The 60,948-nt window shown below is 46.0% G+C and overlaps 1 protein-coding gene and 2 long non-coding RNA genes across 3 annotated transcripts; 1 reads left to right on the forward strand and 2 right to left on the reverse strand.

Annotated features, from left to right (window-relative positions):
- Positions 1 to 16,657: 16,657 nt before the first annotated feature.
- Positions 16,658 to 20,489, reverse strand: LOC125722237 (NLR family CARD domain-containing protein 3-like). Its single transcript, XM_048998422.1, has 4 exons — positions 20,454 to 20,489; positions 20,044 to 20,272; positions 17,714 to 19,424; positions 16,658 to 17,119 (listed from the first exon to the last, which is right to left on the reverse strand). Exons 2-4 carry the CDS (start codon positions 20,252 to 20,254, stop codon positions 17,032 to 17,034), a joined length of 2,010 nt encoding a protein of 669 aa, XP_048854379.1. The 5' UTR covers positions 20,255 to 20,272; positions 20,454 to 20,489; the 3' UTR covers positions 16,658 to 17,031.
- A 12,460-nt stretch (positions 20,490 to 32,949) lies between these two features.
- On the reverse strand, positions 32,950 to 38,678 carry LOC125722256 (uncharacterized). The gene is made up of 3 exons (XR_007386237.1): positions 38,524 to 38,678; positions 33,816 to 33,917; positions 32,950 to 33,048 (listed from the first exon to the last, which is right to left on the reverse strand). It is a non-coding gene; the product is annotated as an uncharacterized LOC125722256 (long non-coding RNA).
- Positions 38,679 to 53,701: 15,023 nt separating this feature from the next.
- Positions 53,702 to 54,990, forward strand: LOC125722259 (uncharacterized). The gene is made up of 3 exons (XR_007386240.1): positions 53,702 to 53,998; positions 54,162 to 54,264; positions 54,755 to 54,990. It is a non-coding gene; the product is annotated as an uncharacterized LOC125722259 (long non-coding RNA).
- The last annotated feature ends 5,958 nt before the right edge of the window (positions 54,991 to 60,948 follow it).

Below are 60,948 nucleotides of genomic sequence, written 5' to 3' on the forward strand. Positions count from 1 at the left end.
CGCAGATACTCTCACAGACGCGTACCCTGTCGCAGATACTCTCACAGACGCGTACCCTGCCGCAGACACTCTCACACACACGTACCCTGCCGCAGACACTCTCACAGACGCGTGCCCTGCCACAGATACTCTCACAGACGCATACCCTGCCGCAGACACTCTCACACACGCGTACCTTGTCGCAGATACTCTCACACACGCGTACCCTGCCGCAGACACTCTCACAGACGCGTGCCCTGCCACAGATACTCTCACAGACGCATACCCTGCCGCAGACACTTTCACAGACGCGTACCCTGTCGCAGATACTCTCACAGACGCATACCCTGCTAAGGACACTCTCACACACATGTACCCTGCCGCAGACACTCTCACACACTGCCGCAGACACTCACACATACACATACCCTGCCGCAGACACTCTCACACACGCGTACCCTGCCTCAGAAACTCTCACAGACGCGTACCCTGCCTCAGAAACTCTCACACACGCGTACCCTGCCACAGACACTCTCACACACACATACCCTGCCGCAGACACTTTCACACACGCGTACCCTGCCACAGAAACTCTCACAGACGCGTACCCTGCCGCAGACACTCTCACACACGCGTACCCTGCCGCAGACACTCTCACACACGCGTACCCTGCGGCAGACACTCTCACACACGCGTACCCTGCGGCAGACAATCTCACACACGCGTACCCTGTCACAGACACTCTCACACACGCGTACCCTGTCACAGACACTCTCACACACACGTATCCTGCCTCAGACACTCTCACAGACACGTACCCTGCCGCAGACACTCTCACACACACGTACCCTGCCGCAGACACTCTCACACACTCGTACCCTGCCGCAGACACTCTCACAGACGCGTACCCTGTCGCAGATACTCTCACAGACGCATACCCTGCTAAGGACACTCTCACACACGTGTACCCTGCCGCAGACACTCTCACACACTGCCGCAGACACTCTAACACACACGTACCCTGCCGCAGACACTCTCACACACGCGTACCCTGCCTCAGAAACTCTCACAGACGCGTACCCTGCCTCAGAAACTCTCACACACGCGTACCCTGCCGCAGACACTCTCACACACGCGTACCCTGCCGCAGACACTCTCACACACTGCCGCAGACACTCTCACACACACGTACCCTGCCGCAGACACTCTCACACACGCGTACCCTGCCTCAGAAACTCTCACAGACACGTACCCTGCCTCAGAAACTCTCACACACGCGTACCCTGCGGCAGACACTCTCACACACGCGTACCCTGCGGCAGACAATCTCACACACGCGTACCCTGTCACAGACACTCTCACACACACGTATCCTGCCTCAGACACTCTCACACACGCGTACCCTGCCGCAGACACTCTCACACACGCGTACCCTGTGGCAGACACTCTCACACACGCGTACCCTGCGGCAGACAATCTCACACACGCGTACCCTGTCACAGACACTCTCACATACACGTACCCTGTCACAGACACTCTCACACACGCGTACCCTGCCGCAGACACTCTCACACACGCGTACCCTGTCGCAGACACTCTCACACACGCGTACCCTGCCGCAGACACTCTCACACACGCGTACCCTGCCGCAGACACTCTCACACACGCGTACCCTGCCGCAGACACTCTCACACACGCGTACCCTGCCGCAGACACTCTCACACACGCGTACCCTGCCGCAGACACTCTCACACACGCGTACCCTGCCGCAGACACTCTCACACACGCGTACCCTGCCGCAGACACTCTCACACACGCGTACCCTGCCGCAGACACTCTCACACACGCGTACCCTGCCGCAGACACTCTCACACACGCGTACCCTCTCACAGACACTCTCACACACACGTATCCTGCCGCAGACACTCTCACACACGCGTATCCTGCCGCAGACACTCTCACACACGTGTACCCTGCCGCAGACACTCTCACACACACGTATCCTGCCGCAGACACTCTCACACACGTGTACCCTGCCGCAGACACTCTCACACACGCGTATTCTGCCGCAGACACTCTCACACATGCGTACCCTGTCAGAGACACTCTCACACACGCGTACCCTGCCACAGACACTCTCACACACGCGTACCCTGCCGCAGACACTCTCACACGCGTACCCTGTCACAGACACTCTCACACGCGTACCCTGTCACAGACACTGTCACACACGCGTACCCTGCCACAGACACTCTCACACACACATATCTTGCCGCAGACACTCTCACACACGCGTACCCTGCCGAAGACACTCTCACACACGCGTACTCTGCCGAAGACACTCTCACACATGCGTACCCTGTCACAGACACTCTCACACACGTGTACCCTGTCACAGACACTCTCACACACACGTATCCTGCCTCAGACACTCTCACACACGCGTACCCTGCCGCAGACACTCTCACACACGCGTACCCTGCCGCAGACACTCTCACACACGCGTACCCTGCCGCAGATACTCTCACACACGCGTACCCTGCGGCAGACACTCTCACACACGCGTACCCTGCGGCAGACAATCTCACACACGCGTACCCTGTCACAGACACTCTCACATACACGTACCCTGTCACAGACACTCTCACACACACGTACCCTGTCGCAGACACTCTCACACACGCGTACCCTGCCGCAGACACTCTCACACACGCGTACCCTGTCGCAGACACTCTCACACACGCGTACCCTGCCGCAGACACTCTCACACACGCGTACCCTGCCGCAGACACTCTCACACACGCGTACCCTCTCTCAGACACTCTCACACACGCGTACCCTGCCGCAGACACTCTCACACACGCGTACCCTGCCGCAGACACTCTCACACACGCGTACCCTGCCGCAGACACTCTCACACACGCGTACCCTGCCGCAGACACTCCCACACACGCGTACCCTGCCGCAGACACTCTCACACACGCGTACCCTGCCGCAGACACTCTCACACACGCGTACCCTGCCGCAGACACTCTCACACGCGTACCCTGTCGCAGACACTCTCACACGCGTACCCTGTCACAGACACTGTCACACACGCGTACCCTGCCACAGACACTCTCACACACACATATCTTGCCGCAGACACTCTCACACACGCGTACCCTGCCGAAGACACTCTCACACACGCGTACCCTGCCGAAGACACTCTCACACATGCGTACCCTGTCACAGACACTCTCACACACGTGTACCCTGTCACAGACACTCTCACACACACGTATCCTGCCGCAGACACTCTCACAGACACGTACCCTGCCGCAGACACTCTCACACACACGTACCCTGCCGCAGACACTCTCACACACTCGTACCCTGCCGCAGACACTCTCACAGACGCGTACCCTGTCGCAGATACTCTCACAGACGCATACCCTGCTAAGGACACTCTCACACACGTGTACCCTGCCGCAGACACTCTCACACACTGCTGCAGACACTCTAACACACACGTACCCTGCCGCAGACACTCTCACACACGCGTACCCTGCCTCAGAAACTCTCACAGACGCGTACCCTGCCTCAGAAACTCTCACACACGCGTACCCTGCCGCAGACACTCTCACACACGCGTACCCTGCCGCAGACACTCTCACACACTGCCGCAGACACTCTCACACACACGTACCCTGCCGCAGACACTCTCACACACGCGTACCCTGCCTCAGAAACTCTCACAGACACGTACCCTGCCTCAGAAACTCTCACACACGCGTACCCTGCGGCAGACACTCTCACACACGCGTACCCTGCGGCAGACACTCTCACACACACGTATCCTGCCTCAGACACTCTCACACACGCGTACCCTGCCGCAGACACTCTCACACACGCGTACCCTGCCGCAGATACTCTCAGACACGCGTACCCTGCGGCAGACACTCTCACACACGCGTACCCTGCGGCAGACAATCTCACACACGCGTACCCTGTCACAGACACTCTCACATACACGTACCCTGTCGCAGACACTCTCACACACGCGTACCCTGCCGCAGACACTCTCACACACGCGTACCCTGTCGCAGACACTCTCACACACATGTACCTTGCCGCAGACACTCTCACACAAATGTACCCTGCCACAGACACTCTCACACACGCGTACCCTGCCACAGACACTCTCACACACACATATCTTGCCGCAGACACTCTCACACACGCGTACCCTGCCGAAGACACTCTCACACACGCGTACCCTGCCGAAGACACTCTCACACATGCGTACCCTGTCACAGACACTCTCACACACGTGTACCCTGTCACAGACACTCTCACACACACGTATCCTGCCTCAGACACTCTCACAGACACGTACCCTGCCGCAGACACTCTCAGACACACGTACCCTGCCGCAGACACTCTCACACACTCGTACCCTGCCGCAGACACTCTCACACACGCGTACCCTGCCTCAGAAACTCTCACAGACACGTACCCTGCCTCAGAAACTCTCACACACGCGTACCCTGCAGCAGACACTCTCACACACTGCCGCAGACACTCTCACACACACGTATCCTGCCGCAGACACTCTCACACACACGTATCCTGCCGCAGACACTCTCACACACGCGTACCCTGCCGCAGACACTCTCACACACGCGTACCCTGCCGCAGACACTCTCACACACGCGTATTCTGCCGCAGACACTCTCACACATGCGTACCCTTTCAGAGACACTCTCACACACACGTATCCAGCCGCAGACACTCTCACACACATGTACCCTGCCACAGACACTCTCACACACGCGTACCCTGTCACAGACACTGTCACACACGCGTACCCTGCCACAGACACTCTCACACACACATATCTTGCCGCAGACACTCTCACACACGCGTTCCCTGCCGAAGACACTCTCACACACGCGTACCCTGCCGAAGACACTCTCACACACGCGTACCCTGCCGCAGACACTCTCACACACGCGTACCCTGCCGCAGACACTCTCACACACGCGTATTCTGCCGCAGACACTCTCACACATGCGTACCCTGTCAGAGACACTCTCACACACACGTATCCAGCCGCAGACACTCTCACACACATGTACCCTGCCACAGACACTCTCACACACGCGTACCCTGTCACAGACACTGTCACACACGCGTACCCTGCCACAGACACTCTCACACACACATATCTTGCCGCAGACACTCTCACACACGCGTTCCCTGCCGAAGACACTCTCACACACGCGTACCCTGCCGAAGACACTCTCACACATGCGTACCCTGTCACAGACACTCTCACACACGTGTACCCTGTCACAGACACTCTCACACACGCGTACCCTGTCACAGACACTCTCACACACGCGTACCCTGCCACAGACACTCTCACACACGCGTACCCTGCCGAAGACACTCTCACACACGCGTAACCTGTCACAGACACTGTCACACACGCATGCCCTGCCACAGACACTCTCACACACATTCCATTATATGCGAGTCCGCTATATCCGATGCTTTTTCTGCATGTAATTAAAGGTGCACCAACGGCAGTCCTCGTCTGTTATAGACGATATTCCGTTATAAGCGAGTCCATTATAACAGGATTATACTGCACCTTTGACTCCACCTAGCAGACATACTTATGAGGGGATTGAGGTATGGACGTTTTGAAAGGTATGACAGAAAGAAGCTTTTTCTGTCAGTTACTTAAAATGTTAGTGCCAGGAGTTTTCAAAACATTATACAACTTTGACTGGAATCAAATTCAACTATCTGATGAAACAAAAATGCTTTTTGGCAATAAACATTCAAGGTGGGTTTAGCGTAAAAAGAAGGATGGTTATAATGAAATGAACCTTATCTCAACTGTAAGATATGGTGGAGTTTCTGTGATGTTGTGAGGCTGTTTTTCCTCCAAAAACCCTGGAAACCTCGTTAGGGTACATGGCACTATGGGGTCCATGAAATACCAGGATATTTTATATCAAAATTTGGCTGCTGCTGCCAGGAAACAAAAACTGGGCCTTCATTGGATCTTCCAGCAGGACGGTGATCCTAAGCACATGTCCAAATCAACATAAAAATGGTCAGCTGACCGCAGAATCAAGCTTCTGCAATGGCCATCTCAGTCCCCTGACCTGAACCCCACTGAAAACCTGTGGGCTGAGCTGAAGAGGAGAGTGTACAAGAGAGGGCCGAGGACCCTGGGTGATCTGGAGAGATTATGTAAAGAGGAATGGTCTCAGATGCCCTGCTCTGTATTCTCCAACCTTATAAAATGTTATAGGAGACTCAGTGCTGTTATACTGGCAAAGGGAGGCTGTACAGAGTATTAAAAGCAGGGCTGCCAATAATCGTGGCACATGTGTTTTTGTTGAAAATAATTATTTCTTGATGAAGGATGAGTTTTTCTTTGAATAAATTTATTTCAATGAAAGGTTGGATTTTTCTATTTTTTTTTTCAGTGTGAGATGAAGCTGCTTCGCCAAAAGTTGGATTTTTTTCTAACCCTTTTTACAAATCTTTACAAGGGGGCCAATAATTGTGGAGGGACTGTATATTGTTTATATACGACACTGTATTTGTACTAAATGGTGGTAAGTTAATCATGTCCTCTACTGTGAACACCCGTGTAAAATAATCATTATTACTGATTTACTATATAAATTTAAATTTTCAATCATAAGGCCCTTACTATCCTGCAGATAAGTGATTTCAGCTTTTAGAGCTCTTTTGGAGTAAAAATATTGGAAGAAACTTTTAATGTCATCCTTAACCTCCAATGCAATCTTCCTTTCGACATTCCACTTACTGTAGCAAGTCAAATGTTATTTTTTAAGTCAACCTGTAGACTTTGATACTCCTGCTTTATTTTGAAATCACTAGCTATGTTCCGCCTTATTATCTCCAGCGTACAGTGTGAAATACCCAGTAATAGTCACCTCACTACCCACAGTTTACAGTGTGGAATACCCAGTAAGACTGACCTCAGTAACTCCAGTTTACAGTGTGGAATACCCAGTCAGACTGACCTCAGTATCTCCAGTTTACAGTGTAAGTCCTCCAGTCCAACAGAGAGCAGTTTCACTCCTGAGTCCTGCAGGTCATTGTCACTCAGGTCCAGCTCTCTCAGGGGTGAGGAGTTTGATCTGAGAGCTGAAGCCAGTGCCTCACAGCATTTCTCTGTGATTTCACACCGGCCAACCCTTAAAAAAATTAAACACTTTTAAATCCACTTTTTACACTGCAGCACTGTATTCAAATGAGGAGAATAGGGACCATGACATAATGGATTTTCAGAAAACAATTAAATTATTAAAAATCATTTTAACAATCATTCCGATTCTGTTTGGTGTCCATTATTTTTTTGTCCATAACACGTTAAAGTCAACATGTTTATCTGTAACAGTGCTGTTAACTTTGCTAACCGACACAAATGTTTTGCATGGATTATATGGTTGAATGGATATTTCCTGCTTCACTGCTTAATTATTTCAAGCATCGATCGAGGGCTGATAAGATTGTGGGATATAAGGAAGTAGGAGAAGAAAACAGAAGCTGTTTGTGTTTGTTTATTATGTAACTGCTGAAAGGCATTGTGGGTTTTCTTGCTGTCCAGTTACTTTTGTGCAAAATGCATATTCTGTACTCACTGCAGCTTCTCCAGTTTACAGCTGAGATCCTACAGTACAGCAGAGAGCAGCCACCACACAATACTGGCCTCAGTATCTCCAGTTTAGAGTGTAGAATACCCAGTAATACTGACCTCAATATCTCCAGTTTGCAGTGTAAATCCCCCAGTGCAGCAGAGAGCAGCTTCACTCCTGAATCCTTCAGTTTATTGTCACTCAGGTCCAGCACTCTCAGGTGGGAAGAGTTTGATCTGAGAGCTGAAGACAGCACTTCACAGTTTTTATCTATGAGATAACAGCTGTTCAGCCTGAAACAGAAAACACTTTAAGACACAGACATATACACATCCTACACATTAGTAAAATACAAAGCATTACAATAAGCATTTGTTTTCAGTATAATTAGCAGCACAGCTTACACTTCAAAATGAATTATAGTCTGCAGAGTGTTCTGTGCGTCCTGACAATCTGCTGCAGTCATATGATCACTAATTGTGAGTCAGTGCATCGTAGCTCAAAACTAGAGGTAAAAACATTAAGTAGAAGCTACAGCCAAAAATCACAGAATATACAGGAATTTATAGGAACACAACAGCAAGATGGACGTGAACCCTCCCATAACAGTCAGGCCAGTGCTTCCAGTGCAGTCCTTAGCCATCTTTCTGCCAGGTGTCCCTACACTCGACACGTATCACTGAAAGGAGGAGATGTGAACATTCCCAGCAGCTAATGCAGCAGCAACTGGCACTTGGATTCCTGATCCCATGAGTAAAATCCTTTTTCTCCCTGTATTGTTATACCTGGGAACATGTCAAATCACCAATTACGTCTGGGTGATATGACGATATTATCGGTAATAAGCGTAATCAGACAAGTATCCCGGTGTTGATATCTGACAGTGACTAACCGGCGATTATCGTCTTTGCTGGGGAAACGCGCTTAGGCTACATACAAAGCAAGATAACAGGATTGCTGTTAACAAGGATTCATGATTTGCTTTCAGTTCAGCTTTCTAGCCAAAGATTCTGAAGCAGTTAAAAAGAAACATTGCACAGAATTTCACAAGCATTGTCCCTTGCAGTAACCATGCGTTCGCCATTCTTGTAAGTTCAGTATTGTCACATCACCAACTTCTATCTCTGAGTCAGCAGCCAGAATGTCAGCCATTCAAGTGCAGCTTTCTGGTGGGAATTTTCAGCTTCCCTACTCAGTTTTTCGTGTCTGAGTCTCAGGCACGGCTTTAAGTGTGTCCCTGACCCGCCGTCTTGGTGGAGGACTGTCTGCTCGCGGTCGGCAGAGTAGTTGGAGCCGCTAATGTTGTTTCAGCTTCCCGAATGAACAAAGCTATTGTGATCTTTTTAAAAGACGTTTCCATGGTTGATGACCTCATAGAAATTGGTCTCAACATTAAAGATGAATTCGTACAGATGCTGCCTTTATCAAGCCTGTCAAAAAAAGTTGTTTTATCTAATGTTCCCCCATTTATTAGAAATGAACTACTGTCCAACATTCTGGGCGCTATGGGAAGTTGGTGAGCCCGATTAGGATGATTCCTGTCTTTTAGGCGGCAAACATTTATGATTCTTAACCTGCCGCAGGAGGTCCTGGACGTGCCTGTTAAGATCACAGTGGAGGGGAAAGTTTATATGATTTTTATCAGCTCCGAGAGTGTGAAGTGTTTTGCCTGCGGTGCTTTTGGGCATGTGTGGCAGGCCTGCCCACGAGGGGACCCCCCCCCGGGGGAGCGTGAGGAGGGGCGCGAGGCCCCGGCGCTGGTGCGGGACACCAAGCACCACGGGGGCGCCGATACTGTAGTAACGGACTTGGACTCAGACCGTGGGGACCGGGAGGACGAGCCCCCCCACCCGGAGTCACTGATCCCCCCCCGCTCCCGCTGAGACAGCGGGCTGACAGAGGAGCCCGGCCCGGACGCAGCAGGGGCTGCTGGCGGCGGCGCGGTGAGTTACTCCACTCCCGCTGAGACAGCGGGCTGGCAGAGGAGCCCGGCCCGGACACAGCAGGGCCTGCTGGCGGCGGCGCGGTGAGTTACTCCGCTCCCGCTGAGACCGGCGCTGACCCACCTGTAGACACCGCAGCGGAACATCTCGAGTCTGAACTGGACCTGCACTTACTGGATTCTGATAAAGATCATGAGGACGTAGAAAGTTTGGCTGATGACTTGGACTCACAGGCCTCCATGGACTCCAACACCCCTGTAGGTAGGACCAAAGTTTACTCTCTTGAGCAGATCTGTTTCTTTCTGGACAGCACTAAAGGCCAGAGAAAACCTAAGATAGAGTGCTATGTCCCTGATTGGAAACTGTTTTTAGCTTCATGTACGATGGCGATGAGGAAATGTACTTTGGACGAGCTTGATAAACAGAAGCGGTGCAGATTAAAGAAGCTGATGAGCACTGTTAGGAGTGTGTTACGCCACCACTAGCAGTACAGAGGGTTTATCTTCTATGTTTCTTGTCCTTTATCAGCTCTTTTTACCAGTTTTATGGCTTCGTTGATTTTTGACTCACTAAATATTAACGGGTGTCGCAATGCTACTAAAAGAGCTGCGTTGTTTGATTATATTGCTGTAAAAAAGGTAGATGTTGTGTTTTTACAAGAGACTCACATTGATGAGGGGAACCAGGCTCAGTGGCGGGCTGACTGGGGCGGTCAGGTTGTTTTTAGTCATGGCTCTTCTGTCAGTGCTGGGGTCGCTCTGCTGTTCTCACAGAGGGTCCCAGTCCTGCGACCGGTGGTTACAGAAGTTGTACCTGGGAGGCTCCTGCGTGTTCAGTTTTACCTGCATAAACTGTTGTGTATGAACCAAATGTAGGCTCACAACGGGTGGCCTTTTTTACAGATTTACATACGTTCTTAGAGATACTGTCACAGGAGAGCGTTGTAGTTCTGGCTGGTGATTTTAATTCTACTCTGGAGCACGTGCTCGACAGCAATCACGAGGATCCTCACCCTGGTGCAACTTCTGTTTTGCGATCTGTTATTGACTATCATGGTCTGATTGATGTGTGGAGAGACCATTTCCCAAAGTGCAGACAGTATACCTGGGTGAAGGTGAACTCTAACATGGTGTCTGCTGCTCGGCTGGACAGCTTTTATACAAACTATCGGAATAAGGGCAGGTTTTTAAGCTGTGGCATCGCTCCCTTCCCTCTCTCCGATCATCAGTTTGTTTCTGTCACTTTCTCTTGCACTGATTTCTCCTTGCAACATTGTTACTGGCATTTTAGTAATAAATTAGTTCAGCACCACAACTTTGTACGATCTTTCTCTTTTTTCTGGGAGGTGTGGAGGGAGAAAAAAAAACGCAATTGAAGTCCGTCAGTCAATGGTGGGATGTCGGAAAAGTGCAAATTAAGCTCTTCTGCCAGAACTATGCTGCATATTTCCAGACTGAACTACAGAACCGGTTTAAAAGACTGGAGGATGAGATCTTGCGGCTGTGCACAGGAGCAGAGCCTGGCAGGGTGGGAGATGCTGAGGCCCTGCAGAGGAACCGACTCCCGTTGAAAGACCTTCTGGTGGAGAGAGGGGCTGGAGCGTTGGCCCGGGCCGCTATACGAAGGAGACTGATATGGACGCCCCCACCGCGTATTTTTGGATTGGAGAAGCACAGGGAAGAGAGAAAGACCTTTCGGCACTTGATCCTCCACGATGGGCGTAGTATGTTTGACAAGGATGAGATTTTAACACTCAATAGCCTGAGACCCTGTTCTGTGTTGAGGCCTGTGATCAGACAGTGGCTGATCAGTTTCTTTGGGACTTACCAAGTCTTTCAGCCGCAGACAGACATGAGCTGGAAGAGCCTCTGACTCTGACAGAACTTACTGCTGCTGTCCATGAGCAGTCAGTCGGGAAAGCACCAGGCCTGGACGGACTGACCGCGGAATTTTATAAATGTTTCTGGCCCCTGATTGGTGAAGACTTGTGCTGTGTTTTTCAAGAAAGTGTTGATATGGGCCTTCTTCCATCCAGCTGCCGGAGGGCTGTTCTAACGCTGCTGCCCAAGAAGGGGGATCTGGGACTGAAGAACTGGCGGCCGGTCTCACTTCTCGGTGTGGATTATAAGATCTTGTCCAAAGCTCTGACTAACCGGCTGAAAACATGTGTTTCAACCATCATTCACTGGGATCAGTCTTACTGTGTACCAGGGCGTTCAATTTTTGATAACCTTTTTTTAGCTAGAGATCTTTTGTCCTTTGTGTCAGAATGAGGTTTGGACGCAGGTCTGGTCTCTTTAGATCAGGAAAAGGCATTTGACAGAGTGGACCACACCTTTCTGTTTAAGACCCTTCAAGCTTTTGGTTTTGGTCCAAAGATTGTTTCTTACATTAGACTCTTGTACACCAATGTGTGGAGCCTCCTGAACATTAATGGCTCTCTCACCAGGCCTTTTCCTGTCACCAGAGGGATACGGCAGGGCTGTGGGTTGTCTGGGCTGCTGTACTCACTGGCGGTGGAGCCGCTGCTTCAGGCTTTTCGAAGGCGTCTCCAGGGAGCACCGGTACCTGGCATCAGCCTTGGGGGAGGAGTGACTGTTACACTTACTGCTTATGCAGATGACGTCACTGTTTTTATCAGGTCCAACACGGATATGGAGGTGCTTACAGCACTTCTTGGCGATTTCCAGCGTGCCTCTTCCGCTTGCGTCAACTGGAGCAAAAGCGCCACGTACCTGCTGGGCCAGTGGTCCGGGCGGGGCCCTCCTCAGCTGCCACAGCAGTGCGTATGGGGCAAGGATGGCATCAGAATACTGGGTCTTTACCTGGGAACTGAGCGCTCCATGGACAAGAATTGGAGCGGATTGGTTGACAGGATTGCTGGACGACTTCAGTGTTGGAGGTGGATTCCGCCCCAGCTCTCATATCGAGGGAGAGTGCTGGTGATTAACAGTTTGGCTGCCTCCATGATGTGGCACCGACTCATGGTGCCGGACCCTCCGATGGACCTGCTGCATCAGGTCCAGAAGGGGTTCATTGATATCTTCTGGAATGGGCACCACTGGCTCCTTCGGGGATTCTTCATTTGCCAGTGTCTGAGGGAGGGCAGGGCCTGGTTCATCTGCTGAGCGAGGTCAGGGGGATGAGGCTCCAGTGTGCACAGACACTGCTTTACAGCACCGAACACCTGTCGTAGATGCATGTGGCCCTCGCCCTGCTCCGCAGCTGCGGAGGCCTTGAATATGATAAACAAATGTTTTTACTTCCTGGAGATGCACTTCAGCTTATTGGAGTGAGTGGTTTTTATGCTGCGGTGCTGAACGCTTGGCCCTTGTTCCGGGTGGCACGGATGGAGAATGACCACTATGGTCTCGAGGAACCATTGTTTAATAATTCCTTTGTTTCCTCGCAGCTGGAACTTACTAACTCAGTGCATAAGATACTTGTGGAGTTGGGGGTCACAAGGGTAAAACATATTTTACATGCTGAGCCTGGACACTTTTTGTCACCTGACTCACTTGCTACCCAAGTGGGGTTCCGGTCTGTGGGGCTGCTTGGGAACCTTTACATGCACTTGAAGGTTTTTTCCCCCCAACCTTTCAGGAATATTTACAGTGGGTTCCGGGTCGAGTGTTTTGCAAACATTTAAAAAGAAGAAAAAGAATGAAATTCAAATAAGCTCAGAATAAATGACAATAAGCGCAAAAGAAATAATAATAGAGTAAAAATGTTTAAAAAAAATAGAATTAAAAACCATCATAAAGGACTTTAAATACCCATGTCCTCTTTAAGGGCCCCTCCTCAAAGGGGCCTCTAGCCCCTATGTCTTCTGGGGGAAGCGACCGCCCCCCCCCCCCGCCCCCCCACAATTACTGATATTAATAAAAGGATAAAATAATAAAACTGATTATCATAGATTATTATATGCGGTGGTGAAAATATGCGTTTTCAGCCTAGTTTTGAAACTACTGAGACATTTAGTAGCTCTCAGGTTTTCTGGGAGAGAGTTCCAGAGTTTGTATATCACTCCAGTTTTACACCACTTCAGCCACCGTCATTGAGTGCTCACAATAGTCCCTGCGATTTGGCTACTAAGCTCTAAAACCTCAAACTCGCCTGAAATATCGTGAGACTCTCTCTCATCGGCTGTGAGGGGAGATTTGCTACCGATCGTTTACATTACCTGGTGATGCAGCTCGCTGGACGAGCCTTCTAACCCAGGTTACTAAGCGATACTGGTTATTAGTGAATCCCAAGTAAGTCTCACATTAACCGACTCACAGGGATTCGCAATTGAGTTTGGAGGAACCAACCATTCGGCATAACAATTAGGTAATAAACATCATTAAATAATGATTAATTCAAATGTAATTAATTTCAAAACAGATTGGTGGAGATATTAAAATTTTCTTGAGCTAAATATTCCTACAATGGTGTCCCAGAGGGATCAGTGCTGGCCCACTACTGTACACTGTATATATTGGACACATTATCAGAAATCATGGTGTTGGGTTTCATTGTTTTGCTGATGATACACAGTTATATATATATCTGTTAAGCCGGATGATGCATCACAGCTCTCGGTTAGAAGACTGTCGACTACATATCCGGTGCTGGATGGCAAATAATTTCCATCCATCCATTTTCCAAACCGCTTATCCTACTGGGTCGCGGGGGGTCCGGAGCCTATCCCGGAAGCAATGGGCACGAGGCAGGGAACAACCCAGGATGGGGGGCCAGCCCATCGCAGGGCACATGCACACACCATTTACTCACACATGCACTCCTATGGGCAATTTAGTAACTCCAATTAGCCTCAGCATGTTTTTGGACTGTGGGGGGAAACCGGAGTACCCGGAGGAAACCCCACGACGACATGGGGAGAACATGCAAACTCCACACACATGTCACCCAGGCGGAGACTCGAACCCGGGTGTCAAATAATTTATTTATGTTAAAGACAGAAAAACAGAAGTACTGTTAACTGGTCCGAAGGCGGCTCGAAATAAGTTTGACAACCTCAACCTTGGTGGTCTTCCTACCCAACCTAACACAGTGGTCAGAGATCTCGGTGTTCTGATTGATTCATAGGTATGTTTCGATGCTCATATAAAAAGCATCACTAAAGCTGTGTTCTATCCTGTACGGAACCTCGCCAAGCTTCGGAAGATGCTCTCCTTTCATGAAGGGAAACACTAACACCTTTATAACTTCCAGGCTGGATACTGTAATGCCTTCCTTTCTGGGTGCCCATCTGGATCCTCACATAAACTTCAGCTGGTACAAAATGCAGCAGCCAGAGTTCTTACAAACACTAATAAATGTGATTATATTAGCCCTGTTCTATGCTCCCTTCATTGGCTTCTAGTTAAGTCTCTGATTAACTACAAAATACTGCTATTGATTTATAAAACACTGAATGGCTTTGCACCAGAATACCTTAGTAACCTGCTGGCCTTATCCAACCCTCCTCGCTTTCTTACATCATAAAGAGCAGGATATCTGTTAGTACCCAGGGTAGAAAGAGCTACGGCAGGCTGCAGAGCTTTCTCTTATAGTGCTCTTCAGCTGTGGAATGGTCTTCCAGCGGATCTGCGGGATTCAGGCTGACTCTCAATATTCAAGTCTAGACTAAAAACACTCCTGTTTAGTTTAGCTTACAGAGACACTAGTTCTAGCTCTAGCTAACTGCTCACTCCCAGTCAGACCTATAGTGTGAGGTGTAGAGCTGGGTGGGGATCGGTGCCATTGGCTTTGGATAAACTGAACTGTCAGTCTGTCACTTTAGCTTCACACCCCCTTGTGGAATTGGAGTGCTGACATTCAGGGACTCCCCATGCCTGTGTTCCCACCTGCCTCTCCCTCCTACTTATGCTGCCATAGCCATATCTGCCGGAGCTTACATACTGCACTCACCTAACTGTTTGCACTGCCTCTACTCTCCCCTACTTTGGCTAACTGCACATTTTATTTCCCCTACTCCCCCTGGGCTGTGCTGCCTGGAGACCCCAACCTACCCTGCTGCCTGCGACGTCTCCACTACCTGTGATGTCCTTCCGGCCTGCTCACCCTTCTGCCTGTGACATCTTCCCTGTTTACCCTGCTGCCGTACTACTGTTCTCCCTGCCATCTGAAGCAGCTCCAGCACTTGCCTGTCATCACCTCCCTGCCCCCCGCTTTGTGACTGAAATGTTAAGATTGGGATAATGTGAATTAGGATTTTGCCATCTTGATCATTTTACTTCCTCTGCTGCCCCCTGGAGGATGGGCTCCCCCTTTCAGTCTGGTTAGGGTTAGGGCTTCCTCTGCTGCCCCCTAGAGGATGGGCTCCCCCTTTCAGTCTGGTTAGGGTTAGGGCTTCCTCTGCTGCCCCCTGGAGGATGGGCTCCCCCTTTTTATCTGGTTAGGGTTAGGGCTTCCTCTGCTGCCCCCTGCAGGATGGGCTCCCCCTTTGAGTCTGGTTAGGGTTAGGGCTTCCTCTGCTGCCCCCTGGAGGATGGGCCCCCCCTTTCAGTCTGGTTAGGATTAGGGCTTCCTCTGCTGCCCCCTGGAGGATGGGCTCCCCCTTTCAGTCTGGTTAGGGTTAGGGCTTCCTCTGCTGCCCCCTGGAGGATGGGCCCCCCCTTTCAGTCTGGTTAGGGTTAGGGCTTCCTCTGCTGCCCCCTGGAGGATGGGCTCCCCCTTTCAGTCTGGTTAGGGTTAGGGCTTCCTCTGCTGCCCCCTGGAGGATGGGCTCCCCCTTTCAGTCTGGTTCCTCCCAAGGATTCTTCCTTCTATGTAGCTTTTCCTTCCCACTGTCCCCTCTGACTTGCTCACTGGGGGCTTTGGGCAGGGATGCTGTAAAGTGCTTTGAGATGATCTAATGTTGTGAAAACACACTATATAAATAAAACTGAACTGAACTGAAATTGCATTCAGTGTTTGGTGGGGGGGAGGGGACTCAAAATGAGATCTGAACCAGCAACCTTCCGCTCATTGACACAGAGTCCGAACCCAAAGAGTCACACACCACACCCAGTATTTACAGAAATGCTTCCTACAGCATCCAGAACTGAAATGAATATGAGTGGATTTCCCACTATTAATGAAAACTGGACCATTCTGTATGATGCTGTATCTTTGGTTATTTGTTACACAAAGGATGATCGTGGAAATCTTGTCTTTTTTGTTTTTACTACATCACTACCTTCAGTTAATATAAACAAGTTTAAAAAGGAACCTTGTTGATAAAAGAGGGGAAATAAATTACATATATACATATTCATTTTATATTTTAAACAATGTTTATCTATGTCTGCCGGACTAGATGTGTCATCACATCCTCAGCCAGGTGCAGCTGAGGCCAGCAGAGGGCGCCAGTGAGCAGCCAGAGACAGCAGTCATACAGAAGCTCCCAACTCTGGGCTCCATCACATGAACACGCCTGCAGACAATAACACTCACATACCACTGATACACCCTGTGGATAAAGAGCCCTCACTGTTTCTATAGCAGGTTAGGATGCTGTGCCTGTGATCAGAAGGCAGACTGGATGGGAATGGAAACGTAGTAACAAACAAAAAGTGACATCACTACCTTCAGTCATTATAAAGTCTGTGGTCAGGATTAGCTACTGCTGTACAAACAGCTATAGCTGTGATTATCAGAATAAAACCCACTTATTAATCCATCCATTTTCCAAACCGCTTATCCTACTGGGTCGCGGGGATCTGGAGCCTATCCCGGAAGCAATGGGCACGAGGCAGGGAACAACCCAGGATGGGGGGCCAGCCCATTGCAGGGCACACTCACACACCATTCTCTCACACATGCACACCTACGGGCAATTTAGTAACTCCAATTAGCCTCAGCATGTTTTTGGACTGTGGGGGGAAACTGGAGTACCTGGAGGAAACCCCACAATGACATGGGGAGCACATGCAAACTCCACACACATGTAACCCAGGCGGAGACTCAAACCCGGGTCCCAAAGGTGTGAGGCAACAGTGCTAACCACTGCACCACCGTACCGCCCACTTATTAATCAATGAGGAGAAATATATAATATACATTACACATTTCAAACAATATTGATGTATTACAGCCAGACCAGACATGATTTCCCATCCCCACGTCACTTACAGAGCCGTCCTGGAGTTCTTGACCACAGGCAGCAGCCTGCAGTGCTCTTTATCTCGTCTGATGTATTTCTTCAGATCAAACACATCCAGCTCCTCATCTGACATCAGCATCACAAAGGCCAGCGCTGAGTACTGTGCAGGTGAGAGGTCATCTGCTGAAATGTTTCCTGAATTCAGGTATCTTTGTACTTCCTCTACTAGAGAATTGTCACCCAGCTCAGTCAGACAGTGGAACAGGTTGATGGTCCTTTCTGGAGATAAATTCTCCTTTATTTTCTCCTTGATGTATTTGGTTATTTTGTTAATGTCATGTGATCTCTTTCTTCTCTGTCCCAGTAGTCTTTGTAACAGAGTCTTACTGGAGTCTGTTGAGAGGCCCAGGAGGAAGCGGAGGTAGAGGTCCAAGTGTCCATTCTTGCTCTCTAATGCCTGATCCACTGCAGTGTTCAGCAGGTCAGCTGATGAGTTTGACAGAAACACATATAAAGCAGCGAGATACTCCTGGATGCTCAGATGCACAAAGCAGTACACCTTCTCCTGGTACAACCCATACTCCTCTTTAAAGACTTCTGTGCACACTCCAGAGTAAACTGAAGTTTCAGTGACATCAATGCCATTCTCTGACAGATCTTGCTCATAAAATATGAGATTTCCTTTCTCAAGGTTGTCAAAAGCCAGTTTACCAAGTTTTAAAAGGAATTGCTTGCTGTATTCTTTATGCTTAGTTTCTTGGTTTTTCATATACTTCTCATTTTTTAAACTTGTCTGAAAGATCAGGAAGTGTGTGTACATTTCAGTCAGAGTCCTTGGAATTTCTCCCCTGTCAGTCTCACTAAAAAGCCACTTAAGCACAGTGGCTGAAATCCAGCAGAACACAGGTATGTGGCACATGATGAAGAGGCTCCTTGATGATTTCACATGTGTGATAATGCTGCTGGCCAGGCTCTCATCATCAAATCTCTTCTTGAAATACTCCTCTTTCTGGGCATCACTGAACCCTCGTATCTCTGTCACCTGGTGGACACACTTAGCAGGTATCTGATTGGCTGCTGCTGGCCGGGAGGTTATCCAGAGGAGAGCAGATGGGAGCAGATTACCCTTAATGAGGTTAGTCAACAGCACATCCAGTGACGTTATCTTTGTTACATCAAACCAGCTCTCATTGTTCTGAAAATCGAGAGGAAGGCGACACTCATCCAGACCATCAAAGATGAACAAGATTTTGTACATAAACAGCTCAGTGGATTCAAGTGATTTCAGTTCTGGGACAAAGTGGAGAAGCAGTTCAATCAGACTGTATTCATCCTTAATCAAATTTAGGTCCCGGAAAGGAAGAGCAAATATGAAGTGAACATCCTGATTTGCTTTTCCTTCCGCCCATTCGAGAATAAATTTCTGCACAGAGACTGTTTTTCCGATACCTGCCACCCCTTTAGTGAGTACAGTTCTGATAGGTGTCTCACGCCCACATAAGGGTTTAAATATATCATTGGACTTGACTGTAGTATCTTCTGTTCGCCTTTTCTTGGATGCTGTTTCAATCTGTCTCACTTCATGTTCATCATTGACTGCTCCAGTCCCACCTTCAGTTATGTAGAGTTCTGTGTAAATCTCACTGAGAAGTGTTGGCTGTCCTTCCTTAGCTTTCCCTTCAAATACACACGCAAATTGCTTCTTAAGTTTACCTTTGAATTCCTGTAGCATGAGCTGTCCTGAAAAGAAATGAGAGGAAAATGCACTAATTATCACTGTGATCCTGACCAGTATGAGAGGAAGAATATTTACAAAACACACTTTTTTACACATACATATCCAGATATTTCCCTGTGACTGTGAATGTGAAACTGAAAGTTTTATCATGCGTATTTTACTGGAACACCGCATACAGGACCGTGAATAAGCCTTAGGCAGCCAAAGGAAATGTTTAAAGCCATTTATCTGGGTAGTAAGTGTATATCTGCTCAAAACCAAAAAACATACAAAACCCCTTTTCATTTCCCAAACCTCTCCTCAGGGGCACCACAGTCTGTCCATGTATTTGTTAAATTTCACCACCAGCTCACTTCATGAATTAATTAAATTAGTTTAAAACTCAGTGAGATATTGATCAGCCACATGAGGTGTGTTAGTGGTCAAGTGAAAAAATACAGGGATATACTGCACGATATATTAAGGTGATGTTGGGAGAGGTTCTGAAATGGCAAACACACTTTGACATACATATTATAGTACTTCTACACCAACATAAAGACCATTTAAACATCCTTTTCTTTGGCTGCCTAAGACGTTTAGACAATATTGTACATGTACATAATATTATAAAGTTCTTACTCTTGTCCAGCAGGTCAGCAAGATCATTTTGCTTCATGGTCCTCAGGATGTACAGTGTGATCTTCAGAGCTACTTCTCTAACACTGGTCTTCTGCATCTGACCATCACAGTCCAGGTCATTGTCCTCCTCCAGCTGAGGCTCAGAGCATTCTGGGTAATTCTGATCTAGGTGCCTCACAACCGTCTTCAGCTCGTCCTTTAGGAACTTCATGGCTTTTTCCTCTAGCGACTAAAATAAACAGTCTCAGTTAATTATTCTTACTTACACCAAACCTTTTCAGAGTTTCACTTGTGAATCATAGTTTAAAACATATTTTCTTTAACACGATGAATTTCTTATTATACAGCTGTATAAAATATAAGCTAATTGACATAACAGCCAAGAAAATATATCAGAAATAAATACAAACCTTCAATATGGATGATAAACCCGATTTATCATGTAGATCTTACTGCAATCTTTCATTTGGTCTCTGTGAATTAGGCAGAAACATAAAGACCTCAATTCATCTACACAAATGTAACTGAAAGACTGAAAAGTTCCCCATTAAAATTGCTGTTACTGCGGATAAAGAATAACATTGTAATATATTACAACACCAATTCCAAAAAGTTGGGACATTGTGCAAATTGTAAATAAAAACAGAATGTAATGATATGGAAATCTCATAAACCTGTATTATATTCATAACAAAGTATAGAAAACACATCAGATGTTTAAACTGAGACATTTTGCTATTTCATGAAAAATATTGGCTCATTTTGAATTTCATGACAGCAACACGTCTCAAAAATGTTGGGACGGAGGCAATAGGTGGCTGGAAAAGTTAGTGGTACAAAAACCCAAAAGCTGGAGGAACAATTTGCAAATAATTATGTCAATTGGCAACAGGTGAGTAACATGACTGGGTATAAAAAGAGCATCTTAGAGTTGCAGTGTCTCTCTGAAGTAAAGATGGGCAGAGGGTCATAATCCCCCTAATACTGCACTGACAAATAGTGGAGCAATTTCAGAAAGAAGTTCCTCAGTATAAAACTGCAAAGAGGTTGAATATTTCATCATCTACAGCACATAATGTAATCAAATGATTCTGAGAATCTGGAGAAATCTCTGTGAAAAACCAGACTAGATGCCTGTGATATTTTGGCCCTTAGGCAGCACTGCATCACAAACAGGCATGATTCTGTAATGGAATCACTAAATAGGCTCAGGAATATTTCCCAAAAACATTGTCAGTGAACAGAATTTGCGCTGCCATGCACAGATGCCAGTTAAAACTCTATCATCCAAAGAAGAAGCCGTATATGAAGATGATCCAGAATCACCGACGTCGTCTCTGGGCCAAAGCTCATTTAAAATGGACTTCGGCTGAGTGGAAAACTGTTCTGTGGTCAGTCGAATCTAAATTTGAGATTCTTTTTGGAAACCAGGGACACCATGTCATCCGGACTAAAGAGGAGAAGGACCACCCAGCGTGTTATCAGCACTCAGTTCAAAAGACAGCATCTCTGATGGTGTGGGGGTGCATTAGTATATATGGCAGGGGCAGCCTGCATATCTGGAAAGGCACCATCGATGCTGAAAGGTATGTCCAGGTTCTAGAGCAACAGATGCTCCCATCCAGACGATGTCTCTTTCAGTGAAGACCTTGCATTTTCCCACATGACAATGCCAAACCACACACTGCATCAATTACAACATGATGGATTCGTAGAAGAAGGGTCCGGGTACTGAACTGGCCTACCAGCGGTCCAGATCTTTCAAGCACTGAGAACATTTGGTGCATCATAAAACTAAAAATATGACACAGAAGATCTAGGACAGTTGAGCAACTAGAATCCTGTATCAGACAAGAATGGGACAACATTCCTCTCCCAAAACTCAAGCAACTGACCTCCTCAGTCCCCAGACATTTACAGACTGTTGTTAAAAGAAGAGGAGATGCCACACAGTGGTAAACATGGCCTTGTCCCAACTTTTGTGAGATGTGTGTTTTTGCTGCGAAATTTAAAATTACCTTGTTTTTTTCCTTAAAATTATGCATTTTCTCAGTTTAAACATTTGATATGTTTTCTGAGTTTTGTTATGAATAAAATATAGGTTTATGAGATTTCCATATCACTGCCTTCTGTTTTTATTTACAATTAGCAGAATGTCCCAACTTTTTTGGAATTGGGGTTGTAGTTTGGAAAGATGTATCTGCCATGTTAAGCGCCCCCCCCCCCAGAGTGAGCAAACAGCTGCCTATGCAACCGGCAAACAGTGAATCCCCCCCGCTACCCTACCCCTCGATAAGGCTCTGCTTTGCTTATCAATGGAACCGCCTGCTCTGTGAGCGACTGGCCCACGGCCGCGCCGGCCTGGCACTCGCGAGTGAGCAGGGAGCGTCAGACGGGGGGGGGGGGGGGGGGGGCGCCTATCAGCTTGTTGCCCGCATCACTGCCCCCCCTCCCGCTTCTGTACCAGCTGCTCCCCAGGCCCCCACTAGCCGCGGCGATATTGTTGCCTAAATATGATGAAAAATTAAACATCATCATCCTGCACCTGTTCTCTATCCCAGTGGACATAATGTGCATGATGTCATCAGCATGCGCCACTCCCTCTAGAATATTCTACTGTATTACAGAATACTAACCACTTCAGGGATCATCATTTGTCTGTCAGCCAGCAGCAGTGAGGGAAAACATACACACAGCTGTCCATGAAGTGCTGGTGATTCTGCCTCAAACCTTCAGAACGTTCTTATCCCATTAGGATGTGATGGGGATGTGCTGACCGGGGACAGGGGGAAGCGTGAGAGCGGGTGGGAAGGGGAGCGAGCAGTATGAGCGGAGGCAGGCCTCTCAGCTTACACCACCCAGCTGTCCATGAACTCAAGTGCTGGTGATGCTGCCTCAAACCTTAACTGGCCCAGCTGTGCATGCAGGGCAGGCAGCTTGAGAGCTGACAGGGCCTGGTGGGGCTACGCGCTTTAGGAGTTCCGACTCATGCAGCCCCCTCCATCTGCTTAATCGGACCGGATGCTAGTGAACGTCAGCACAGCCTAAGTCGGAACACTCTGGGTCACTCTCCCTGGCCATAACGCTGTGGGCCAAGCCTTCTGGGGGGTGTTACACGAAGCAGGATTAAGGGAAAGTCTGACTTATTTCGACAAGTCTGGCTCATTTAAGTGGGAATTCCTTTCCATCAACGTGTCTTAAATTAATCCCTGCTGAGCTACCATGGCAACTTATAGTAGGTGAGTGAACAAGGTTGATCCAGACCAGGTTAACTGACTGCTTAGTTAAGCGTTGTCTCAAAGAATGTCCAACGTGTAGGAACAGATTCCAAAAACATTGTACCGTCGGGCGAAATTCCGCGATCTCACTACTAATGTTGTGTAACAAATATAATAAAGCCTATTAAAAAAATCATGTATCAGCATTCCAGTTAATTCCAAAATAATTCAAGTAAAAGCGTAGCCATGTTAGAAAGGTCAAACATGAAATGCAATGACTGAAACTGAAAAAAAATTCTTAAAATAATATGAACAGGAAGATATTTTTATATTTTGTTTAGTCACTGTCTGATTTGAAAGTTTATTACTAAAATAGCAAAGACAAGATACAGTTATTTGTGCAGAACATTTCACACTTATGCGACTGAAAGTATTTTATGGAGATCAAATAATGCAGAATGACATTATACAGTAAGAATGACACATGAACTCAACCCAGAAGGTTCCCCGTTGGCTATGGGGATCGAGCCAGGAACTTTCGCGGCGTAAGGCGACAGTATAAACCACTGTACCACCATGCCACTGTACTGGGCACTTGTAACATTTACATAACTTACATATTTAGTCTGTCTGCAATTTATTGCCAAGCCAACTCCCTGGCTGTATTTATGGCCACAGTATTGCCTTTTTTAGCGATTACATCCTTGTATTTTTCATACAGCTCCATCAGCAGCGTTTGTTCTGCAGCGGAAAGAAACACCGCTCTCATTTCGCACGCTTTCCAACTGAATTGGTTCATCCATTCATTCAGTTTCTTAAATATCTCGGGTATATGCACTAAGTGAGACTATGCAAGTCTGTCTTGTATGAGCTTTGATTAATTAAAGCTGAACTGCGTTAGTGGAACGACATGAGGCTACGTTTAGAGATGGAGCTGGTTTGAGTCTGACTTTTTTGGGAAAGTTTGGCTTTATTTGGCTACTTTCATGGAATACCCCCTTGAGGGCCGTGGGGTGTTTTCCGTACGTCGCTTAAATAATCCGAAATCAGATGCCTCATCTTGGATGAGTTAATGCCAATGAGACTCATCCGGGATAAATCGGTTTTTCAGACATAGCTGTGTAGTAGATTAGTCTAGCTGGATCCATCCGAGATGATTCTGCGCGCCTGCGCTGCTTGAAAAACCCATATACATCGAGTCTAGACACCTTGATCGGCAAGTCTCTCATTGGGTTCTGTAAAACGTCAAAAAACAGGCCGCAATTTTTCACGCAATCCGAGGAGTGTCACGATCGGGGTGCAGCAGACGGGCGATTAACAAAAGCAGACGGGGCAAAGACATGAGGGACGAAGGCAGAGGCATAGGGCGAGAAGGAGGGGGAGCAAAGGGTCGGCCGAGGGAGCCACTGCGGGCGACAGGAGGCAGCCGGAGGGGCCGCAGGTGGCCGGGAGGCCGGAGCCGGAGGGGACCTCGGAGGGGCCGAGGAGACAGGGCGAGGGACCGAAGCAGGGACGAGGGAGGGAGACCAGGGAAGGGGACGAGGGAGCAGGAAGGGACCCTGGCGAAGGCAAGGAGAGGGGGGGAGCCGCCGCAGGCGGCGACGTCCTCCGACGAGCCGCAGGTGGGGGCCCCGCAGGCGACCGAGGAGCCGCCGTCGGGGAGCCCCCAGGCGACAGACCAGGCACCGGAGGGGGGAGCGAGGCAGGGCGATGAGGCACCGGAGAGGGACCCGCAGGCGACAGCCGACCCGGAGGGCCAGGACCCGCGGGCGCCAACCGAGCCCCAGCGCAGGCGAGGGAGGGCGAGCCAGGGGGCAGGGCGGGCGGGACCCCAGCCCTGCGTCTGTGTCCCCTCGCTTTACGGGACACAGACACGATGACCCCAGGTCGGGGTCGAGTTCGCCGGGGCGAGGGAGAAACAGTCACAAGTGCGATCCCCGAGGGGTCCCATTCCAGCTCCACCACCTCCGAAGAGGGAGGAGCCACGATGGAGTCCTCCGGGACCACCTCAGGGACTAGGGTGACAGGAACTGGGGCACGGTCAGGGACCGGAACAGGGTCAGCAGGGTGTGGGGGCGCCGGCCCGGGAGCTGCTGGAGCGCGGTCAGGACTTGGAGCGCGGTCAGGACTTGGAGCGCGGTCAGGACTTGGAGCGCGGTCAGGACTTGGAGCGCGGTCAGGAACAGGAGCTGAAGTCTGGGGGGGCGCCTGCCCGGGAGCTGCAGGTGACTGCAGTGGGGGCGCCGGCCCGGGAGCTGCAGGTTGCTGCAGTGGGGGCGCCTGCCCGGGAGCTGCAGCAGGCGAAGGGGGCTGCGCATGCAGCGAAGGCGGCTGCGCAGGCAGCGGCGTCCGCACGGGAGCGGGGTCCGCAGGCAGAGGCGGCAGCGAAGGCGGCTGCGCAGGCAGCGGCGGCAGCGAAGGCGGCTGCGCAGGCAGCGGCGGCAGCGAAGGCGGCTGCGCAGGCAGCGGCAGCCACACGGGAGCGGGGTCCGCCGGCAGCAACAGAGGGAGGTCCTCCGTACTGGCGATCGCCGGTCTCCTCCGTCTCCCTCGCTGGCGCCTGGCGGTGGCGGGAGGCGGCGCGACGTCCGTAAAAACGGACGGCGGAAGAAAGGCCTCCGGCTCCGGGTAAGGGTAGAGGAAGGGCTCCTCGTCCTCGTCCTCACTGGAGAGCCGGTACTTCCACGCGGGATCGGGGTCGCGTGTGGTCAGCCCCCGGGCTGGAGGTAGGGCGGGTACCTCCCTCTCGTCCTCCGTCGGGAGCCAAATCCTGGAGAGCGAGCAGGCGCCGAGACGGATCGTCTCCTGCGGGACTCTCCGTCTCCTCCGCTTCTTTTGGTCTGTCATTCTGTCACGATCGGGGTGCAGCAGACGGGCAATCGTGCGGGTAAGGAGGAATCAGGAAGCAGGCAGGCAGGATTAGGGACGAAAGGGAGTTTAATTAAAGGTTTTCGGGGAACAGGGAACATCGGACACTGACTGACATCAGACAAGGCTGGAAAGAATCAGGGACGCACACGCGGGTAATCAGGGGGCGTGGCACACACGAGGAGCCGACGAGCCGGGTCATGACAAGGAGGACCTTTTATTAGAGGATGTAAATAACCCCAAGGTTTGACACGAGACTAATTAATGTTACAAAACATATTGAGTTGCGTATTGCATATTTTTAATATACATTTGTATTCTGTATTCATTTGTATACATTCATTTATGCTTATGTAGTTTTATTTAGTGGGACCCCTTTTTTTGAGGGACTTCCGTTTTTTTCGGTTACCAGAACATCGCTAAGCTAAGCAGAGAACATGTTTGTCTTTTGCTTTATGATATTTTGTAAATGGTTTAAGCACCCCCCCCCCCCCCCCCCCCGGTAAAGGCACAAGCTCTTACGTTGGTTACGGTTTTTTTTTGTTAATTAATTTATCTTAAATAAATCGTGAACCATCAGTCACGTCTTTCGGCCATCAATCCGGAGGGGAATGCTGCAGTAAGAGCTTTACCTTCGCCCGCCACAGTGCGCTGCTGACGGATTTCACGGGGTGACTGCTTAAGGAGCAGTGAGATGCGGACGGCGTGATGGTCAGAGAATTCCGTAAGGAATAAAATCATATTAATATGGAAAATATTCAAGAACAAATACAAAATATAGGGAAGGAAATCCAGGAATGTAAAAGCTTATTACTCGAAAAGGAAGTAGAAGGTACTGCAAGACTGGAATTAATAAAAAGAATTAAAAGTAAAGAGAAAATAATGGCTGAATTTACGTGTAAAAAAAGGGAAGCTGAGGAATTGCCTCGGCATTCTGAACGTCCAAAGGTTATAATGGAGAAAATGCATGCTTACCAAAGGGAGGAATTGTGTAAAAAAGAAAAAAAAGTTGCTTAGCTTATATAAACATTGGAAAATTCTGTTACGTAAATCAAGGGAAGAATTAAAAGAAAACATATCAGAAACTAATCTGGCCAATATAGCAGATATCCTTGAAAGGGAAAAGAATGATCTTATGAAAGTTTATGGAGAAATAAGGGAATGTATCACACCGACTAATGAATTATCAAGATTCACGCATGTGAAGCTGTAACTAATGACATAATTAAAATTGTGTACGAAAGGTTGACTGCATTAGATGGAGATTTTGATGCCGATCTTGAAGGTCGTCGTCTGCATCAACTGTCAGTGTCTGACTATGCTCACTCAGTATATGGCGCTGCCTCCCAGTCAATCGCCAGTCACCACTCAGAGTACTCTAGTATATCTGCGAAAAGGGCAGAAGCAGCTGCAGAGCTTGCAGCAAAGGAGGCAGGGTATAAAATAGCCCAAGCAGAAAGAAAGCAACAAGAAAAGATAAGAATACTAGAGGAGCAACACAGAAAAGAATTAGAAGGCCAGAGATCTGAATAAGAAAATCTGCAGGCTGAAAGGCATATAGAGGTTGCTCGTGCCAGATTACAAGCCTATGACAGAGAAATTAAGCATGAAATGCATGGCCAGACCTTTAAGTTTGACTGCAACACACAAAGCACCTATAATAGACGTTAACATTCGCATGATGTCACAACACCATCCCTCACTGATGTGTCTTACCTGGCTCAAGCTATTCAGAACAGCAAAGCCATTAACAGGCTCTCAATGCCAGAGCCTGCGATGTTTAATGGGGATCCAATTCGTTATGTACTCATTCAGAGAACAGGTATCTCTTCAGCAGATAAGCTGTATTACCTTAAGAAATATATCAGTGGTCCTGCTCATAAATGTCTTGAGGGCACGTTCTACCAAAGTGATGATGAGGCATAAAAAGATGCTTGGAATAAGCTTAATCAGCGATACGGTCAGTGATACGGTCAGTGATACGGTCAGCGATACGGTCAATGATACGGTCAGTGATATGGTCAGTGATACGGTCAGCGATACGGTCAGCGATATGGTCAGTGATACGGTCAGCGATACGGTCAGCGATATGGTCAGCATTACGGTCAGCCATACGGTCAGCGATATGGTCAGCCATACGGTCACCCATACGGTCAGCCATACGGTCATCCATACGGTCAGTGATACGGTCAGCCATACGGTCAGCGATAAGGTCAGCGATACGGTCAGCCATACGGTCAGTGATATGGTCAGCGATATGGTCAGTGATACGGTCAGCGATACGGTCAGCGATATGGTCAGCCATACGGTCAGCCATACGGTCAGCGATGCGGTCAGCGATACGGTCAGCCATACGGTCAGCCATACGGTCAGCAATATGGTCAGCGATACGGTCAGCGATATGGTCAGCGATACGGTCAGCCATACGGTCAGCGATGCGGTCAGCGATACGGTCAGCCATACGGTCAGCGATGCGGTCAGCCATACGGTCAGCGATGCGGTCAGCGATACGGTCAGCCATACGGTCAGCCATACGGTAAGCGATACGGTCAGCCATACGGTCAGCCATACAGTCAGCGATAAGGTCAGCGATACGTTCAGCCATACGGTCAGCGATACGGTCAGCGATATGGTCAGTGATACGGTCAGCGATACGGTCAGCGATATGGTCAGCGATACGGTCAGCCATACGGTCAGCGATGCGGTCAGCGATATGGTCAGCGATACAGTCAGCCATACGGTCAGCCACACGGTCAGCCATTCATCATCCAAAGGGCATTTCCGGAGAGGCTCTCAAAATGGCCACAAATACGGTCCAAAGATGCCGAAGGGTTACAGACATTTTCTGATTTTTAAATGCCTGTTTGCAAACTATGCCTCATGCAAAGGGCCTAGACATACTGAGTGACTGTGGGGAAAATCAAACATTAATTCTGAAGCTACCTGACTAGTTAGCATTGCGCTGGAATCGTCGGGTTACGGTAGCCCTCATGGAAGGTGGCGAATTCCCATCTTTCCAAGACTTTGCCAAATTCATATGTAGCTCCCACAAAGGCGACCACCATACCAAGGCTAGCATTATCAGCGGCAGTAGTCTCAGTTACAGTCAGCAATATGCTTAGAGAAGAGCTTAGCTATTTGAATGTGGCAGACTCCAAACTACTCAAAAGTAGTTCTGGGCAATATAAATAATGATGCATGACTCTTTCACACGTTTGTAGCCAATAGGGTTCAGACAATTCGCCACAGTACAAATCCTCAACAATGGCTTTATGTCTCAACAGAAGAGAATCCATTAGACACTGCCTCTAGAGGGAAAACCATAAATGAGTTGTTTTCCTCAAATTGGTTTAGTGCTTCTGTGTTCCTCTGGAAACAGGAAATATCGATAATAACAGATGTAGTATTGGAACCTCTAATAGGTGATCCAGAGGTGTGAAGAACTGGAACACTGCATACAGCGGTGTAGTGCTGCTGACCGCTTGTCCGAGTTCTCATCATGGTTGCAGGCTACTAAGGCCATTTCATGCCTTTTGTGAGGAGTTAAAGGAAAAATAAATGGACTCGCTAATGTAAGTGCATTGGAAAGTGCAGGGCGTGTCATCGTCAAACACCTCCGAAAGCAGGTATACGAGCAAGAAATAACGTTACTGAAAAAGGGAGGTCGGCTGCCAGATCATCCCAAGGTGCAGCACCTACAGTAGATGCCTTTTTAGATGCAGATGGCAGAATCAGGGGGGGAGGAAGGCTCAGTCGATCATCCTTCTCCAACTTACTCAGACACCCAGTGATCTTATCAAAAAACCATCATCTGACTAAGCTGATAATTAGTCATTATCATGAAAGAATAAAACATCAAGGCGAGGGCTTTTCCATCAATGAAATCAGATCCAATGGCTACTGGACTCCTGGAATAAGCAGAGCAGTTGCATCTTTTATCCGGCAGTGTGTCACTTGCCAGAGACTCAGAAGACCTGCAGAAGGTCAAAGTATGAGTGACCTTCCAAAGGAAAGTGTAGAGCCCTCCCCACCTTTCTCATAGTGTGGCATGGACTGTTTGGTCCCTTTACCACTAGAGAGGGAAGAAAGCAGCATAAAAGATATGGTTTGCTTTTCACTTGCTTCTGCTCACGAGCGATCATAGTGAAATGTTAGAGGATGTGTCCACTGATGCCTTTATAAATGGTCTGAGATGTTTCATTGCAGTTCGTGGTGCTGTTAGACAAATCCAATGTGATCAAGGCACCAACTTTGTGGGGGCAAAGAACGAATTGAACAAAGCTTTACAAGAACTTGACACTCCCAGACTCACCACCTTTCTATCCGAAAACCATTGTGATTTTGTTCTCAACGCACCTCACTCCTGTCACGCCGGAGGTGTGTGGGAGAGCCAGATAAGGACCATAAGGAGTGTGTTGAACTCCACGTTATCATTGGCCTCTTGCAGACTCAACGGTACTTCTCTGCGAACGTTGTTTTATGAAGTCATGGTTATAGTCAACAGTCGCCCACTTACTGTGGACAACCTGTACAACCCTGATAGTATGGAACCACTCACAGCCAATCATCTACTTACAATGAAGTCCAACATGGCTCTACCTCCACCAGGGAAGTTTGTTAAGGAGGACGATTATGGACAAAGGAGATGGCGCAGAGTACAGTAACTGGCGGAACAATTTTGGAGTCACTGGAAATGGAGTATCTCCACATTATTATTGCAAGACAGCGTCGGCACACACCGAAGAGAAATGTACAAGCGGGAGATACAGTGATGCTTGTGGATGACTGGTTACCCAGATGTGAATGGAAACTGGGACGGATTTTAGAGACTGTCACTGATGAAGATGGACTGGTAAGAAAGGGTAAAATATGTATAGGAGATAAGAGACTTAAGGAGAAAGGGGAACGCCTTGGTAAGCTGTCAGTGCTAGAACGTCCAGTGCAGAGGTTAGTCTTGTTATGAGAAGCTACTTAAGTACATTTCACTGATGTTTATGCTTTATTTTCCAAATGATACAGATTTGAAAAATATTTGTGTTTGTGGGTATTGCTTGGAACAGACGTAATTTGGGTGGGAGTGTAAATAACCCCAAGGTTTGACATGAGACTAATTAATGTTACAAAACATATTGAGTTGCGTATTGCATATTTTTTAATATACGTTTGTATTCTGTATTCATTTGTATACATTCATTTATGCTTATGTAGTTTTATTTAGTGCATAAAAAGTGACCCAAACCAGTAAAGACGGCTGGCAAAAAGTGTCCGACAAATTAAATGTGTAAGTAGTTTTTAGTTATTGTATTTATCACTTGAATGTAGTATTATGGTTCCAGTGTTTCATCATTCTTTTATTGTCATAATTACAGATCAAATAGAAGCACAATCATGCTGGATATGGGAACAAGTTAAAGTGAAGTACAAACACAACATTTCATTCATTTATATATATGTTTGTATGTATGAGTTTGTGTGTGCATGAATGTGTTTGTTGATTTTACATATATGAATGGCGAGGCCATGACTGAACCCATTTCCATGCACGGACACTATTAAGTCTGTGAGCTAATCCTAGTTTACGCAGAACAAACCTGCTCTGAGCAGGTTTGAGGATTTGGATGTGCTGCTACAACAACACAACCAGCAAGAGTTTCGAAAAACCGTGCCAAGTGCCCCAGGCGACTGGCGTGTGTCAAGTGTCCCAGGTGGCTGGTGTGTGCCAAGTGCCCTATGGTCTGACTATAGACCCAGAGAGACATGCATGCTAGTGGGCTGTAACACTCTTACCTCTCAGGGCTCTTTCTCTCACACCCCACAGGGGGGCACATTTCATGGCTTGCACTATAAATGTTGCGACTCACAGCTTGTAATGTCCTGATGCCCCAGGGCACTGGCCCCACTGGCCCGGTCCATAACCCTGCCGAGGCTCCAGGGGGCGCTATCTTGGAGCACCTTCAGCCACCGGCTCATTCCCCCACCGTGAGCTAAGAAGCGCTACTGGGGATCTTTCCTGCCTGCTGCCGTTAGACACGACAATGCCTGCTGTCGATGTGCAGCCCCCACAGCCAGCCTTAACGTCCCATTTTTAATGTGGTAAAAGCTGCTCTCTGTTTTTAATCATATAAATAGCAACAGTTTGCTGCTGAACACAAGAGAATTTCCCCTCTTGGATCAACAAATCATCTTATTTTATACTCAGGGGATGAGAACCACTACAGTGTCACATTAATTATGATCTGAATCAGCAAGTATTTAAACGTCACCTTTGGCAAAGAAACCAATAGTCTTTCTCTTTTTTTGTCTGATGATAGTAGTTTATTGTTTAAGCCACACAGTTCGATTAAACATGTTAAACTAAAGCCTTAGTCTGAGCATAATCTAATGGAATCATGAGTGAAATTATTTATTAACACAGAAGCATCCGTCTCACATGTTGACAATCTATTGTTGAGTCATTCTTTAATGGACATGCGGGGGGGGGGGGGGGGGGGGGAAACAGGCAAACCAGTTTTTTCTAGCTCTGTGCTGCGGATTGAAATTTAAAATCCACTTTGTGATTAAATAACTTCCAATTCCAGCTCGCAGAAAGTCAGGTTTTACAGTAATCCTCATCCATTTACCTCAGATGTTATTTATATAGAATACAGACAAACTTTTAAATTCTGAAGGTGATGGAATCTTTTAAAGGTAAAAATTGCTGCATTCATTATAAATATGTTATTTCCTCATAGCTTGTATGTGTCTCTGTGCCATTTGACTGAGAGTCTGAATGTCATTAACAGTGTTTGTTTAAATGCACATTTACCTTTGATCTGCATGAAAAGGTCCCTCTCTGAAGTTGAGTGGTTTTGCCATTGACGCGTCACTCTTCAGGGAAACACAGCTGGGTACAGGGGAGTCTGCTCTCTCCATCAGGACACTATGGGCAGCGAGAGGAAACAAACCCTCATGGTATAAATATAATTCATACAATGGGGACGACATCACACTGCTGTTTAGTCTTCTGCTCTGCCTTCATGTACTTTGATATGCTGTGAGGATCTTGATGTAAACAGACTTATTTACAGTCGGCTGTTAAGGATATTGTCTCATCTAAAATTTAGATATTATATGAAACTTTTAGCATCACTCTTAAAAACCTCCACAACTAGACTTGACCGATGTTCCTTTTTACCTGTTTATATATGTTTTTGTTTGTTTGTTTAGTTTTGTTATGTGGCCATTTTGTATAGGAGGGATGGTCTGTTACTCACCTCTAGTATAAAAGAACTGGCTGATTGTGGAAGAAGACGGCGAAGACAGAAGATGGCGAGGTCTTTTTATTAAGCTACACATATTAAAGTGCTGCCCACTGACCAGCCCTAGCTAGGAGCCCAGTTTGCTTTTATGTTATGGCCTGACTATAGACCCAGAGAGACATGCATGCTAGTGGGCTGTAACACTGTTACCTCTCAGGGCTCTTTCTGTTACACCCCACAGGGGGGCGCATTTCATGGCTTGCACTATAAATGTTGCCACTCACAGCTTCTAAAGTCTTGAGGCCCCAGGGCACTGGCCCCACTGGTCCGGTCCATAACCCTGCCGAGGCTCCAGGGGGCGCTATCTTGGAGCACCTTCAGCCACCGGCTCATTCCCCCACCGTGAGCTAAGAAGCGCTACTGGTTACACTGTGACTCAGACTGTTACCTCTCAGGGCTCTTTCTGTTACACCCCACAGGGGGGCGCATTTCAGAAGCAGATCCATCCATTTCTATGCTGATCCAGACCAGATGATTCCTGCTGGGGCCTCTGTGAACATGAAGGGTAAGTAGATACATAGATAAATACACAATATCGAGTACTCAGCATTTTTACATCAAACTGATGAACTGGACTCATGTAACTATAATTACACATAGTAAAGAGGTTTAGTGCAAAATTTCAATGCCACATTTTTTTATAAATATATGTATAAACATCCTCTCCTGGAGCCGACACCTTATCGTGGTGGAGGGGTTTGCGTGTTCCAGTGATCCCAGGAGCTAAGCTGCCTGGGGCTTTATGCCCCTGGTAGGGTCACCCAAGGCAAACAGGTCCTGGGTGAGGAACCAGACGAACTGCGGCTCATTAGACCCCTTATGATGAGTAAAAACATGGATTCACGTTCTCCCTCCCCTGGACGCGGGTCACTAGACTTTTATGGATGGAATTTCTAGGCACAACCAGGGCGTTGAGGTGTCCGGTTCGGTGACCTCAGGATTAGGTCTCTGCTTTTTGCACATGATGTGGTTCTGTTGGCCTCATCAGACCATGACCTTCAGTTCTCACTGGAGCAGTTCTCAGCTGAGTGTGAGGCGGCCGAGATGAGAATCAGCACCTCCAAATCCGAGACCATGGTCCTCAGCCGGAAAAGGGTGGAGTGCTCTCTCCGGGTCAGGGAGGGGGTCTTTCCCCAAGTGGAGGAGTTTAAGTATCTCAAGGTCTTGTTCACGAGTGAGGGAAGGATGGAGCGGGAGGTCGATAGGCGGATCGGTGACTGCAGTGGGTGCATGTATACAGCAGTGATATTCCAGCAGACCAGGGGAGGGTCTTAAACAAAGTACTTAAACAAAGCACATCTACACAGTACAGTACAAAAGCAATGCCCTCCATCACAGCTATCACCCCCCTACCCTCCCCCCTGGACCTCAGAATACACGAAGCGGATGTGAGCCGGCTGTTCCAGAAACAGAAATCCAAGAAGCCCCCAGACCAGACGATGTCTCCCCCTCCTGCCTCAGAACCTGTGCTGATCAGCTGGCTCCCATCTTCACCCGCATCTTCAATAGATCCCTGGAGCTGTGTGAAGTTCCCTCCTGCTTCAAACGCTCCACCATTATCCTGGTCCCCAAGAAACCCACCATCACAGGACTGAATGACTACAGACCTGTTGTCTTGACGTCTGTGGTCATGAAACACCTGGTTTTAGCCCATCTGAAGGACATTACAGGACACCAGCTGGACCCCCTGCAGTTTGCCTACCGGGCAAACAGGTCGCTGGATGATGCAGTGAATATGGGGCTGCATTATATCCTGCAACATCTCAACCGTCCAGGAACTTATGCCAGGATCCTGTTTGTGGACTTTAGTTCGGCTTTCGACACCATTGTACCTAGTCTCCTCTCCTCCAAACTCTCCCAGCTCAACGTGTCACCAGCTACCTGCCAGTGGATCACTGGCTTCCTGACAGACAGGAAGCAGCAAGTAAGGCTGGGGGGGGTCACTTCTGAAACACAGTCCCTCAGTATCGGTGCCCCTGAAGGATGTGTCCTCTCCCCACTGCTCTTCTCCCTCTACACCAATGACTGCACCTCCAGGAACTCAGCTGTAAAACTCCTGAAGTTTGCAGACGACACCATCATTGGACTCATTCAGGATGGTGATGAGTCTGCATACCGACAGGAAGTGGAGCGGCTGGTACTCTGGTGCAGTCAGCACAACCTGGAGCTGAACACACACAAGACTGTAGAGATGACAGTGGACTTCAGGAGACGTCCGTCATCACTGCTCCCCCCTCACCATATCAGACAGCCCAGTGTCTACTGTGGAGATCTTCAAGTTCCTGGGTACCACCATCTCCCAGGACCTGAAGTGGGAGACCAATATCTCCTCCATCCTCAAAAAGGCCCAGTAGAGGATGTACTTCCTGAGACAACTGAGGAAGTACAGTCTTCCACAGGAGCTGCTGATCCAGTTCTACACTGCAGTCACTGAGTCTGTCCTCTGCTCCTCCATCACAGTCTGGTATGGAGCAGCCACCAAAGAGGACAGGAAGAGACTGCAGCGGACCGTAGGGACAGCAGAAAGATCATCGGTGCCCCCCTGCCCTCCATCACAGTCTGGTATGGAGCAGCCACCAAACAGGACAGGAAGAGACCGCAGCGGACCGTACAGACAGCAGAAAAGATCATCGGTGCCCCCCTGCCCTCCATCACAGTCTGGTATGGAGCAGCCACCAAACAGGACAGGAAGAGACTGCAGCGGACCGTACGGACAGCAGAATGATCATCGGTGCCCCCCTGCCCTCCATCACAGTCTGGTATGGAGCAGCCACCAAAGAGGACAGGAAGAGACTGCAGCGGACCGTACGGACAGCAGAAAGATCATCGGTGCCCCCCTGCCCTCCATCACAGTCTGGTATGGAGCAGCCACCAAACAGGACAGGAAGAGATTGCAGCGGACCGTACAGACAGCAGAAAAGATCATCGGTGCCCCCTGCCCTCCATCCAGGACCTGTCTCTCTCAATATCCAGGGAAATGGCAGGAGAACACGTGTACACATGTATATATATATATACAGTATCCATAAATATATTTACATTTATAAATAGTATAAACATATTATACATACAAATAATACTTTTATACATTTTTTTAACATTTACCTTTATATTTATAAATATAAATCCATATTACATATTCATATTGTAGATTGTTGTTGTTTTTACACTGTTGTGCTTGAGAGACCATCAACCGGAATCTAATTCCTTCTCTGTGTTCGCTCACATACTTGGCCAATAACCACGATTCTGATTCTGATTTTAATTCTGATTCTGATTCTGAGGCTGATTTCCAAGGAACTAAAAGTATGACAAGTTCAGGGATAGAATTCAATGCTTTATTTCCAGTAGGTTGTGTATGTTTGTAACATTACAAAGTGTTTTGGATCATAATTTGAAAACCATATCAAACACTGTACACCAGGGGTCTCCATCTCCGGTCCTGCAGAGCTACTGTCCAGTAAGTTTTTCTATCCTACCTGCTATTTACCTGAGAACAGGTGTGACTCATCAGAAGCCAAGAAGTCACGTGAGCTCGTACAGGACGACCGCTTAGAGTCTTGCTCAGCTCCCAACTATTTAATTTCTCCACCATTTAACCTCCAAATCGCTATTACAACAGTTCCGAATATACTTTAACCATGTCGAAGTCACAAAGATTTTCCCATTTTTTCCTGAACTCGTTCTCACACTGACAAGAAAATAAATAAATAAATCGGCTCGACAAGTAGCTGCTAGTCAGGCAGACGATGACTTCTATTCTATCGCGGGTGGTGCTGATTCTGTGCTGGACCGGATTTTGGCTCGTATCGATGGTATTGAAAAATCTCTAAACGCCTTGGACGATATAAAATCATCATTTACATTTACATTTACAGTATTTGGCAGACGCCCTTAGCCAGAGCGACTTACAGAAGTGCATCAGTTTCCTCCATTGAGATATCTCTTTCTAGCTTATTACTGTTAATGATTTGTTGTGATTGTTCGGCTCCACTACTCACGGTTTGGCGGAGTGCCCCCAACCCCCGCCCCCAGCAGACATACATATGGGGTGATTGATGCACAGTATGGATTGATTCTGATCGTGTATGGACTAATCATCCCGAGATTCAAATGCGTCGTCCACGATTCACCCATAATATTATTGTGTCATGGTTGAACTGCACAAACATGTTTTTCATTGGTCACTTATATAACTTGTTTTTCAAGAATAACTTCTCACAGAAAGAGTTAGAACACCTGTCTTGTCTTGTCTTTCTCTGGGGAAAGGGACGCTTACCTTGCTTCTCCCAGGGGAAAAGGAGAAACGTTGCCTAAAATGCTTCGTTACCATAAGCGCAAACCCGCCGTCTGTGTAAAAGTGAAGTTTGTGTCTCTAAAATCACACCGTGTGTTTATTTTCCGGTAAAATGTGTGACCCCCCCCCCCCCTCCGTATTTACCCCGGTCGGTGTCCGCGATGTGTGATTCATTCCTGCACGATGGCTCTGCTGCGCCCTTTGCGGGACTGATAATAAAGAGCTCACACTTAAACACACACAACACAATTAACCATGTGTGTGTAATACACATATACACCACCTTCTGTCATTCAGCTGCGCTGTGGGTTGCGTTTGACTTATTCTTTACCGATTATTAAAATCAGACTTGCGTACTATTTGCATTAAACAGTTTAAATACGACTACAAAGTATGACTACAATTAAGATCAGCACATTTCAGACTGTAGAACACAGAACAGATACGTGGTAAAACCTTTGATTTAATAAAATGTTAAGCATTGAGTTTAACCCGGATGTTTCGGCACACTGGCATTAATCCCCAACACTTTAAAAAAGAAAAACTTAATATAGCTTCAAAATATTACAGCCTACGTCCCGGTCCATAATTACGCAGCACAGTATATTAGGCGAACTCATGGCTGAGCGTAAGTAATTAAATATTATTGATGTTAATTCGAAAACTCTTCTGATACACGTAACCTACTGTGCTGTACGAACGTATAATTTATTTTTAATTATATTGAAATTTTTCAATTCCGCTGTATATGTAGGCTGTGTTAAACATATCAATTTTATTGTTATTAATTTAATCTTACCTTGAAACATAGAATATCTTTACATTATTCCAGAATATTGATAAAATGTTTCTTGATAAAATGGCGACTCTGCCTTTAAAATCCCGACACTTAATTTCACTTTCGTTTACAGGCAGGAAATGATCAGCTCAGTCTCACGCAAAAATGGACACGGACTCAGCGGCACTTCGTAGGGTTTTGGGGGGATATTATCTATGTGTCTATTAGTAACAATAACCGTAATTCGGTTATGACACACATTCAGGATGATCGTGCGTGTAAAAAGCGGTACTGCAGTAACACTTAAATCATTAACAGTGGCGATTTGAGAGATTTAGAAACCGGGGGATCCAAGCTATTTGGGGGGGTCAAAGACAAAACTGTAATTTTATAATTTCATCAAAATATATTAACTGGTGTAGCGAAGTAAAGGTCAAACTAAACACTTGAATCACACTTTTTTTTATTTCCAATACTCAACAAGTACAGGTAATATATTTTACAGACAGAACATTAAACAAAACAAAAAATGATATTCAGACAGTTATTACAAAGTAAAAGATTACCATCTCAATACCAAATATGACAGAACATTTTAGCACTATGTCTATACATCAGGTAAAAACGCATCAAATCAGGATACAGTTCTGATTGTTTTTTATTTTTAGACTTTCTGATTAGATTGATATAATTTATTAGGTCTTATTTGTGAACAGGGAAAAATAGGTTAGATTTATTGTATTTACATTTATGAATATAAAATTAATAGTATAAAATTTATCTGTATTATCACGCTCGGCTCGTACGATCCTCCTGTGTGCCACGCCCCCTCGTTAACCTCATATGGAACCCCGACGTTATCAGATGTTTCTTGTTGTTTTATTCAGTCCTGTGTATTTAAGTCCACGTCAGAGTACTTATCCACAGTTCGGTCATAGACTTCGTGCTCCGTGTTTCGCCTCGTCTGTTTGTTCTACCTAATAAGCCGGAGTTCCTGATTCTCCGCTCCCTGCTCGCCCGACGGCGATCGTGACATGTATTCTTCCAGTCACAAAAAACCCGCAAAAGAAATCTTTACAAGAAAAATGAAAATTATGACATACATTTGTTTGTATCATGTTAAGCATATCAGAGCAGAAGTTTTCAGCAAAAGGGCAAGACCAAAATAAACGAACATTAGTTGTGTCACATTCACAGAAAGAACAGCTGGTGTCAATCGCTCTCATCCTTTTAGATTCAAAATATTTGGACGGATAAACTTTATGTGTCAATTTAAAGGTGACTTCTACATTATTTGTTAATAAAAACTTAGAAGGTAAAGTCCACACCTTTTTCCAAGGTATATTATCCACTATGCCATTCCAGTATGAAACAACATATGGAATGAATGTGTAGTTTTGGGTAAAGAATGTCCTGATTGTTTAATTATTATTTCTTGAAAAGCATGTATAGAAAAACACACCTTACCAACAGCAAATTCAACAGGATCCATAGATGAAACAAAATTCCTCACCAACATAACTACTCCATCAGGGTTTGTATCAAAAACAATGGCAAACTTTAGGGCTTATTGGGATTTCAAAAACTGACAGAAACTCTGAATAGCTATAAAGCTGCCCAGCTCTGCTAAATAGTATACTTATTAAAAGTACACAGCAAATGTGCAAGTGTTAAATTAACACTGCATGGTGTCTATATGGGTCCACACCATTCAGTGTTACCTTTAACGCTTTATAGTGTGCAGTGAGTGTTGTTTTTACAGTGTTAATATTTCTTATAATGTTCAGTTTACAACCCAGAGTAAGACAAAGAGTCTCCACCTCTTCAGAGATTACAAGCCCATATGTGTGGCACACAGGTACAACATGGGTGGCCCATATCTGCCCCATTTTAATGTCTCATTTAAACTCATTTGGGCATTCAGCTGCTGTGTTTTACTAACCCACCATAATAAGAAAGACTTACACCAACATAACATTTTTTCTTTTAATGCAAGTTTTATTTCAGCTCATTTCCTGATAACCAAAGAACTGTTTTTTTTTTGTAAGTTGGAGAACATTGGAAAACTGCCAATATAAATGTATTTATTTAAGCATGAATGCGATGGTTTCTTCAATCAGAGAAAGGAAAGATCATTTCCACTAAAACAGATGTAAGGGGTGGTGGCTGTATTGCTTTTAGACCACACCCTAGGATAGAACAACAAATCAAATCACTTTGCTCATTTAATATTCAGATTAAGGTTAATTTTTATAAACTCACCACCATCGAGGATGATATGGCACTGATATTAGTCTTTGCCACCGTTTGTTACATCTTTTGTGTTGATCAATGCTAGTTGGTCTGAGCAGTGTAGTTCTTATGTATGTTCATCCCCAGAGAAATATTTTATTATATTTTGCAGTATGTTCTGTTAAAGTTAATATATCAATCGTAGAGGTGCGTGTGGTCTGGATGCTTCACCTCGAGAGTCTAGGCTGTACTGTGTCATGCTATGCAAATATACATCCAGCACCTTTGGTCTACAGGGGAGTGGGTGGTACCAGGAGCTGCACAGAAAAGGGTATCACACCTCACCACATATGCTAATCTTCAAAGGATAGGACAGGCAATCAAATACACCCCCACCCCATTAAAACATATACCACTCTGGAAACGTGTGCTGTCGGTTTCCAATAGATTTTTGCTGACTTCATACCAACATACTATAAACCCACCAGCACCACAGCTCTCTAACCTTCAGGATCAGCCAGAACTGAGCCAGCAAACCTTCAATATAAACCAAGAAACAGCTGTAAGGTCCTTCTTGGTCAGAGTCTTTCTCATGATGGTGGGTAAATGTGGGACGGCTCTTCTGATCCTCATGACTTTTTGTGCGCATATTAAAATGGGGCAGATATGTGGAGGTGGAGACTCGGTGACTTACAGTAACACCCTATGGTGTAAATTGAACACTATAAGAGTTAATAAAGTTTAACACTGTAAAAACAACACTCAAGGCACACTGTGAAGTGTTAAAGGTAACACTCAATGGTGAGCCCATATAAACACCATGCAGTGTTAATTTAACACTGGCACATTTGCTGTGTAGTGAGCGGCATTTAGCAACCAGCATCAAAAACATTTTACCTGTATTTTGTTAGTTAATTTTAAATAAGTTGCCCCCAGTTTATTTAATTACATGTATTAGCTATAGGAACTAGAGCCCGGTATTTACAGTAGTGACATACATTAAAAACATTTCAAAACTTTGGTAGAATAATGCCTTAGTTATTTTAATAAACAAGCTTTTTCAGTAAATGTTTTGTTCACACTCATGCGAGCGCACGCACACACACACACACACACACACAGACACACACGCACAGACACACACACAGACACACACGCACACACACACAGACACACATACACACACAGCAAAACCCCAGACACGCACACAAGTGCACACCCCAAGGACTGACCTTTAGAGTTTGATAATCAAACTCAATCAAAAATCACCAGGCATATATACAATGTACTGTAGTTAACATTTTTTCTTAATATGTATAAGGTTCGTTTTGTTAAAGCAAAAAGAAATGCTGTAGGTGACGTCAGACGCCGGAGACTTGGCGGAAAATCGGAATGAACAGCGAGGACAGCGAGGGGAATTTGGAATCTCTTCAGGAATACATCGACTGGTACTTCGACATTATAGTCATGAAGAAGAACGCAGATGCATCTTCTCCAGCCAAAAGCGAGACGCCGTCCTCCAAAAGAAGTCGCCCGGCAGACTCCCCCGGCACAGCATCGCCGACTGGTAAAGACTTTGCCGACATCCTGGATTCAATCGACAAGCGATTGTCCAGCTTCGACGCGAGGTTGGCTCTGGTCGAGATTCTACATCAGGAATTCAAATCCCTGAGGGAATCTTTGGAGTTCAGCCAGCAGCTGGTGGAAACTCTCTGCTGAAAACGGTTAAGTCTCTAACTGAAAATGTGACCCATCTAAATGAAGAAAATAAAAATGAAAGAGACTGTCATCGATCTACAGGCCCGTAACATGAGCGATAACCTGGTGTTTTCAGGCATCTCGGAATCTGCCGAAGAGGACGCAGAAGTTACTGTTAAAACCTTTATGAAGACCCACCAGAAAAACATCTGCTTTGAGAGAGTCCATCGGCTGGGAGCCAAGAGGCCTGGTGCACTAAGACCGCATCCTATTGTGGCTAAATTTGGACATTTTAAGCAGAAGGAGCAGGTGAAGAGCTGCGGCAGGGAGCTGAAAGGAACGGACTTTGGCGTAAACAACCAGTTCCCCAAAGAGATCCTGGAGCGACGCAGAGTTCTGCTCCCAATCCGACGTAACTTCATTCAGAAGGGCTCCCGAGCTGTCATCGCCGTAGACCGGCTCTACGTGGATGGGCAGCTGTACCGCGACCCCAGTACCACTCCCTGGTTATATTAACACCAGTCCAGATAAGAACCCGTTATATATTTTTCTTATTTCCTCTAATCCTTTTCCAATAACATCTCTCTAGCTTATACATGTCAATCTGCTAATTTAACGTGATGTCATATCGAATACATTACCGTCAGTCTCCGCAGCGCTACAGTGCTAACAATGTTTCCGCTTCTCTCTTGTCCTCACTTATACCCTCACCAACTTGCCCCTTTGTATGTCTCTCTCACTTCCCCCTTCTTTCACTGCACCGATCACCTGCTTTTCTACTCTGTCACACACAAAACCCTCAATCATTACGCATCTGAACGGCACGACCACGTACATATGCACTCAGCGTCAGCACAACCACTCCGACCTCATAGCGCACACAGACACATAGGACACACACAGACACATAGGACACACACACACAAGCGCGTACACACTCGCTTATACCTCATTCATTTGCATGTGCAAATGTCAGTTTCACAGTTATAGATCCAGAGGGTAGATTTATAATCATTAAATTATCTATACTTAAAAAGTTACGTATTGTTAGTATATATGGTCCAAATGTTGATAACCCCTCATTCTTCCACGTTTTCTTTACCGCACTCTCTGAACACCTAGATTGTGCACTTGTTCTGGGGGGCGACCTCAACTTTGGACTAGGTAAAGAAATGGACAGGCTCAGTACAGCTGCTCAGCACAGTTGGGAAACTACAAATATAGTTAAACAGTACATGAGCGACTACGGACTTTGCGATGCATGGCGTTCTCTTCACCCCACCCCTAGGGAATATACTTTCTTCTCACATGTCCATCACTCTTACTCTCGTCTGGATTATTTCCTAGTCAGTAGCTCACTGCTGAGTGACATTTCAGACACAGAGATACACCCTATAGCTGTCAGCGATCATGCTCCTGTTTCTTTAACCCTAATAAATAGGAAGGCCACTCCACCAAGTAGAAACTGGAGATTTAATGCATCGTTGCTTAAAGATGGAGACTTTATTAACTATTTTTAAAAAGAGTGGGCTTTATATTTAGACTATAATTGTCACGCCCACAGGGGCGGACCCCACAAGGTCCGACGCAGCGTGCCTAATTAGCGAACAGTCAAAAGACACAGACAAGCCCCAGGACGCCGCGAAGTATTGAGCCAATGACTTTGTGCCTTACTAAGCGTTTTCTCGTCTCTCGTTTTCCTGAATCCCTGTACCTATTCCGTCTGCCTTGTGTGCTTACCTTACCTTGTCCTCGCCCACTTCCCAGACCCGTTCCCGAACCTGACCCGTCTTCTCTCCTGCTGAGCCCGGCACGTCCTGTTCCCGTTTCCCCGTGTGTTCCAGTCCTGTGCCCCCGTGTAGGAAGGATTCCCCGGCTTCAGACCCACGCCTTTGGACCTCGACTATTCTTTCAGCCTGTTCCCTCTAACCCTTCTCCAGTGCCGTTATTAAAGAGCGCTGTGAAACGCATTTCTGGATTCCTTTCCCCTTTTTGTGGGCAGTGTCACAATAATGACCTGCCTGGAACATCAGCATCTGTTCTCTGGGAAGCAGGCAAAGCTGTGATGAGAGGTAAAATAATCTCATTCTCATCACATAAAAAGAAAAAAGAAAACAAGTGTATCCAGGAAGTATAAGAAACCATCAAATCCTTAGAAGAAGCCTACGTATTATCCCAGGAACAGGAAATGCTGAATAAAATATGTAAAGCAAAACTAGAATTAAATGAAATTATTAATAAAAAAACTCAATTCTTAGCACAAAGGCTTCGCTGACAAAATTATGAACATGGTAACAAATCAGGTAAATTTTTAGCTAATCAGTTAAAAATAAATAAGAAAAAACAGCTATATGTGCTGTTAAAGACTGAAATGGGGATACAGTATATGACCCTGACAGAATAGACAACACTTTCAGGGACTTTTACAAATCTTTATATTCACCACAGATAAACCCATCTAAAGACGAAATTGATCAGTTCCTTGATAGTATAACCCTTCCGAAATTATCAGACAATCAAGCGATGGCACTGGACTCTCCGCTGACTCCAGGTGAACTCCAGGAAGCCCTGAACGGTATGCCCAATAAAAAGGCACCAGGTCCAGATGGATTTCCAGCAGAATTCTATAAAGAATTCTGGACAACTCTGGCACCAACATTCCACAGAATGTTGCAAGAGACCAGGGAAAATGATAGGCTACCACCAAATATGAATTCTGCTAACATTAGTCTCTTGCTAAAACCAGGCAAAGACCCTGCATTGCCTACCAGCTATCGTCCAATATCCCTTATTAACGTTGACCTTAAAATAATCTGCAAAGCTCTCTCAAAAAGAATAGAGAAGATAACCCCTTTCATAATTCATCCTGACCAAACGGGTTTCATAAAAGGGAGGCACTCATCAACAAATACACAAAGATTACTTAACCTGATAGACTATTCATGCAATAAAAACCTTCAAATTACAATATTGTCTCTAGATGCAGAAAAAGCATTTGATAGAGTTAACTGGAATTTTTTATTTGCAGCTTTACGCAAATTTGGTTTCGGAAACTCTTTCAAAAACTGTTTCAAAATATTATATAGTTCCCCAACAGCATATGTCAGGACGAATGACCAAACATCCTCCAGTTTCTGTCTCAAGAGGGGCACCAGGCAGGGATGCCCTCTCTCCCCCTCACTATTTGCAATTTTTATTGAACCACTAGCAGCAGCAATTAGACAGGCTATAGTGATCAAAGGCATTAAACGCAGGAATGTAGAACATAAGGTAAGTCTTTATGCGGATGATGTGTTACTTTTTCTCCAGCATTAACAAAGCACTCTCTTTGAGGTAATTATATTAATAAACTCTTTCTCAAGAGTCTCAGATTATTCGATAAATTGGTTAAAATCTACAGTTCTCCAATTAATTGCTCCTTCCAGAATAATTCTCCCACTCCACTGCAGTCTGGAGATATTAAATATTTAGGTATTAACGTTTCACCTAGGCTGGCAGATTTAACTAAACTAAACCATATCCCACTTTTAAAGAAAGTAGAGGATGATTTGGTTAGGTGGAAGTCCCTACCCATATCACTTATGGGAAGGGTCGCCTCAATAAAAATGATGGTTTTGCCAAGAATTAATAATTTATTTGAAATTATCCCGAGCAAACCACCACCTGACTGGTTTAGATCTCTGGACTCCACCATCTCTAAATTCCTCTGGAAAGATAAACCCCCACGTATTAGCTTAAAAACACTGCAAAGGACTAAGGACAAAGGAGGACTAGATCTGCCTAACTTTCACCACTATTTCTTAGCCAACAGGCTCCAAAACATCTCAGGGTGGTTAAAACATACCCTCTTAGATGAGCCTTGGCTAGACGTAGAACAAGCACTATGCAATAATATAAAGATTTCAGATCTACCATTCATTAGCTCAAACATTAAACGACACGAATACTTCAAAAGCATCAGTATCAGCTCTTCTCTGACAGCGTGGTGGGAGTTTCTAAAAGCGACTGAGTCTTCATTAATCCCATGCAAACGTACTCCCATTTGGAACAACCCTGATGTACTACTAAACAATAATATGATAAACTTCCCAGATTGGAGTTGTAAAGGTATTAAATACTTGGAACATATATTCGAAGGAATAGACTTTATTCCCTTTGACATATTAGTTAAACAATATGGGATTAACAAGAATAGATTTTTAGAATATCAAAAAGTTAAATGTATAGTAAAAAAGAAATTAAGGTCTAATCAAATCAAATTACAAATACCACCAAGTGTGGCAGAATTCCTTAATCTCAAAACCCCCAAATTACTGCCTAAAATATACAGGACACTTTCTGAAATGTACCATTCCAGCCTCTCCTTCAGTCATGGGCAACCTAGATCGTGTCACTACAGAGATTAACACAACCCACATGGCTTTCACCACCTTATGCATTGCTAAGAAGACTGTCCTTATCCATCCATCCATCCATTTTCCAAACCGCTTATCCTACTGGGTTGCGGGGGGTCCGGAGCCTATCCCGGAAGCAATGGGCACGAGGCAGGGAACAACCCAGGATGGGGGGCCAGCCCATCGCAGGGCACACTCACACACCATTCACTCACACATGCACACCTACGGGCAATTTAGCAAGTTCAATTAGCCTCAGTATGTTCTTGGACTGTGGGGGGAAACCGGAGTACCCGGAGGAAACCCCACGATGACATGGGGGAGAACATGCAAACTCCACACATGTGACCCAGGAGGAGACTCGAACGCGGGTCCCAGAGGTGTGAGGCAACACTGCTAACCACTGCACCACCATGTCGCCCCTGACTGTCCTTATGAACTGGAAAAATAAAAATAATCTTAATATCAACCAATATAGAGACAGTTTGTTGAACCATATTAGTCTTGATACAGCTTCTGCCGCCACACTAGATCAATCTCTCTGGGCTCCTTTGATCAGCTCCATCACCTAGTGGGGGTGGGGGGTCACGGTTTTGTCCCACTTTGGTCATTGCTGTTCCCTGGGGGCGCTCTGCCTCCGGGCCGGGGTTCCGGCTGGGTTGGGGGGGCTTGGGTCCTGGTAGGTGTGTTGCTGGGGTGTGGGTTGGTGCATGCAGGGGGGCATCTGTCCGCAGGGGGTCCCTGCTTTTGGGGTATCCACTCTGCGGGGGGGGGGGGGGGGGGGGGGGGAATCCAATAGAGGAGGAGGATGGACTCAACCTGGATGTCTTTCGTCTTATGCAATCTGGGAGTTAACAGACTGTTGGGGCGGGTGTAGTTTTTTCTCTGTGGTGGGTTCTGGTGAGCTGCCCTGGGCCCCGGTCTGGATGGGCCTGGGCCCCCCTCCCTGGATGGATTTCGGGGAACGGGGAGTGCCTATGGGGGTCAGCGGGGGAGCTGGCTCCGGGGGGGGGAGGTATTTTGCCCCCCCCCCATTCCTTTCCTCCCCATCCCTAAATGCTTCCCTCCTCCCGCTCCATCACACCACCACACATGTAGGGCTTTGAGGTGTAGGTGCGTTGCTGGGATGCAGGGTAGGTATTCCTCCTCTGTCCCCTCGCGACCACCTGTACCTCATTCATACACTACAACGTAGACACTCTCATTACTGACTCTCTCATGACACATACATTTAGGGCGTTGGGGATGGGCACACAGAATTGCATCCAGAGGGCGGTCTGTTCATTCAGCCTTACCTCTGGTGCCAGGGCCCACATCTCAATTTTAATCACACATAGACATTGAGGGCTCTGGGGAGAGGCCGACCTAACACCAGCTGTTGGTCGGCAGGGGGTGGTTAGCGCCATGCCCTTCACCTGTTTTAAAAGCACTTTAGAACAACACACACCAACACCACATCTGAGCGGGCGAAGGGGGGCATGGGGTCTTTTCACACCTCTGTTCTCTGTTCGCCATTTGGGGCTGGGGGCTGAGAGGAAGAGCTGGCCGTCTGGTCGGGGTCTGGGCTGGTGGGCTTCTCGGCTGCTGCGGGGTCCGGGGTGATCTTCTGGTCTCCTCGCCAGAGGAAAAATAGGGGTCCATATAGAGTATATATGGGGAGTGAGAGTATGTGTACGGCGTTCATTTTTGTGTGTCTCTGTGTTTGATGAATGTGTGAATATTTGTTTATGTGGGAACGTATGCTTGTATATGTGTGCGCCTGTTTGTCTATACGCATGTGTCAGATTGGGTCCTAGACTCCACCTGAGAACATCTCGGGCTCTATTCCCCCCCGCCACACTCCCTGCTGGTGGATGGGGCCCCCTGGCCGCTGGTGCGTTGGTGGTTCTCGATGTCCGGGGCTGGATGCTCGGGTGGGTGCTGGCTAACCCTCGGCGGTTGCCTGGCGGGATCTGGCCCTCCTGGCTCTGTCGGGCCCTTGCTGGGGGGTGGGGGGTCCTTGGATCTCTGGGCCCAGGGCCCGGTCTGCCCTGGTGGGGCCGGCCACCGGCAGAGCCTGCGGGCTCGTCGCCACGGCCCCCTGGGGCTCCTGCACTGTGGCTGCCGGATGGCCTCCCTCCGGAGCTCTCCTCTGCCCTTTTCTGGGTGAGGGGCTGCTATTCTCCCTGCGGTGGTCCTCTGGGGGCTCCCATGCCCTGGGGGGCCTCTGGATGTCTGGGGTCCGGGTTCACACTCAGGAGTACAAACAGGTTCTCACAGACACATACAGCTGAACACACAGGTTCTCACAGACACACACAGGTGTACAAACAGGTTCTCACAGACACACACAGGTGTACAAACAGGTACTCACAGACACATACAGGTGTACAAACAGGTTCTCACAGACACATACAGGTGTACAAACAGGTACTCACAGACACATACAGGTGTACAAACAGGTTCTCACAGACACATACAGGTGTACAAACAGGTTCTCACAGACACATACAGGTGTACAAGCAGGTTCTCACAGACACACACAGGTGTACACACAGGTTCTCACAGACACATACAGGTGTACAAGCAGGTTCTCACAGACACACACAGGTGTACACACAGGTTCTCACAGACACATACAGGTGTACAAGCAGGTTCTCACAGACACACACAGGTGTACACACAGGTTCTCACAGACACATACAGGTGTACAAACAGGTTCTCACAGACACATACAGGTGTACACACAGGTTCTCACAGACACACACAGGTGTACAAACAGGTTCTCGCAGACACACACAGGTGTACAAACAGGTTCTCACAGACACATACAGGTGTACACACAGGTTGTCACAGACACACACTGTCTTGTTCTGCTGTTGCTTCTGTTCATTGTGATTCGTACAGATGTTGGTTGTTGTTTTCTCTCATCAGCAGGTATTAAAGCAGATTATCTGTGTTTTTTTTCTCTTTTCTCTCCCTCTATCTCTATCTCCCCTCTTTTCCGTTTTCTTCCTTCTTTCCCTCTCTCTCCCTCTCCTGAGGAAATAAAACTAAATAAATTAATAGAAATAAAGCAGTCTTCCGCAGAGGGGGGAGGGGAAAAAAATCTTTTAACTGAACAAGTAATGTTATATTTTAGAAGATCCATTTTTCAAACTGCTTCTCCTACTGGGTCGCGGGGGGTCCGGAGCCTATCCCGGAAGCAATGGGCACGAGGCAGGGAACAACCCAGGATGGGGGGCCAGCCCATTGCAGGGCACACTCACACACCATGCACTCACACACGCACTCCTATGGGCAATTTAGCAAGTCCAATTAGCCTCAGCATGTTTTTGGACTGTGGGGGGAAACCGGAGTACCCGGAGGAAACCCCACGACGACATGGGGAGAACATGAAAACTCTGCACACGTGTGTGAGGCAACAGTGCTAACCACTGCACCACCATGCCGCCCCCTATTTTAGAACAAATAGACTGTGATATAACAAATCACAATTATGATCCACTAAATGAAAAATAGGCCAGCTATCCCTTTCTATCCAATGATTATTGAATATAATTTCAGTCCTCCGTAAAAATATCTATTATTCCAAAGAGGACTATTGCGAGGAGCGAAATTATGTGATTACAACATTTTATAATATTGTGACACCTGTTTATGATAATTAAATAATTGAATAGGTAGTATGATAAACTCAAAATCACAAATTAAAGAAATTGAGATTACACTTTGCTTGAGGGGACACAGATACTTAGTAGTAACACTGTTACCACTGAAGTACAAATCATTAACAAATATAGTTGCTACTTGAGGTGAAAGTCATGTTTGTTGACATCAGTATTTCACTTGTGTTATTTGTTACATGTTCCTTCAGTAACTTTCATAGTAGATATAGTTCAATGATATGTTATGTCTTAGGCCTTAAGCAAGAAGAGATTATTTTAAATACTAAGTGTCTTCGCCTCATGAGAGCTGCCTGCGGTTGGTTTCGCAGACCCTGAAGAGAGATCAGACTTTGGAGAGACGAACAGCAGAGTAAGGAGGGGGATGAAGGGATTCGAAGCTGCCCCAACTGGTGCACAAAGACCTGTAGTTATGAAGCAGTCGCAGTAGGCCGTACACAATATCTTACACGGTAGTACAAATGTAGGAGTAGTTCTTATGTTAATCATATTAATCATATGTTAACCATGTACAGTATTTACAGTGATTCAATGACAATATGTCAATGTGTCAATCATTAATCAAAGGACAAGCAAATATTTCCAGTAATTCAATGTCAATATAATCAATTTCTACAGTCAGACGGCAAACTGTAAGGTGCACACATGATGGGATGGTTCTACAAGCTAGGAACATGTGAGGACTGGACAGGGCACACACAAGACATGTTGTTTATGGGTAAACATACATGCCACGTTCAGGAAAACAACTGACCATAACCACAACAATACAAGGGCTATTTACAATTACACAGACACAGGGCTACATACACGAGTGCTCGCAAGGCATGCTGGGATGCGCGGATCTCCCCGGTGCTACACTACACTGAATCCTGCCCATATCCCCCACCACGCGATCACGAATATTTTCAGCAGCAAAAAGTACCCATCGGCCATGCCCCCCTGTTTGAGCACCTGTCTGAAAAGCCTGTGAATGATGAAGCCTGCGCACTCATAATAAATGCCACATTTGAAGTGTCACTATTGAATAAATTTACTGTCATTTTGTGGACCACGGTAAAAGAGCACTTCATGCAGTCATAAAAGTGACCCTATCACAACCCTGTCCATCCGACAACCCACCGAAACTCAGTCTACTGCAGACTCCTCACAAATGGTAACACAAATAAACAGTTAACACTAGAAGCAGCGTGTTGGTTTCACCTACTTATAGTGCGGCTAGGCGGTCATAAGGGCACTAGCTGTAAGTCTTTTTATAAGGACACTGTCACTGACACATAATGACCGCTAGATGGCGCTTTTTGCACAAAAGAAATAGTTTGGTTATAAGATCAGGGTGCGTTTGGCCAATGAGTCATTCATTTCCATATTGATAGTTTCTGACTGACTCGACTGAGAAAATCATCTGAAAAAGACTAGTTTCATTTTTATTTGATTTGTTTTTAATCTTTACCGTATGTCTTGGATAATGTGAAGGTTTGTTACCATTTGACTTTCCCATTTGACTTTCTTTTGTATTCAGATTCACCCACTTCAGAGAACTTGGATTTGGAAAATTTATGGTCTATAATATATGAAGACTTTGCATTCTATTTAACACTATGAGAAAATTACATAGCACAATAAATCACAACGGTAACCATTTTAAGCACCTGCAAAGGAAAGACTATATGATTATATTCCATAGACATCGATTCATTCGTTTGTTCGTTCATTCTGACAATGTTAAAACGTTAACATTAAAGCATTAAAAGTGTGGAAAGCAAGAAAGTGGCGTGTGGCTGCTCGGTGAGAACAGGATCAAAGATTTCTGTAACTGCGCTGCTTGTGACATTTGCGTAGTGAATTTCCTAACAAGCAGCTGCTTGTGATTAACAACTGATTGTTTTCCATTGAAGACCTCAGAGAAGATGTAAAACATAGTCATTCTTTTTTGTTTTATACTTTCATAAGGTTTTCGGATTTTTAAAACAGTACAGAAGCTAACAGTTGGATAACAGCTTTCCCAGTGCTTGTGAAGTTGATGCCCTTGCAGTGTAGCGTTATACTCATGGATGCAGAAGGTATAATCAAAGCTCAACACCTAGCCTGCTAAATGTGCCCTTGAGAGGTAAAGTGGGCTATCCCACAAAAACAAGGTTTTGAGAAAATGAGCTCCAAAGTTGAATTTTTGTCTAAAAATCAGTGTGCCTATACCCTACAATTGATATATATCATAGGCAGCACAGAGATATGACTTAGAAAATAACAACTTATCCAACTGAAAATATTCAATAAAAAGGGGGTAGGGGTCAAAAATGTGGGATAGCCCACTTTACCTCTCAAGGGCACAAATAGCCAAGATGCAACACCCCCTCACAGAGTAACACAGTTCATTGTTAGATGATTTGGCTGAAACTAATTCATATCACGAGTAGCCTACCACCATATATTATGAGTCTCAGCTGAAACTAATTCATATCACGAGTAGCCTACCACCCTCTATTATGAGTCTCAGCTGAAACTAATTCATATCACGAGTAGCCTACCACCCTCTATTATGAGTCTCAGCTGAAACTAATTCATATCACGAGTAGCCTACCACCCTCTATTATGAGTCTCAGCTGAAACTAATTCATATCACGAGTAGCCTACCACCCTCTATTATGAGTCTCAGCTGAAACTAATTCATATCACGAGTAGCCTACCACCCTCTATTATGAGTCTCAGCTGAAACTAATTCCACACATATAATAGAAAAATGCAGGCACAGCTTGTTAATGAATAAATATGCATTGTATTTTGTAAAAACAATGTATGTCGCAATGGATTTTTGTCCAGAAAGCTGTGTGGAAGTGTAAGCTTTTGCAATAAATAGCGTAGGGTCAGCATTTTTACCATTTATTGAAAATGAATCACAGCATGGGGCAGCATGGTGGTGCAGTGGTTAGCATTGTTGCCTCACACCGCTGGGACCCGGGTTCGAGTGTCTGCCTGGGTTACATGTGTGTGGAGTTTGCATGTTCTCCCCATGTCGTCGTGGGGTTTCCTCCGGGTACTCCGGTTTCCCCCCACAGTCCGAAAACATGCTGAGGCTAATTGGACTTGCTAAATTGCCCGTAGGAGTGCGTGTGTGAGTGACTGGTGTGTGAGTGTGCTCTGCGATGGGCTGACCCTCCATCCTGGGTTGTTCCCTGCCTCGTGCCCATTGCTTCCGGGAGAGGCTCCGGACCCCCCGTGACCCAGTAGGATAAGCGGTTTGAAAAATGGATGGATGGATGGATAGTTTAATATGCTGTTACAGTTAGATTTCACTTTTTCTAATCATGTAGATGGCAGAATTTTATGTGGTGGAATTTCCTGAGCGGGAAGAAGTAGCAGTGGTGAGCAAACACTGGATGAAGGGGGAGAAGAAGTGTCCGTGGCCAACATTTGTTTCGCCAGATAAAATAAGAAAAGCTGCAACCAATCAGGTAAAACCTGACATTTCCTGGCAGTGTTATGCAGGTGAAATTGCCTATTCAACAGGTAAGTTTTTGTGTGTCAGTGAATTAACCTTGACCATTTGTTAACACCAATTTGTTAGTATACAGCACCATTATATTGAGGCATATCACCCACTCAGCTCCAAAAAAGTTTTTGTATTTCATTCACTGATTGTATTTGTTTTTCTCGGCATATTTTTATGTAGAAAGTTGTGAGAAAGCCAAGAAAAATGCCAAGGCGATAGAAGAGGACTCTTCGTTTTCCAGTGATCCAGAATGACAGCTGCAAAGGGGAGATCGTTGTAGAAGGTACAGTCATTTTCCTGCACCATTTCATTGCAATGAATTAAGCGCAGATTTCAGGCTTAGAATTTCTGCATTATACAATCAAATTTTATACTCTCTGCAGTTTATCTAATTAGCATCTGTGTTTTCTGTGTATGTTGTCTAAAGATTGTAATTTTCTATTATGTCTGTGTGATATGTCCAAACTCATGTGACATTTTAGGTCATTTCATATCTCGTTGATACATACCAGGATATAGCACATTTTCTGTAGGTTCAAAGCATAGTTTATGTAAAATGATTACAAGGATAGCCTTATGTCTTGTTAACTTTTATTTGTCTAATGTATTATTCAAATGTATAAAATAGCTTAAATGTACTACCACTAACTGTGATTTGCAACACAATGTAATAAATGATAGAATATTTAATAAAACAGTTAGCATTTTTCTGTCATCACATAATATACACCTTCATTTTGGACAGCCCTATTTATGATTATATTATGCACTAGGGTGGCCCTTATAAATGGAAAAAAGGCTAAAGAATAACCAAGGACGTCGGACTGAATCGCAGACAGCAGACGAAGAAGGCTTCACAGAGACATTCTGTGATTTATTTGACATTGCTCACCAGATGCATTGTCATTAATTACTGCTGAAGAAGACAAAGCCTTTCTGCTTGCACAACGTGAACAAGGCCCAAAGGGTGTCATGGCAGGCGTGGATGCATCGCCGGTAAAGAAAAAAGCAGAACTGATCATTAACCGGATAAACGCTGTAAGTGGGAAGAAAAACAGAAAGTGGAACTAGATTTGTTGAACCAAAGTATTGCGCTCTCCTCAAGTCACTCTGAATCTTTTTGGCCAGTTTCTGCATTATAGAATCAAAATGTATATTCTCTGCAGTTTAATCCATTAGCATCTGTGGTTTGTGTGAATGTTGTCTAAAGATTGTAATTTTCTATTATGGCTGTGTGATATGTCCAAACTCATGTAACATTTCATTGGTAAATTCAATTCAATTCAATTCAATTTAATTTATTTTTATATAGCAGTTTTTACAACAAAGTTGCCCCAATGCGCTTTACAGGAGTGTGTTGCGGAACATCCTTAACAGAGATAACGACAGAACACAGAAACAGTGAAAATGGAAAAATGAAAGGGAAAGTCAGATGACAGCGGAGGAGAGGAACCAAAAACTCCCAAGTGGGGAGAAAAAAAACCTCTGGGGGTCCAAGGTCAACTGGCAGCCCCACCCCCCTGGGGATGCTAACATTACTGGACGAAGGTAGAGAAGTAGCCGGATTGTTTGCTAAGAGCAAGATGTAAACTGTGATCCGGTCCTAGTTAAAGTCCATCAGTGAGACAGTCCTCCACATAGGCGTGTGTCGGGTGGCAGGATGGAAGCTGCACCGACATCGTCATAGATCGCAGGTCACATCTGTGATGGCACCCTTCCGTAGACCCTGATGGCAGCTCAGAAGGTGCCCCCTCAGGCACCCTCCAGACATGTGGGAAGAAAGGCAGAGAGTGCAGGTGTCAGAGTGCACTGATACATTAATGGACAAGCACGGTAGGTAGAAATGGCACTTACAGCAGCATCAGCAGCCATAATTACGGTGTTAAGTGTTAACTTGTGGGTAAGCTAAACTAAAGTAATAGGTCTTCAGTCGATATTTAAAGACTGAGACCGATTCAGCATCCCGGACATAGGCTGGTAAGCCATTCCACAGTATAGGGTCCCTATAGCAGAATGCTTTACCACCAACAGTCGCTTTAGTTTTATTAAATAAAAATGCAGAACTGATCATTAACCGGATAAACGCTGTAAGTGGGAAGAAAAACAGAAAGCAGAACTAGATTTGTTGAACCAAAGTATTGCGCTCTCCTCAAGTCACTCTGAATCTTCTGATTCAACATAAAGAGTGTTTGGACGTGCGGCTGTAGAAAACAAAATAAGCTGAAAGAGAGGAAGGAACTTACTGACTGCTGATGTTGTAGAATCACTTGGCTGCACCAAAACAAGTTTTCGCAGTGCAGTGCACACACTCTCCCCTGCTGTTCATGCTTCTGGGCAGAAAGTCGACGACTTCAATATCAACCACTCTTCCATTTAACATGCATGCAAAAGCATCATTTTCTCAGAGCAAGTGAACTGAAGGCAAACAGTGGACCACCTTCCAGTCACTGTGTCTGGGTCTGGAGTTGATCGACTTCTTCGCATTGCCAAACTGAGCGCTAGCACTGGTGAAGCAATGGCTACTGCAATGCTGGAAGAGGTTGAGTCATGGGGAATTAAGGATCGTATAAAAGCACTCAGTCTTGATACCACAGCGAGCAATACTGGGCGAAAAAATAGTGCCTGTGTGTCGTTTGAAGGCAAGATTAATTCAGACCTGCTGTATTTGACTTACCATCATCACATTCACTAACTAATGCTAGACGAAGTATTTGTAGGAGTTATGGGTCCAACAAGTGGTCCATTAATTGGACTGTTAAAAAGTTTCAAGTCATTTTGGCCTAGTTCAGTTCACAATGACTACAAGGCAGGAATTGGCGACTCACAAGTAGCTGCAGCAGTGCACGACTTCCGAGCAGAAGTCACACGTTTCTCAGTTGCAGACTGCATAACCCTGTGATGACTACAGAGAACGACCTGACCTAGCCATTGTGTTTCTGGGTGCTGTGCCTCCCCATGGTGTTCATATTACCAAACCTGGTGCATTGCATCAAGCTCGCTTCATGGCCAAGCTGATATATGCATACAAAATATTCTTGTTTTGATATTCTAACTTCAAGCTTACCAACCGTGAACAAAAAGGCTTGGCAGATCTCTGCATATTTGGCCTTCAGGTCTACCTGCAATTGCGGTTCTTGTTTTGGCTGCCAATCATTGCTCCAGCAAATGAGCTGCATCTGCTGAAAATACTGTTTTCACTTGACTCACAAGCAGCAAGAAGTGCCCTAACAAAGCTCTGTGGCTGTCTCTGGTACTTTAGTGACGAGTTGATTACACTGTCATTCTTTAACAGAGATATTTATGTCATAGAGGAAAAAGTTTATGGTTTCAGCGCTTCAGAAACCAGCATCTGAAGATCCACCAAAATGAATAACAGTTCATTTCACCCAGATCAATGAAATTCAGTTACATCCATCCATACATTTTCCAAACTGCTTATCTTACTGGGTCGTGGGGGGTCTGGAGCCTACCCCGGAAGCAATGGGCACGAGGCAGGGAACAACCCAGGATGGGGGGCCAATCCATCGCAGGGCACACTCACACACCATTCACTCTCACACACACACCTACGGGCAGTTTAGCAAGTCCAATTAGCCTCAGCATGTTTTTGGACTGTGGGGGGAAACCGGAGTACCCGGAGGAAACCCCACAATGACATGGGGAGAACATGCAAACTCCGCACACATGTGACCCAGGCGGAGACTCAACCCCGGGTCCCAGAGGTGTGAGGCAGCAGTGCTAACCACTGCTCCACCATGCTGCCCCATGCAGTTACATGACTTTGTGAATTCAAAGAAGTTTTTTGACGTGTTGTCAGTTCCAGACTCATTTTGTTCAAAGTGCTCCTGAGACTTGGATAACCAACGACGACTATTTGAAGGCTGAGGAAACTGTACGGGTGCTGTGGGTGACAAATGACACTGCAGAGAGAGGCATGTCTATGATACAGGAGTACAGTGATTTACTGACAAATGGTGAAGAACAAACACAGTTTGTTTGCTGAGCATGGAAAGCTTTTCCCAGACAGTAACAAGATGTCTGTACTTCAGGGATTTTCTGCGTCTACGAGTAAACCATCAACCCTTGCATGAATGACAATTATGACATCGATTACTTTAGTTAACACTAGCTACCTCAGATTTCTGAATAGAAATGTAGCCTGACATAATAAATTGCACAATGTAGCAATGACGTTACGGAAGAGTTGTTTGTTAGTGACTTTCGAATTTACCGCTTAATGCCAATCATAGCCTATTAATCGGGTTTTCGGGAAAAAAATGAATATTTCAGAATGCTTCAGCACACCCTAAATGTCAACTGAACTCAATACATTTTTGCACATCTTTTTTTTTTTTAGTTGATTGACAGGGTTGAAAAAATGATCACCCTATTAAACACATTTTTTTAATAGACCAAACAAGAGACTGGAGGAGCTGGGCCTTGGCTGCGGCAGCGTAGCTGTAAACATGTCCATCCCCACCCAAACCTCCTCCTCGTCCAGCATTCACCTCTACGCCCAAACACGCTTCATCCTCTTATGAACAACCTCCTTCTTCTCCTACTGCTGCATGTTCAGAGTCTCCTCAGCCAGCAGTAACTGAGCCACCAATGACTTCTGTGACAGCAGTATCACAGAACAGTCAACGTTATTCAACCTCAGAGCTCATTACAGGTACGGTTGCAAATGGTCTGTTACAAAGTAATCCCATCCCATAATGCACATAGGTGGCTATATTGTTATTGTACAATAACCCTAAAAACAACAACAACAATAATAATAATAATGATGCTAGCAAAAACAGTAGTGTTCTAAAGTAGTACGTGTTAGATGTCCAATTTTGTTACGTGACGTGTAGAATAGTTATGGTTTTGGCTATTAAGACTGAAAACGTTCATACATTTTAAAGGTTTACTATGTGCATGTCATAGTACTTGCATACCATGCACTTATTTCAACCTCTGTGCACTAAATTTAAAAAGTCAGCCAACATGAATGATCAGGCCAGAATTAAATAATTTCTTCATCAATAGACAGTAGTGTATGTTAAATGTCTGAATACACATCGCAGTCCTATACTTTCACAGACCTAAGTTAAATTCTAAAGCCCCCCAGGCCACCGGTATGTGTGTGTTTGTGCACATGAGCGTAAACAAACATTTACTGAAAAAAAGTGTGTTTATCAAAATATCTAAGTCTTTATTCTGTCAAAGTTTTTTTTAAAAAATTAAAATAAATAAATAAAGACCAGCGGTTAAATCGGGCATATAGTCACTGTCTGGTCTCACTGCATAGTGGATGACTAAGTTAGGGTGCTTTTGGGTTTGGTCACACATCGCGATCACCAACCTAAAGTTAAACTCTAAAGCCCCCTGACCTCTGGGGTGTGTGTGTTTGTGCGCATGAGCGTGAACAAAAATTTACTGAAAAAACTTGTTTATTGAAATAACTAAGGCTTTATTCTGCTAAAGTTTTTAAAAATGTGTTTTTGATGCTTGTCACTAAATGCTGCTTAATAGTTCCTACCCGGGGCTGCTCCCCCAGAGACAGTTGCTAGTCCATATAATGCTAGACCATAAATTTTCGCACCTAAAACATGACAGGGCTTTTGCCGTTAGAAAATAATGCATTTACTTAAAATAATACATTGACAAACACGACAAATGTTTTTTATCCCTTAAATTATTAAAACAACTACGGTATTAGTCTAACAAAGTTTTAAAAATGTTTTTGAAGTTTGTAGCTGTCAGAGTTTGGGCTGGTGAGCGAGCGAGCAGGAAGCGGGAAAAGACCAGGTGGGCAAGCAGGGAATTCGGGGCTTATTCGGAATTGGGACAGGGAAGATGGGGCAGACAGCGACAAACACAGAGCAGCTAACCTTAACTAACATCAATGACGGACAACCAGGCAGGGCAAGACGTGGACTCAAATAGACAAGACTGGGCGAAAATAGACAAGACTGGGCGAAAATAATCAGACACAGCTGAGTAAGATCGGGGAAGCAAACGTGGATAATCAGGGGGCGTGGCACACACGAGGAGCGGACGACAGGGCATGACAGTAGCTAAATACCGCTCACTGTAGTTCCTAGCCGGGACCACGTACGGTGCCATCTCTGGAACGAACGGACTCCTTGCTATGTCTTGTTTTATGAAATCTGCTTGAAAACTTTGTCGGTTACCTTCCATATTGGAATGTTGAAGATATTTTTGATGAATGTTGCTAAATACTGCTCACTAGTTCCTACAGCTACTAAATCAATAATAAACTGGGAGCATCTTATTTAAAATAAAACTAACAAACTACAACTAAATTGTTTTATTCCTTAGATCATATTGGTTTAAAATTTATACTAAATTGTCATACAACCGTTTAAGTTATTGGACTTTATCCCTCCGATTAAACAATTGTAGTTAGATACTTCATCCAACGCCCCAGGCCTGCAGCGGGGCGTCCGGGCCCATGCCAGAGCCCCAAGAGCTGTGGTGTTAGAGATTGACCTTTATTTAAATTAGAAATATATTATGTTATAATATTTACAAATAAGACAGATTGATAGAGGTAATGTGCTTTCTGCCTGTTTGGGGGTGCTGGCTGTGTGCTTCTCACACCCAGGACCATCGGTTAAACGAGATGTTACAGTCACTCTGTAGACACCCCGCAACAATTTGTCAGCTGGCGGCCATTTTGTTTTATTGACGCTTCCTCCTCATGGGCTTATCGCTCACGGCTCCAAAAGCTCTTGCGCCGACGCCCTGTTCCCCAAGGCCACGGACATTAGCAGACCGACATGTCTAGACATGCAATATGCATAAATCCCCCTAAAAATAGGATGGCGGTGTTTTTACCGATATAAAATAGTGCATTTTGTTTAAAAAAATACCCCGTTAGCAATACACAACTACTGCTTTTACCATTCAAAACTGCCAGACCCTCTTTCCTCTCTAGCTAGAAAAGCTTGATGCATCC

This window comes from Brienomyrus brachyistius, unplaced genomic scaffold, assembly GCF_023856365.1.
Source record: "Brienomyrus brachyistius isolate T26 unplaced genomic scaffold, BBRACH_0.4 scaffold37, whole genome shotgun sequence".
Taxonomy (NCBI): Eukaryota; Metazoa; Chordata; class Actinopteri; order Osteoglossiformes; family Mormyridae; genus Brienomyrus; species Brienomyrus brachyistius.

Coding starts and splice junctions, on each gene's coding strand:
- LOC125722237 (XM_048998422.1), bottom strand. CDS start 20,254: ATGAAGTTCCTAAAGGACGAGCTGAAGACGGTTGTGAGGCACCTAGAT. Junction 19,425..20,043: donor TGCTGACCTGCTGGACAAGA/GTAAGAACTTTA, acceptor ATTTCTTTTCAG/GACAGCTCATGCTACAGGAA. Junction 17,120..17,713: donor AAGAACTCCAGGACGGCTCT/GTAAGTGACGTG, acceptor ATTCCCATCCAG/TCTGCCTTCTGATCACAGGC.